General features: G+C 39.3%; 1 protein-coding gene across 1 annotated transcript; it reads right to left on the bottom strand.

Annotated features, from left to right (window-relative positions):
- Positions 1-34,733: 34,733 nt before the first annotated feature.
- Positions 34,734-40,788, bottom strand: LOC143886461 (uncharacterized). Its single transcript, XM_077390434.1, has 2 exons — positions 40,148-40,788; positions 34,734-36,723 (listed from the first exon to the last, which is right to left on the bottom strand). The coding sequence occupies exons 1-2, from the start codon at positions 40,308-40,310 to the stop codon at positions 34,979-34,981; spliced, it is 1,908 nt and encodes a 635-aa protein (XP_077246549.1). The 5' UTR covers positions 40,311-40,788; the 3' UTR covers positions 34,734-34,978.
- Positions 40,789-72,089: the final 31,301 nt, after the last annotated feature.

Below are 72,089 nucleotides of genomic sequence, written 5' to 3'. Positions count from 1 at the left end.
GTATGCTCCCCAGAGATGAGAGTTCGAATCCCCCTGGGCTTGCCTGGTTTACGGGTGATTGCGCACATCCGGAGGGAATTAGTCCCACTCTACGAAGTGGCGTGGGGACACCCTACGTCATAAAAAAAAGTTTCTAGGGAAAACAAGCGAACACCACTATTTTAGCTTTCTCGGGAAAAATAGAGGTGTTTTTCCGGGATTCGATTTCTCGAGAACGCAAGTGAACACAGCCAAAGAGAAACTGTTGAAGAGCTTGTCACGCCCCGAACCGAGCCCATGGCCAATCACACGACAGCACCACACACGTGCAATAAAAAATCATTGATATGCAAGGCTATAGTATCTAGCCAATACCAAAATCGACTACTTTTATTCGCAATTAAAATACTCAAATAATTATGGAGTCGACATTTAATTCTCCAAATTAATAACCAATTGATAATAAAACCATCTCACCACCCCCCAAATAAAATAGTGAAATTATTATAGTGTTCCAATCAATAGTCACTAAAATAAAAGGGAAAGTAACTATATCTAATGAATCATGATACGCCTGTTCACCGAGCCCATAAGTCAGCTCTCTGGATTTGTAAAATATAATCAATGGGATGAGCTAACACTTGGCACGTCATATGGGGATCCTTAGTGGATCCAGGCACGCCAAGAAAACATGAGGCCAATGCATAAATGAACATGCATAATGAAACGGGTATAACCAGAAATCATCGTGATACAACAATGATATACATGCCCAATACTCAAGAGACACTTGCTTCCTCAGAACCAAGAGAAACAATCAAAATGCTACAATGAATAATCATGTATCGACACCACCTGGGTACCCAAGCAACTCCAAGATCGGTGACACTGCTATTATCATCGGTAGCTTGGTAATTTTGACTGCTATTCACATTGGCAGTCCAGCGATACCCTATCGGTATCACTACAATTCCCACCAGCAGATCGAGGTCACCGTCCATTGAAGGGAATGGTTCGTGTCTAGTCCTTATGAAATATAAGTCATAATGAACTTTCACATACCGAGAATTTAGAACCCATGCCAGTCTTGGCAAGATCACATGCATCACACAACAAGAATAGACAACCCCATGCACCACATAGGATATCATAAAAACTCATGTGCAATATAGCATCAATTATGCAATGAAAACTATGTAAAGCATGGCATGGAAACCATACGAGCAATGGAATCAATATGAACAACATGCAGCAAGTCTCAACTCAAGTCAATGAATCACAAAGATGTACCGACACAATGCTGGATCCTAGTTCATGAAATCCTGGGATCCTAAACTATTAGCATAGTTCAATAGTTCATTGTTTCCAATTATTATATGAAATATACCGACGTGGTTATTTTTATGGAATCAAAAGTCCAAAGATCGGTCATATGACATACCTCAAGTAGAGCTATTTGATTTCCAATTTAGACGGTCGGTTCACCTATCAATTGCAACCAATACATCATATAGTTTCTCATGGTTTAAATATAAACGAAAGAGTGAGAAGAATGCACCCAAATGGGTGTTCGACAAAAAATAAATCCCTGCAAAAACTCGCTGTAGACACCCCATTTTGACCGTACCCGAAGCTATCATTTTGAATAAAAATTCCATCAGATGAGTGTTTCACGGTCCCCAAATTGCACCCTGGGCTAGCTTAGGGTCCCACCAAGGTCCCTGTGAAATTTCGTCAAGATCCGAGCACGTTTGCCTGGCGAACGAGCCAGGGCAGTGTCGTGGTACAAGTTCAGAAGGGCGGAGGCGAAATATGTCATTTCCCGTATACAAGAGGGCATTCTTGGAAATTTCTATTGCTTCCTTCACAAGCAATCTTTGGTGGCCATTAGATCAGATCAGAGGGTTAGGACTCATGTAAAGGTGAGTGAATTTTTGCCCTGTTCTCTACTTAGACCACCCATGTCAATATAAGAAAATATTGAGAAGTGCCTTGGGGTGGGCTGTCTGGGGAATAAAAGGGGGCAAAAATATCATTTTCCTTCTTAAAAGCCCAAATCAATTAGGGTTTTGGGGGAGGCCTCTTCATTCTCTTCTCCAAGAGGGAGCCCCATCGGCAGCCGCATAGCAGAGAGAAGCAGAGGGAGAGAAATTTACAGAAAAGAAATCGAGCAGAGAGGGGAAGAGCCATTGCCACCATTCTTTTTCTTCTTCTTCTTCTCCCAACCATCACCTCCATTTTTCATTTATCCCTAATCCAAACCCATCCTCTGCAAATCCGACCGAGCACCACCATCTCCCACCATTCGAACCCACCGGAATCCATTACCCACCGGAGCTTCACCACCTACACCCCCATCGACCGCCTCCAATCAAACCCCCATTTAACCCCAAACCCCTTTTCCATTTCGGAAAATCACAGAGAGAGACGAGAGCAGAGGGAGATCTCATATTTTTACAGGGAGAGAGGAAGAGATTGCAAGGAGAGGGAGAGTGCTTCTTCTCCGGCCAGCACCTCCTCCGACCAAATCCGCGCCGCCATCTCCTCCTCCTTCTTCTTCCTCTTCTTCATCTTCTACCTCCATCAATCCCCACCAATATTCCCACCACCTTCTTCCATCACCCAAACGACCAAAACCCCCTTCTCATTTACCCATTCAATTCCAACCTCCATGGATTCCGGTGGCTTTGCCGGAATCCGGTCATTCCCCTCTACAAACCCTCTTCAACCCCACTTCATTTTCTCCACTTCCAAACCCCCAACCGCATTTCCACCACCCAGCTCTCCTACTGCCGACACTTCCATCTCCCCCTTTTCTAGAAAACCCTCTTCCATTTCCCATCACCATTGGTTCCGGCAATTTCGCCGGAATCCGACCAAACCACCTCTCAGCCGCCCCTCATTCCCACTTCTTAATCTCCAAAACCCTTTTCATTTTCCTCTCAAACCCTCTTCTCCACCATTATCACCACCACCATCAACCTCCACTCAAACCCACTCCGAACCAGAAACCCATATCCATTGTCCCCCATCGCTCCTCCATTAAACCCTCTTTGAAATCCATACCGACGGATTTTCGTTTCTCATACCCAAACACCCAAAACCCACTTCGATTTCTCTACTGCCCAAACCCATAAATCCAATCTGACCCTTTTCCCATCTCCTAACCATAGACCAAACCCATCTCCGACCACCTCCTCCCTCTCTGCAACCCATTTCCATCTATAAAAAAAAATCATTTGCAAGAGAAAAGCAGAGAGAGAGAGAGAGAGAGAGAGAGAGAGAGAGGGAGAGGGAGAGGGAAAGGAGAATCCGATCCCCTCTACCCATCTTCTCCGGTGGATTCTTCACCGGAGCCCGGCCAATCTTCAACCGCATCCTCCAGCGAGCCACTATCTCTGCGCCGTTGTCGTCGTGACCAACGTCTCAACCCGTTGGCAATTCTGCCATGGCTAATTGATTCCCCAAAGGATTAAGGAGCTGCTGTCCATTGCATTATCCTGCTGTAAGTGTAGTTGGTTCCATCAAGTTCCTTATGCCTTATTCTTGGTCTACGCTACTCTGTGTGCATTGCTCCTTCGATTTTCTTGTGTTTTATGCTGAATTCGAGTAAGAAATCGCTAGACAAATATAGGGTTTTCTTTGGAATTTTCATAAAATGCAAAGCCCATATTTTCTTTGATCTGTTCTCAGCAAGGAAATGATAATCCCATTACTGATTTTGTGGAAATTGGAGTACTTGCAAACCAATTGAGATTTTCTCTTTGTTATGTTCGAGTATATGGTTTGAAGATTTTTTCTTTCACGGTGTATGTGAGTCCAAGTCATTTGGGTATCCGTAAAGGCAATTGAGATTTTCTTATTTTTGTGTGGGTCTTGGCTGATGGCATATGGGCAAAATAACTTTGGTTTCTTTCCCTCTGTGTTTGGAGATGTGGCTTAAAGTTTTCTTTTGTGGTATATGTTAGTTCTAGTTGGTAGAGCTTTTGCAGGGAAATGGTGATTCTCACTCTTATGGGTTTATTTGCTTTGGTTTGAGCATTGATTGAGAGGCTTGTATTTAGAAGGAATCAAGAATAGGAGCCATTCTTGCAGCTTCATTTCTTTTGGAGCTTTAGTTCTCGAAGTTCTCGCCCGTAAGGAGAAAAAAATAGGACCTTGTTAGAAACTCCAATGTTTGATTTCATGTCTTTGTATCATGGGGCGATGAAAGCGATAGCCCAAGCCCATCCTTTAGAGGACCTACCTTGTCTTGATGATACCCTATGTCCTCTTTCTCTTTCTTTAGGTAGAGATCTCTTACCTTTTAGGTGCCTTCTAATTGAAGATAACCCTTTCGTTGTGAGGGCGATGAAGGCGATAGCCCAAGCCCATCTTTAGGGAACTCGCTCAATCCAAGTAGCGCTCCCCTCTTTTGTTTAGTAGGCCTACCCAACCTTTTGGATTTCTTTTAACCTTTTTTTTTTTTTTTTAAAGAACCCTTCTCTGGGCAATGATAAGGTTACTTGGAGCCCGTCTTTATGTTTTGTGGCTCACTGCTTCATACTTGGATCTGCACAAGTTGATGTCCCCTGTATGCACTGAAATTTTTACTAATTGGGATTATCATAATCTTTTGATATTTCTAATACTCTTCTTATCTTAAGCATTGAGTTAGGTTGTGAAGACAATAATGAATGGACTGTTCAGGTGAGATTATCTTGAAGCTTATCATATTTGTTTAATTTTATTTAAATAAATTATTTTAGGAAAAAAGGAGATCAGATGACTACTCTATTCGATATTATCGACATGAGTACTGTCTGATCTCAAGGCGGGATTAGAAATATTATCATGTGTATTATGATATCAGATGATTACTTTAGCATCATCTGATTTCATCCCCATATTGGGGTGGTGTTTATGGTTGGGCATAGAAGTGTTTGATATTGTTTTTGCTTTATTAGGCTATCCAGCGGCTGGTCTGGACTAATTTATGTTGTTTATCATTTTATGATTGCTATAGGTTGTGTATTTTTTAATTGAAAATTCTTCTTTGCTTAACACTTGATTTATTTTTATAATAATTGAATGAAAATCTGAGTTTGCTTGATAACCTTTTTCTTCACTTTGATTAGAGACTAACTAAGTCTTATTAGAGCTTTGCTTGCTTGGGATCTTGGATCGTTTTCTCTCTTCTTGGGACGCTATCTTTCTTGTTGTGGTTTGTCTCTTTGAGGCGTTAGTTGCTTGTTTGGGGTTTCCCCTTTTTGCTTTAGGGCTTTGCCCTAGTTTGTGGTACTACTTGAGTGTTCCTTTTAAGATTGAAAACATTTAAAGGTTTAGAGCATTGGAAAAGCTTTAAAATCCAAAAACATAAGAAATTTGAAACTCAAAAACATTTAAAAACTTTAAAAATATCAAAAACATTTGAAAAACATAAAAAACCTTAAAAAATCTAAAGTGTTGAGTGTTTCTTTTCGAAGCGTAGTTTGAGAGTTCGTTTCGAACTACGTTGGCTTGATCCTCTTCTAAGAGGTACGTAGTGCAGCTTGGGATCTTCATCCCAAGTCCAGCCAAACTTTGTAAATAAATGCTTTAACCCTTTTTCTTCAAAACCTTGTTTTCAACAAGATCTTCCTCTAGAGTTAGGATTTTGTCCTAGATAGAGAGTTTTAGAGTTAGGAGTTTGTCTTTTGTTGTGTGCTTGTTGTGTGTTTGTGTTAGAGTTAGGAGTTTGTCTTTTGTTGTCTGTTTGTTGTGTGCTTGTTTTAGAGTTAGGGGTTTGTCCTAGAGTTATAGGAGCGCCTCCGTCCGGTCAGTTGGCGATTCACATCGCCGACTGATGACTAGGTCTAAGATGCGTTAGTGATCCCATTGTTTTCCTTAGGACGCACAGCCTAGTTACACATAGGTTGTAGGAACCACCTGCATTAGCTTAGGGCTAACTTGCATTTAGTTAGGGCATATAGGGTGTCCTAAAATATACAATTCACTGGAATTTAAATAATTGCTCAAGAAGCTTTAATAACTAGTCCGGTCTTTTAGATCGAGTCTAAGATAGAGGTTTAGGTGTCTTAGGCATCCTAGCTTAGAATAGGCGCGAAGAACTACGTTGCCTTGATTCTCATGGAGGCGGGGATACGTAGGCTTCTTTGGATGAATATCAGACCATCCGAGGACTCGGGCTAAATCGTTTAGAGTCTTAGGATTTGTTGTTTTGTTATATTGTATATTTTGCTGTGTTTTCTTACTTTCTTGTGCAGACCTATACCTTTAGTTGTAGCATGCATGTGTTCGTCCATCAGAACTTAGACACCAGTTAGGTATGTCACTCACAACCTAGTTGTCATTAGGTGACACATCTTTCATTTTATTTTATGGGTGTTTATTGTCTTTATCCTCAGGAAATGCATGCTTAGGTAGACGACTCCTGAGGATTGTTCCCATTTCACATGATTTTTACCCAAACTTCTTTGAAGTTAATAAATAAATGGCATAAGAGACCAAGTGTTCGCACTCGGGCGAATTGGGGGCGCTCTTCGGACCTTCTCCATTCGTCATCAGGCACGGACCTTTTGTATCTCTGGTTATCCATTGCAAACAGAGCATTTGTTTTTGGTTCCATGGCGTGTCCATGGATGGCGACTCTGAGTTATTTTCAGATATATCTCGGTTTCGAGCCCTGGCTCCGGATCAGGATGTATCTCTTTCTTTTTATATCGCCACTCATGCTATGCTGTGAGGGTGGCACCTGTTTCGAGAGTTCCTTGGTAGTGCTCTCCTTCACATTGTGGAGATCTTAGAGGATCGCAGGAGGGATCTCGCGTCCCTCGGCAGCGTCCCCTCGGATCGGGGTCCACACTCGCCCTCCGATCTGACCAATTGCCATCGACCGGCCCCGATCCACCGCCAGATAACAGAGCCAAATTAATTTTTTAACAGAGCCACTCTGACGGTCGACCGTCGAAGGTGATCTAGGTTTACCTCGCGGTCACGATTTCTGTCTAATTTTACCCGTTTTACATAACTTTGAGAGTCTATAACTTCTTCACCGAACGTCCAAATTGATTGTGGTAGCATTCATTGGAATCTCCATGACAAGGGGATTCCATCGAACCTAATATGGCCACCGGAATCTTTCCGGACGACAATCGATATAATAATTACAGTTTGGGCCATAAGTTTTCGTGTCTTCTTCATCGGTCACTAAAATTGATCAAACTTGAGTTCGACGAGATTTCTACAACAAGGAGATCTCAAGAGACCCAAGTTTGATGACGAAATCATGCCCGGTCAGGAGAATACGGAAACAGCAAGCCCCTTATAAAGAGGAAACTACCAACAACAAATACAAGAACTTAACGGGAACAACAATTTTACAATGATGTTCCTTACTTTTGATCAAGATTTCCATCCGTCAAACTCATCTCTGTTTCTTCTCCCACATGGTTCGGGCATCCAAGACCTAGTTTTAGAGTTTCTACCATAAGAGAGATGGGATTAGAGTGAGTTTAGTATTTATAATTAGGGTTAGGTTTACCCTAACCTTTATTGACTAAAATACCCTTTAGTAATTCAACTATTACCCACAAATGGGTTGGGGCGAATTTTACCCCTAATTGGGGTTAAACGGTTTGAGGTATTTCAAAGCTAAATCCTCGTGTTGACTTTATAAGCTAATTAAATAGAAATTTTACTCAAAATACGGGTGTGTTCGGCAAGGCTTCTTATTCTTTTTCGAATAAACAGGTGTAAACGGATTGATGAGAATTTGGGAAGTGACTCCAAGTTGCTGCCTAGAATCTCATCTTTTGGGCATGTGAAATGCATAAAATGTAGAAACTTTTGGAAACGGGCTTTGCGGGCGAGTCAGCCGAACTAAATTTTAGGGATTCTGATTTATTTTCATCCTCTACGCCTAAAAAGAGGTGGAAATCATTATCAAGATGGTGCCAAACACAACCTATAAAAAAATACAATATCATATATCATTTGTTCAACAATATCACTTAAGGTAAAGACAATAGTTGTTAACCATGAAAACCAAGTTTAATCATTAACCTGATGTGTATCGCGTATTTAGGAGCATTCTAGATAGGATTGGTTATATCAAGTGTTGGGATTGGTAGTTTGAATTCCCAAAAGCAACCCAAGATGGGGGTGAATTGGGTAATTAAAAATTTGCAAGTGTGATTAGTTTTGAAAAACAATTTTACCCTTGTTAATTTTGAATTTTAAAACAAGCACAGTAAGATATTACCAATTACTAAGAGAAGAGAGGAAGGAGTGGATCATCCACAATAGACGCTTAATTTAAAGTGGTTCGGTCTATTCCAAAGACCTACTCCACTCTTCCAAGTTTATCTCCTTGGGCTCTTCCACTATTTGGACTCCACACAACGGCTGGATCCGAGGCCTCTTTACAATGCCAAGTCTTAAAACTCTCCAAGGGTAAGAAAAAAGCTCTCTTGTGCCCCTTAGTAGGCAAGTAGTACAATGGAAGAACACTCTCTCACAAACTAAAAATGATCACAAATATCCTAGATCAAATCCTCTCATAAATCCAAGGGGTAACGTCAAGGCTCAAGAGGGTTTGTGAGGTATTTAATGCCAAGGTAATGAATCACAAGTTGTTTAAAGGCTTTGTAAATGATAATCAATGGTTGGAAGAATAATAAATGAGGTTAGAGAGACATTTATATAGAGAGAGCACAAAAATAGCCTTTTTCGACTTTCCAACGGCTAGTTCGGAAGTCTCTCGGAAGCCATTCAGAAGTCTGAAGAACTAGCCGTTACAAAATTAAAATTCGAAAAATACTGTCTTCAGGTGCCCAAAGATTTTTCTCGGGCTTTCAACCCAAGTGCCCGAAGAGAGCTTCAGGCGTCTCTGAGTATTTGGGTCTCTCGGATATGTTTTTGGCTTCATATTCTGGCGCCGGACCCTCGGGCTTCGGGCGTCTGAACCAACCTGTTGGGAAAGTTGCCTTATTTTCCCCCACCACTAGGTTGCTTGGCCGGGGGGGAGGCAAGAAGGAAAAAATAGAAAGTAACTTTTTAGGTTTTAGGAAACCTAGGATATAAGAGAGGTATTTTCTCTTATGTGGAGTGTGGAAACGTGGCTAGAGAAAGAGAGCGAAAAAGAGAGAGGAGAAGAAAAAGAAGAGAGAGTGGGCTTTACTTCTTGGTTTTTTCTCTTGGGTTTTCTTCTTAGGTTTTTTCTGTTGGGGTTTTCTCTTGTACGGTCTTGATTTGAGAAGCAAGGAAAGGGTTGTGGGTTTGTGAGTTTGTGATTAATCCATTGTAATCCTTTTATTTTGTTTTTCTCATAGTGGAAGATCGTGTTTCTCGCCCGTGGAGTAGGCTTGGCCGAACCACGAAAAATCTTGGTGTTCATCTTGTTGCTTATTTGTTTATTTTTACTTTTCCGTTTAATTTGTGCACGATCGGATCAATTTGCCCGGCGGATTTTCTCAACAAGTGGTATCAGAGCTCAGGTTGGTTCGATCGTTGGCCGGGTAGAGCGATCATGGGTGTTGTGGTTGGATCGTGGTTAGAGCGATCTTTGAGGGTAGGAAGATTGTCCTGTAAAGATTCCCGTTCGAGGTGGAGCGCTATACCTAGAAGTGCGAAGTAATCTGAGATGACTGTAAAATCAAGTTCAGTTTTATCTTTTCTCCCACCTTCAGAAGAATGAAGCATATGTATCCTCCCCCTATCCTTAGAATTTTATGAAAGGTAATTATCTCGGTTTCATTTTCATATAGAATCTTTGAAAAAGATTTTCTTTCCTCCTAAAGAAAGAAAGGACTTACTATCTTTGGGATCTGATGCTACACCGCTGCTCAATACCTTAGTAGATCAACTCTATTACATAAGTTGATTCCTAACTTTTATCTCATATCATGACATAAGTAAGCAGTTCTTACTTATCGGCCCCAAAACCTCGCTAATTGATCTTTACGGTGTTTCCTCTATCAATTAGATCCTTTCTTTATCCATAGAATCTAATATATAGGCCGTACCTATTTCTTCATATTTGGCTCCTATGAAGTCTCTTTCTTTGCTACAGCTGATAAAACTCGTTGCTTTGAATGATGCATATGTAGAAAGCCTATTTTGTTTATAGTATTTACTAGCAGGTTTGATCTTTCTTTTCTTCTTTCTATAGTGGAGATAGTCGCACGTAATGACAGATCACGACCATATTATTAAAAGCTTGTGGTAAGAATGGGTTTCGTTCGAGTGCCCGGAAATAATATTCCAAAGCCTTCGTATGTTCTCCGTTGCTTTTGTGGATAAGGCCTATGTTATAGAGTATATAACTTCGATCATAGGGATCAATTTCTAGTCGCATAGCTTCATAATAATTTTGAAAAGCTTCCGCATAATTTCCTTCGGATTGAGCTGACATCCGTTACGGATATAGTGCAGCTTGGTAGCGCATTTGTTTTGGGTACAAAATGTCACAGGTTCAAATCCTGTCATCCCTACCTATTACTTCTCCTATGGGTAGTAACGAGGGATCAATTGAGATCGATTCAAATTGGACATAATCTTTCATTTTATGATACTATATGCATGCAGGCTCGCACAAGCGGTGGAGCATGTGGTTTAATTCGATGCAAAGCGAAGAACCTTACCAGGGCTTGACAAGTCGTGAATCCTCTTGAAAGAGGGGTGCCTTCGGGAACGCGGACACAGTTGGTGCATGGCTGTCGTCAGCTCGTGCCGTAAGGTGTTGGGGTAAGTCCCGCAACGAGTGCAACCCTCGTGTTTAGTTGCCACCATTGAGTTTGAAAACATTAGACATTCCATCTTCTGAAACCAACACTTTTGATGTTATTTGACGTACAATAATCTCTATATGCCTATTATGGATTTGCACCCCCTGGGATCGATAAACCCATTGGATCTTATTAACCAAAGAGATACAACTTTGCGCTATGGTTATGTGGATCCCGTCCCGAAGGGTGACCTACGGGGGTCTGTGTTATGATGATAGCGCCTTTGTCCATTGAATTTGAATATGGTTGCTTTTTCCATAAATTTAGGAAGAAAATCCTAACTTCACGAAAGAAGCAATTGACCAGAGTTGTCACCTAGATTAGGGATCTAGGACCCATGATTAACTCTGTATATTTGGTCTACGATTTAAATTCTGGGTAAGTTACCTGGTTACGAGACCGGAAGGTGTACCACACGAAGTGTACAACATCGATCTTGCCTAACGAAAGTCGGACTTTACCTTTTAACTGCTTTAATTGTTTAAGTTTTAACTAAATGGGGTAAATGTGAGTGTTATTTGAGAAATCTAAATATTACTAATGATTTGGTCGTTCACAGTTTAGACTCATGCGGGCCAGGAGTTATGATCCTAAATGCCTAGCTAGAATGCTTAGATGCCTATATGAGTGATTTGACATTTTATGAGATTTGATGAGATTTGGTTTAAGTTGAATTTGATTAATTGATTTGACTTAAAATGACCTATGCTATATGAACCTAGATATAATGCAATGGACCTAAGTTGCATTTTCAGTATATTTGTGAAGTTTGGGCTCTAAGATTCTATTGGGGAACCTAGAGTGCAATCTCTAAGTTTAGAACCTAAAGTACTTTTAGAATTTATGATCTTGAATTGTGATTTTGCAATTAGGTGAAAATTCTTAGGTTCTTTAAGGCTTTCAAATTCCATAGAGTTCCAAATTCAAACAAAATAACTAAACATGCAATTAATGATTTGAGAATGGGAGAAGGGATAGAAAGAGGGATGGAAGAGATGAAGAAGAGTGTGAGGGAACGGGAAGGACGGAGAAATGTGCGGCTGAACTTGGTTTTGCCAAGTTGCCTACGTACCTCGTCGTGGGGATCAAGCCACACATAGTTCCTTTGGGATTGGGAATTTTACAGGTAGGATTGAATATTGGATTTGGATTTGGAATCTAAGGGATGAGCATATGAGATTTTGGCCAAGTGATGAACCCATGAGATTTGATCAAGTAGGTTGGGCTTTTTGGATCTATGGGATGGAGTTAAGGAATTGGGCTTGAGGATCTAAGGGCATTCAGCTATCAAGCTTGGATCCTAAAGTTTGGGTTTATAGAGCTAAGGTTAATCGAAAGGGTAGGAGTTTGACTCAATTAGGCAAAGGTGTGACTTGGTTGAGCAAAAGGTGTGACTTAGTTGAGCAAGGGGTTCGTGACTCAGCTGAGTCAAAGAGGTATGACTCGGTGAAGTAAAAGGGTTACAACTCGGTTGGCCAAAGGCGAGTGTGGCTGAATTAGGTGCATGACTTGAGTGAGTCAAGGGGCGCAACTCGGGTTGGGGATGTAGGGTACATGTACAATAGGTGAAATCGGTGCGTGTTTTTGTATTCGAAGGCATGTAGGTTGGGCAAGAGGGTTAGGTACATGGTTAATGAGTGTTGGGTTACTGGCATGTAGGGACGTGATTATAACTAGGGGGTGAGGGCTAACTTATACATTGGATAAGGTGCAAGTGAGGCTCGGTTAATGTGAGGGGTCTAACGGGTGAGTGTAAATGGGGTGAGGGATCTGATGAGATATAGTGGCAGACATGGTGTATGGGTAATGAAGTTATGAATGTGTTGCTGAATGTATAAAGGATAGTCTGAGGGCGTATGGCATAAGGCATATGGAGTAGGGTGGCATGTATGGAGCATGGATAGGATGTGATGGCCTGAGGATATGTGATTTAATGGATATTGGGTCTACTGGGTATGACTATATGGGATGGAATGTGAGTATGATGGGGATATGGGAATATGGGGTGGTATATGGCTGATTATAATGTGGGTTAAGTTGGCTCGGACCAAGTTGAGTTGAGTTTGGGTAGGGCCGAGTTGAATCGGGTCAAGTTGACTTGGGTTGACTCGAGTTGGCTCGGGCTAGACCGGGTTGGGTCCGGGATAACTTGGGTTGACTTGGGTTGGCTCAGGTTGAGCCGGGTTGGGGTCCGGTTGGGTTGACTTGGGTTGGCTGAGGTTGAGTCAAGGGATGCACACATTGCATAGGAAAAATGGGTCTGGGCTCATGTTTATATGTATACACAATGCACACAGGGCATTAGTATGAGTGGGTTCGGTTGGGATGCGGCTTGGGTGGAGCTTGGGGTTTGGATGGGGTGTCGCTAGGGGCGCGGCTTGGGTTAGACTTGGGGTTTGGATGGGGTGTGGTAGGAGGATATGGCTATGGGCTATGGTGCATGGTGATGTTGGTTAGAATATGGGATTCGGCTATGGTGCTGCAGATATGTAGAAATGGCTATGGGCTATGCTGTTGAGATGTTGGTCTTATATATCAAATGGGATATGGACATATAGGGATATGGAGGGGCCGTATGGGATGAATGGGATATGTGGGTGATGGTTGATGGGCATGGGATTAATTTGGCATATATAACAATAGGTGAGTGGGGCTTGGGTTCGACTAGGTAGTAAGCCTAATAGGATGGGATGGTTATGGTGATGTTAATGGGATGGCGTCTGTTCATCTATAATGGGGGCTGTTTTGGTTGGCAAAATAGGGGATAGAGGGAGCTATTTTGGTTGGGTAAAACAGGGAACAAGAGGGTTGTTTTGGCCCGTAAAACAGGGGATAAGAGGGGCTGTTATGGTTAGTTTGTGGCTGAGTTGGGTTGTGGATGCACACTGTTGGGAGTGACGTGGCAATGGGTTCGTGCATATATTGCAAGGTACAGTCTGAATTACATGGGTTTGGTCTTGATTATGAGGTATGATTTGGCTAAGATGGGGGAGGTGGGAGTGGTTATGTTCCGTGGGTGGGGTGTATGGATGTTGTTATGGTGAGTTATTATGTGTTGATGGAGTGGATGAAATATGGTGGTCGGTGGTTGGGTTAGGGGTGAATGGGTGGTGGTGATTTGGTTTGGACAAGTGGTTGGGCCAGATGGGTGTGGTTCGGGTGAATCGGGTAAGTATGGCTTGGATTGAAACAGATTAGGTTGGGTACGGCCCAAGTTGAATTGGATTGGGTTGAGCGCGATTCGGGTTGGGTCCGGGTTGGACGAGGGGTGGGGCAATTTTGGTTTGGATTTTGGTTGGTCTGAGTTGGACAAGGTTGGGTCCGGGCAGACTCGGGTTGCGTTAGATTGGGTCGAGTCAACTCGGGTTGGGTTGGACCCATGTTAGTTTGGGCTAGATTGGGTTGAGTCCGGGTTGGCTCGGTTTGAACTCAGGTTGAACCCGGGCTGACTTGGGTTGACTCGGGTCGGACTCGGGTTGGCTTGGGTTGAACCCGGATTAGCTTGGGGTGCCTCGTTAGACTCGTTGAGCGGGCCTAGTTTGTAACCAAATGATGGTAGGGTCCAAGTTTGTGACCGAATGGTGATGGGGCCCAAGGGGATGACCGAATGGTGGTGGGATAATTGGGAGGTCAAATGATCTAGATAAGATCTTTTAGATCACTATGGGAGCAGGCTATGGGGCCTGGGTTGTATGATGGTGTGGCATGGCTTATGAAGTATGTGTGATTGACCATACTGTGTGATATGATCATGGCTAAGTAGGACATGGGCCATGGAGTTGGACATATGGGATTTATGCCATGAGATGAATGAGGTGGCTGAAATTAGCTATGAGGTAATAGGTATGGATATGGGGTGATTATGGGGTTGGACAATGTGGGGTTGAGATTTAATATAGGCCGAGTGAGCTGTTGGGGTTGGCTTTGGGTTGGGGTGCGGGTTTGGGTTAGGGTGCGGGTTTTGAGTTGGGGTGCGGGTTTGGGGTACAAGTTTTGGATGCGGATCCATGTTGCGGGTCCGGGTCGAGGGACTGCCTAGGGGTGTGGGTTAGAGGTGCGGCTTAGGGTGCGGACTTTGGGTGCGGGTTAGGTCGCGGCTTGGTGCGGGCATTGGGTGCGGGTTTTGATATGGCTCAGAGTCACTATGGGTAAGTTTAGACGTTTGGGTTGGCCATTGCATGGGTTCTGTTGAGATTGAAAGCATGGGTCATGTGGGTTTATGGGTTGGGTCATGTTTAGGCCCGGTAGGCTTGGGTTGACTCGGGTTGGACCCGGTGAGCCACATGTACACCGCACATTGGGCCTTTGGGGAGATACACACGGGGCAACAAATTAATATGCACAGCAAGGTATGCATATTAAATGGATTTGAGTAACTCTCGACCATGCCAAACACACAGTGCAATTGATCTACACGACACATGGTGTGTGTTTAGATCATCCATGTACATGCCCAGCTGTGGACCCCGATCCGAGAGAGGCGGGGGACGAGCCCCCGGAAAGTCTCGCTGGAATCATCCACGTGAATGGAGAGCTCTACCAAGGAACTCTCGAAAGAAAAGTTTGCCTCTCACAGAATGAGTGGCGATGAAAGGTGGGATACCTCTCGATTCGGGGACCAGCCCGGATTCAAGATGTTCCTTAAACAAAAGAAGAGTCGCCATCCAAGGAAGTGGGCCCTGGATCCCATACTATGCTCTGTTGCAATGGATAACCAGAGATATAAAAGAACGGTCGTGCTTGGTTACGAATTTGGAATGTCCGAAGAGCACCTCATCCGCCAAAGTGCAAACACCTGGTCTCTTATGCCATTTAGTTATTAATTTTGAAGAGTTTTTGGCGAAAGTCATATGAAATGGGAACATATGTCTCGGAGAAGACGTCTATCTAATCATGCATGTCTCGGAGATGAAAATACTAAGCATACACAAGAGAAATAAAATAAGTGTCACCTAAGAATAACTAGGTTATGAGTGTCGTACCTAATTGGTGTCTAAGTTCTGGTGTGCAAACACATGCATGCTACAGTTAAAGGTATATGGTCTGTACATGAAAGTAAGAAAACACAATAAAACACACATCACGACTTGACTCTACACCCGACTCGACACAACAAATCCTAAGACTCTAATGCAATACTTGACTCGGACCAAGATGGCCATCCGTCCTGACTGCTCTACGTATCCCGGCCTCGGGAAGAATCAGAATAAACGTAGTTTGATGGCCTATTCTAAACTACGATGCCTAACCATCTAGAACCGCTATCCTAGACTCGATCAACTAGACTCGACTGGTTTTTAAAGCTTTTTGTACGATTTGCTTAAGTTCAAGTGAATTGTAATTTTTATGACTCTATATATGCCCTAACCAATGCAAGTTGGTTAGCCTTAAACTAATGCAGGTGGGCCCTACCTGTAACTAGGTTGTGCATCATAAGGAAAACCATAGGCTAACTAAATGCTTCCTGGTCTAGCCATCGGTTCGACTAAATGTTTAACCGACCATGACTCGAGGCCTCATAACTCTAGGGACACTCACATGACCAGACACACCATATCAACACAAACATGACAGACTCCTAACTCTAAAACACCCCAAATATCTAGGACAGACTCCTAACTTTAGGGGAAGATCTTTTTGAAAAGATTTTGTAGAATTTTTGTATTTTTGGAAGGTTTGAAATGTTTATTTTTAAAGGTTTGGCTGGACTTGGAATGTGGATCCCAAGCTGCACTACCTACCTCGTGGAAGAGGATCAAGCCAACGTAGTTCGGAACAGAATTTCCTAACTACACTCTTAAAGACTCAAAGCTTTTGAGATTTTGGTTTTTCAAATACTGTTCAAGTGTTTTTGATGTTTTTTAGAATTTCTGAATGTTTTGGAGTTTTTGACACAAGAGGACAGAATCTTATCATCATAAGCGTAGGACAGACTCCTGATATCCCACAAAGGTTGGACAGCATCCTATGCTTTGCTGGGGAATTGGACAGAATCACGACTCTACAAGGGTTAGACAACATCCTATACCTTGCAAGGATTGACTAAAAATCACATGATTTGATGAGAGGTTGGACAGAATCCTAACCCCTATGATGATAGGACTGACTCCCTAGCTAAGGACAGACTCCTATGCTAATGAACTGACTCTCAGACTAGTGACTCTAAGAGGGGGTGCTACCTAGACAAAGCATGTCTTCTAGAGAAAGAAAAGACAAGGAAAGGGGCTAATGAGACTAGGCAAGTCTCCTAAAAGAGAGGTGGGCTCCAAGTATCCTTATCATTGCCCTTGCAATGATGGAAGGATTAGGCAGCTAATAGACCAAGCTGGTCTTCAACTAAGAAAGGAGTTTCTAATGATGAAGCTAAACAAGCCTCCTATGTGTGACTCGCTAATGAGACAAAGCCTGTCTCTTTAAGAGGATGACTCTCTGCTGAGACCTAACTTGTCTCCCTAAAAGGGGTTTGATTTTTCTATTGAGACATAGCTTGTCTCTCTAAATGGCGGGCTCTAGATAACTCTTTCATTACCCTTGCAATGAATAGGCTTCTAATGTCTAAAGATAGCATGTCTAAAAAACTGGGCAAGTCTTATAAAAGTCAAATGGAAAGTCAAATGCATAATGATAAACTTAGCAAATTAACATGAGCATATAAACATGAAACCTAAGAAATACATGTACACAACTTCAAACCTGGACAGATCAAATGTTTGCCCTGCTGTCTTATCATACAAATAATCCAATAACTCTAGACCATACTTATAAGCTGACTAATAAAATAAAAGGCTAAGCAAGTTTCATTATGTAACTAAAAAAAAAACACTACTACCAAGGACACTATCTGAAGTTCAGGGTTACACTTAGATAAACCAACAACTGCGAGAACGTGACATAGAGATGATGATGGTTAGTGGTAACATTTCTCACTTAATCAAATTAAAATTTAAATAAGCTAAAGCACATTCTTGCTTTGGTGCCTTTTACTTTAACTGATACAAACGAAACAGTATCCATGCTCTTAACATTCTATGATTCCATTTGACTCAACCAGTATGAAAGCAAATATAATCTTGGCAACCCAACACATGCTCATATATTCTCTGTTATTATATCATGTGGGCTACAATTCCAAATCTAGCTATTAAAATAAAATTTATTCTAGTTAATAAAATGTACCTCATAACCAAAATACAGTGTATCCAGCAAACACAACATAGTAAAACTTGACCAATCATGCATGCTTCAGACAAACTAGAGTACTACACACAATTAAACAATCTAAACCGAAAATCATAGTGTGATGGTATAATAGCTTTCATTTAGCAATATAACTCTATTCAATCAAGTACGAAAATTAAAAGAAGTAAAATACTGAGCATATTCATACCAAATGTCCAATGTCGGTACCCATTTTAAACTCTCACAAATGAGGCAAATTAACAACCATCAACCATTTCAATAACAGTGTGTCGCTATTGTTTAAAAAAAACAAGATTTTATATATACCTGTATGAGAGAATAATATTTAAAGCCTTTCCAAAGATATACAAAATTTAGAAGCTTATATCGTGGGTTTTAGTTCAACACAGGTCCTTAAATCCAATGTCATGAAATCAATGACAAGGTGATATTAGTACTAGGAGACCATTTTCATGGTGATGATCTCACCATAATCTTATTTCAGAAATTGCAATAACCTGACCCAACATTTAATACTTAAAAAAAAAATTAACTAATGATCTTTATTATTCCCCCCCCCCCCAAAAAAAAAAAGACTTTCCAAAACTAAAAGTGACTTTTTGATAACGACCATGAGCCACTCTTCCAAAAAATGAAAGGATACAAACAATTAATCATCTAAGTTTAATTAATTGAACAAAACATCACAATCACTTATTCCAAGAACCAAAAGGTTAGATGACTCTTTATACCATATTCAAAAGGACAACCTGTTCTCAACATTTTACACAATACACACAAACTCAATATGATTTGTCACCATCTATTTTAGTTATCTTCTTTAAAATTCTAACCCTCATCTCAATAAAGGACATTTTAACATGATCCCTAACAATGTTCAACTTCGCAATGTGAAGTAAAAACACACTACAGAAACTAAGATAGTATACCCAGCAAGACCTGAAATTATTTTGCACACCAAAACAAAGTATCTGGTATACATTAAACAACAGTATGCTGGTATGAATCTTATACAAAGAAATGGTAGAGCAATTTTGCATAATTGCTGAAGGAAAACATGTTGGTATCAATTTTCACTGAGAAATAACCATACAACTTTGTGTAATTATTGAACAAAATGTGTCAGTATCTAACCTTATAAAGATGACCAAATGATTTCACACAGCGAATGAAATAACCACCATAAGCATACAGACCTTTTTGAAGCATGAAATGCATCAAAGTAGTAAAGAAACTCATACTGACCATGCAATTAAACTCAATCAAGCACAAAGGAGCCATCAAGTAAGCAATAACAACTCAATTCGATGATAACAATAACCATCGGTTCATTAACAAGGCTCAAACTAAGATAAAACAGCCATCAAATGAATGATAAACACAATGAAGTTCAATCAATGAAAATGCAGCCCAAATCAATGACAAATAATTGTCATATAGCAAAATAACTATTTGATCCATGATAAAACACAAATCAATGCTAAAATGACTATAATGAGCTAAAAAAAAAATTTGTGTAAACTATAAAAAAAAAAACAAGGAAATTGAAATTCGAGTAGTTTATTGAAAGATGTTACCTTTTTTTTTTTTTGCTCCACAGCTTGAAGGAAATAGTATCCCGATCTTTGATCTTGCTCTCCTCTTCTAAACCTCTTTACGCTTATTGTCTTCTCTAAATCTTTGCCAAATGTTAGTCTTTTCAATTAAAATTCCAAATCAAATCTGCTCTTTGTTGAAGCAGGGGAAAATTATGTCTCTCTCTTCAAATCTTTCACTTTCTCAACTCAAGCTCCTCATCTTTCTATATTTTCTATATATAACCCTCTAAAAGAAGAAATTCTTCTCTGCAAATCCTACATCAGCTCTCAGATATGAAATATGTTTTCTCTTCAGCTATAGAAAGCTCTTTTCTCTCTTACGTGTGAAAGATCAAAGTCAAAATGACCAGTGATACAAAGATCTTACAGATCAGCTAGATTGTTCAAAGAGAATAGAGAGAACTTGTGCTAATTTACAAAGAAAATGTCCAAAGAGATTGATCCTTGCGGAAACTTGTTATAGAAATCAAATTCATTATCAAACAATCAGATTCCAGCAGATCTCGTAAAGGAAAAAATTGGATCTAGGGTTTCATAAAAAAAAACTGAGTTTAACGATAAAAAATTGGCAATCAAAGAAAAGCAAGCTCATATAGGAAGAGATACACAGCACTTCGAAGAAGAACAACCAGCCGGAGCTTGGCCGGAATTCCGGCAATCTCGTCGGAGATGATGACCGGAGAAAATGAAAACAAGGAGTTAGGGTTTAAATGAAGAAAAGTTGTGATGATGATGATAACTATGATACCAATGGTAGGATAAGATGATCGGAGGTAAAATGTACTGCCGGAGCTCATCGGATCTCCGATTAAGATAATTGGGGAAGAAGAACGAAGTTAAAAACCCTAAATTCCCCCCTCCTCTCTCTCTAATTTCCAAGATCTGAAAATGAGCTATCCCCCTTTAAACGAAATTATCAGTCCTTTTATAACAAACCAAAGATGCGGATATTGGCACCACCACTTGATGGGCGCGCGATTTGCTCGAATTTTGATAAGCGCACAAACGAATCGTGTCCCATTCGCCCCCTTGCCAGGATAAATCAGCCCCCTTCTAGGTATATGCACTACGACCTTGCCTCGGGTCGTTCGTTAGGCAAACGCGTTCGGATTTCGTCAAAATTTTGCAGGGACCTTGGTGAGACCCTAACCTAGCTTAGGGTGCAATTTGGGGTCCTACTTCACTGATTTGATAGGCTTTTACACAAACACATAAGATTTAGGGTACGGTCAAAATGGGCTGTCTACACCAGCCCATGGTTTAGGGATGATAGGCTTTGACTTTTAGGCAACGACCGAAGCCATGGGGTTTGGGAATTGGGTATAGTGCCTAAGGCCGAGGGGTTGGGGTTTCATCGATTGAGGCTAGTAGACTAGGTTACATGGATTGAGGCTAAGGGACTAAAGTAAACAGAAAGAGATGAGAGTAAGAGGAATAGAGAAGCAAGTCAACGATAAACAAACTTATTCATGTAATATAAATCATGGCCTACCTTTCTTGATGAAGGTCCCCTTTTGTTGATGAAGAATAATGTTTCCTTGTTGAATATAACTCCTTTGCGATTGTTGCTTCCCAACCCCAGTTATCCAAAAGAACGGATTCGGCCAAAGAGATGTTTTGGCCGGATCTAACAATTGTAGAAAAGGCTATAGGATGGAGGGAGAGAGAGGGGGAGAGAGATTTTTTTCGTGTTTGTGGGCTCTTGGAGTATTCCCTTCCCATGGGATGGAGCAATGAAGGGGTATTTATAGGGGAATGGGTGAGCTAGGTTGCCTTTTTAGGAGCCTAAAGGTGTAGGGTGGAGATTGAGTGATGGAGAAAGGAAGGAAAAAGGATGGCAAGATCGAATTTTTGTAGAATATTCTCCCTTTTCTTTGACATCTTCCATTTTAGCCATGGCCATGTTCAAAATGGCAGGCACTTATGTGGCTAGGATCAAGCACTAAAGACTTAGGAACAATTCAAGGTCCAGGATGAAGCCACTTGTCCTTGGAATCTTTGTGGATTTGGAAGAAAATTTCAAGACAAGGAAAACATCCAAATTGGTTGCCTTTGTTGAGAATGTCAACAGCTTGGATGGCTTAGATCGGCTGTAATATTCAGGAGATCGAAAGAATGGACGAGATGAGATCTCCAAATATCTTGGAATCTTCGTAAAAGATATGAAATGAGATTGGGTGGTTGAGATCAATTGCGATCTTTAGGGGATCGAAAGAATGGACGAGATGATGCCTCCAAATCTTCTAGAATCTTTGTAAAAGATTTTTCAAATATTTTGAATACGAAAATCGAAAAATGCAGTTTTCAGGAGATTTTGAAGTCTGATTTCGATAATTATTTCGCCGTTGGAATCGTTGATTTTTTCTCTTTCATTTAAACCCAATATTGCCATTGAAATACTGTTTTTAGAAATTTCGACCAATGAGAGCCCCCGATCTCTGTCGGTAGATCGTTTTTCCAAAGATTGAGCAAATCGGTGGTCCAAACGAACCAACTGATTCGATCAACTTTGGGCCAACGGTTAAAACTATTAAACCATGATATTGACAATAGTTGAGACATTAGAAAGTTTTGATATCGATGATTTAATGGGACGATTTCAACGGATCTCGCTTATCCCGCCTGGATCCGTAACTTTTCACCAGGTTTTTGCTTAATTAAAGTGGCCCACTGTTTAATCCAAATTTGAGATTGACCTTGATTGATATTATTTTGAATAAATGATCACAAATTCTTGGTAAAGAAAGATACCTAGGTAAAAAATCAGCCCTCGATTTGATGATTAACGGAAATCGGGTCTCGGAATGGAATTAGGACCCAGGGCGTGAAGTGACCCTAGCTTATTTTATCCCGATTGATGATCCGTAAAGCTAGATCAAGATATTAATAACCTAAAACATATAAATCCATGATAGAGGGACTCTCACATGGATTTAACACACTAAAGTCACCAATTATGGCATTTTTCTAATTTTTTGGATCTAATCATCTTACCAGGTACATCTCTTTATCACTTTGGTTTCCATGGAATGTGAGGATGCATATTTTACCAGTAAAATTCCAATAGTCAAAATGAGGGTGTCTACAGATGCCCCTCTTTGGCAAAGGTTACTTAGTAACCGCATGCCAAAGCCTAAGGAGATAGTCTCATTTTGCGGAACTTTAACCAACAAAGGTACCTTTCGAATTTTGAAACAATTAAATTTGGATTTATATGGAATACTCCATGCAAAGTAACTTGATGCCTCCTAACACCTAGAATGCGAGCTAATGCAAATGCATGCAACCTAATGCAACCTAAATGCAAGTGCAGACAATGCTACCTAATGCAAACTCCTAGAATGGAAGCCAAAAATGAAAGATTGGATAGCTGTATAAATTAAATGAACTAGACAAACAAGAGTTTGATCTCGACACCAGAAATTGGTAATATAGAACAATGGCAAACCAGAGAGCTGGAAGACTGGAGAACTGGAGGTTTTGATAACTGGGGAATTGTACCCTAATCTAGACACCATAGCCTGGTAATCTAGAACAATAATTTTTGAAAATGCGGTAGAACTAATCTAGACACCATAGCCAGGTAATCTAGAATGGAAATTTTCTGAAAACTTGGGAAACCTAATCTAGAGACCATAGCCTGACATTCTAGGATATGATTTTTCTGAAAATCTGGTAGATCTAATCTAGACACCATAGCCTGGTAATCTAGAATAGAATTTTCTAAAAATCTGGTAGACCTAAACTAGACACCATAGCCTGGTAACTAGAATAGGATTTTTTCTGAAAATCTGGTAGACCTAAACTAGACACCATAGCCTGATAACTAGAATATGATTTTTCTGGAAACTGAAAAACCTAATCTAAACACCATAGCCTGGTAATTTAGAATATGATTTTTCTGGAAGCTGGTAGACCTAATCTAGACATCATAGCTAGGTAATTTAGAATATGATTTTTTTGGAAATGAACAAGAAGGCCTCACATAATGTGAGACAATCTTGACCACGATTTTCTGGGCTGGATGTATGAAGAGTATTTGAACGAAATAAATATTGATTGTAAACTTGAAAGCTCTGGATAGCTGGAATGGTTTATAGATTCTGAACAATGGAATAATCGATGTGACTGGGATCGAGATAGATTGAGATTAAGATGTATCGATACTGATGAAAGTAAGACTAGGATGTAATGATATTGATGAGGCTTGATGGAATTGAGATGGGTGTTTGGAAAATCTGGGAGTTGGTAAACTTTTTCTGTAAAGGAGCTTTGTCCTGGGGATATGCATATTTCATTTTCTTTGACAAGAAAGGACATTCAGCAAACTGGACCTGGTGAACTTATGAGTAAAGGAAGGTTCGAATTGAATGTAATGCTCACAACTCCTGAGGGTAGTTCTCTTTAACCATTACATCTGAGATTCTTTCAAGCCTGAGATGAGTTTTGGTTGCATGGTATTCTTATAAGAATTGGGTTTTCAAAAGTCTTCACTTCTGAATTCTCTTTTAAACTGGCTTTGCTTAAACTGGCTTCTCTCACTTGTCTTTGAAGTCTCCAGGATCGATCTGGCTCTGATGCATTTGCAAGTAAAAGTGATACCTTACCTCTTCACCGAAACAGTTGTAACCTTATGACATGAGGATGACAATCGATTTGCATTAAAGTGAAGAATTGGCAAAAGAAACTATTTGAAAAACTGAGAGATTCTGAAAAAGAATAGACTTGAATGGACTGATTGGAATAAAAGACTGTGATGCTTCTGACTTTTTTAATATTTTTGGTTGGTAAGTCTGGCCTTTCATACATTTGAACCTTTCATTTAAAACAGTATTACTTCATGGATGCTATTACCACTATTAGGATTGCTTGGTTCTATGCCCCTAGTTTCAAGAATAACGAGTAATCTTGCCTTACTTATTTGAAATTCTGAGTTATTTCCCATTGATAGATCATTCTATGAAAATGCCAAATGTAGCCCTCGTGGATAATCCTTACCATGACCAAGTTGACTTTTCAGGTTTTCAACTCAGTGGACCGTCGGCCCTAAATTTTGCTTGAAGCGCCATTTTCAGGTTTTCATTTCAGCGGGCTCGCACCTTGATTTTTGCCTAAGCCGTCCTTTCGGATTTTCGACTTAGTAGGAATGACCCTAATTTTTGCCTAGACCGCCCTTGTGGGTTTTCAGCCTAGCAGGTATTCAATCTCCATTTTTCTTTTCTTTTTTTAATTTGCCTAGAACCTGAGCATTATACACCGGAAGGACTTTATAGGTGGGATAGGGTTCATTGAAGAAAAGGCTTGAGGTTTATGCAAATTTTGACCGAACCTGTGAGTACAGGTTGCCTACGTATCCTAGCATAAGAATTAGGTAGCGCGTAGTTCAGGACAGATGCCTCTGGTTTAGAATCTTTCACTGATGGTTTTTCTTTTTTTCTCCTTTTTCATTTTCTTCACTATTTGTTTTTGTTTTTTTTGCTCTTGTTTCGACCGAACCTAGCTTTGTAAGGCTGCCTACGTACCCCTATGTAGGGATCAGGTCAGGCGTAGTTCAGGGCAGACGCTTTTAGTGTGATAGGTATTGAAAGAAAATTTTATTCAGGCTCAAAGGGGTTTGTAAAGGGATTTGATTTTTTTCTTTTTGGGTTTTAACTTTCTGGGATTTATTCGGCCAAAGAAGGCCTTCCGGTGTTTAAGCCGATAAAGGTTCATTAGTGTTATAATGATTTCTCTTCTCTTTTTTTTTTCTTTCTCTCTCTTTTTTTTTTTTTTGAGTTTGACGGCATTTCCAGGTAAGGATTTTGTTGAAGGCTTTATCTTGTTCTTGACTCCTTCTGTTTGAATTTGAACATCGATTCTTCATCTCCAAAGGGATCGCGATATTTGATCTTGAACTCTTTTGCAATGAATTTTGTGTCCGCACATTAATTCTGATAGATTTTGATGATCAGAAACATAAGAGATGGCCTTAGCCGATGCCCCTTGTGTACGTGTTTTCATTCTTAGACCGAAACATGTCTTTGTGAGACCAAGCGAAGGCTTCCCCGTATTCTTGTAGTAGGTTTATTGATTCCTTGCATTCCTTAGAGGGTAATGTGTTTCCAATTCATATTTTCTGGATTAAAGTTTAAGTCCAAATGTTTATAATTCCAATTTCTTCTCTGAAAAGCTGGATTTGACGCTCCTCCTCTTATTTAAGCATTTGCTGTAATTCAAGTAGAGTTTTGTCGACCTTTTTATCCTTGTCCGATGAGGGATTTTTTTTCATTATTTAAATCAGAAGCTTACACTTGAATCTACTGAGAAAGAAATTTTATTGAATGAGAAGAAACTACATTTGCTGACTCTTCCTGAACAGGCTTAGGATTCACAATTCTGGACTCGAAATAAATACAGGAGATAATGACTTGCCCGGACTAGGCATTTATTCTAACCGAATATAACAACTGGACTCAACATAATGATTGGACTAAACATGAAGATAGAACTTTATTTGGAGATACTTCTTTGGTTGCAACTGTTTGGATTTGAGATTCGGCGAAAGTTGCTTTGTCCTTGATAGCTGCAAGAACTTGAGTTTTAACTTTTGGTGCCTCATCTGAACAAACTTCTGATTTTTCAACAAAATAAACTTCCGACTGCAATTCTGGTAGGGCTTCCTTTCTGTGCTTCTTCTCCTCCTCTTCCACTCCTACCCAGTTAAGGATATGAGGGTGATGTTGGGAATCAAATGTATGAATTAAGGTAGAATGATTAGACTCGGGATTGTCCAAAAATATGGCATTGACATTGGCTGGAGGTGGAACAACATGGTTTGGCAGGGAATTGTTGACTACATTTGGCTTTGGTGGAAAGACAAGTAGGTCATTATCAATAAGCTTTTGGATTACAAACTTCAGGCTTAAGCATCGATCAGTAATATGGCCTGGACCTTGATGATAGTCGCAGTGATCCTGCGCTCTCCATGTCTTTGGAAGCGGGTTGGGAGGTGACTTAATAGGTGGTAAGGTAATGTGGCCAGAGGCCAAACATTGTTTGAGCACAGCTGATGGTGGAACTGGGATAGGAGTAAATTCTGTTCTTGGCCTTTCTTGAGGCATGGCGCCCTGTTGACTGTAATCAAACACTACAGCCTTCTGAGGCTGAGTGGTTCTAGAAACATTACTGATTTGGGCTAGTGTTTGTCTCTTAACTTCCTTTGAACCAGAGCTATTCTTGTTATAAATTCCCAATGCCATAGCATCTTCAATTTGCATGCCAGCTATAATAAAATATTCAAAATCTGGATAGAACTGCAGTGATATATGCTGCAACATGTGAGAGGAGAGGTTCTTCAAAACTATCTGTACTTGTTCTCTCTCAGACGGACGATCCATCATCTGTGCTGCCTTCTTCCTCTACCTCTCTACAAAGGTCATGAATGACTCATTGGAATCCTGCTTTGTAGTTTCTAAGTCACGACGGGTAATCTCTGTTCCATCCTCATACCAAACTGCTTAATGAACTGCTCCCCAATATCTTTCCATCTTTTGTATAGGGTCTTGTCTAGACTTAGAAACCATTTTCTTGTAATTTCTATCAAGGAGATTGGAAATAGTTGAGCCATCTGCTCAGGAGTTAAGCCTTGAGGTTGACACATGTACACCGCACATTGGGCCTTTGGGGAGATACACACGGGGCAACAAATTAATATGCACAGCAAGGTATGCATATTAAAATGGATTTGAGTAACTCTCGACCATGCCAAACACACAGTGCAATTGATCTACATGACACATGGGGTGTGTTTAGATCATCCATGTACATGACCAGCCCATGGTTTAGGGATGATAGGCTTTGACTTTTAGGCAACGACCGAAGCCATGGGGTTTGGGAATTGGGTATAGTGCCTAATGCCGAGGGGTTGGGGTTTCATCGATTGAGGCTAGTAGACTAGGTTACATGGATTGAGGCTAAGGGACTAAAGTAAATAGAAAGAGATGAGAGGAAGAGGAATAGAGAAGCAAGTCAACGATAAACAAACTTATTCATGTAATATAAATCATGGCCTACCTCTCTTGATGAAGGTCCCCTTTTGTTGATGAAGAATAATGTTTCCTTGTTGAATATAACTCCTTTGCGATTGTTGCTTCCCAACCCCAGTGATCCAAAAGAACGGATTCAGCCAAAGAGATGTTTTGGCCGGATCTAACAATTGTAGAAAAGGCTATAGGATGGAGGGAGAGAGATTTTTTCGTGTCTGTGGGCTCTTGGAGTATTCCCTTCCCATGGGATGGAGCAATGAAGGGGTATTTATATGGGAATGGGTGAGCTAGGTTGCTTTCTTAGGAGCCTAAAGGTGTAGGGTAGAGATTGAGTGATGGAGAAAGGAAGGAAAAAGGATGGCAAGATCGAATTTTTGTAGAATATTCTCCCTCTTCTTTGACATCTTCCATTTTAGCCATGGCCATGTTCAAAATGGCAGGCACTTATGTGGCCAGGATCAAGCATTAAAGACTTAGGAACAATTCAAGGTCCAGGATGATGCCACTTGTCCTTGGAATCTTTGTCGATTTGGAAGCAAATTTCAAGACAAAGAAAACATCCAAATTGGTTGCCTTTGTTGAGAATGTCAACAGCTTGGATGGCTTAGATCGCCTGTAATATTCAGGAGATCGAAAGAATGGACGAGATGAGATCTTCAAATATCTTGGAATCTTCGTAAAAGATATGGAATGAGATTGGGTGGTTGAGATCAATTGTGATCTTTAGGGGATCGAAAGAATGGACGAGATGATGCCTCCAAATCGTCTAGAATCTTTGTAAAAGATTTTTCAAATATTTTGAATACGAAAATCGAAAAATGCAGTTTTCAGGAGATTTTGAAGTCTGATTTCGATAATTATTTCGCCGTTGGAATCGTTGATTTTTCCTCTTTCATTTAAACCCAATATTGCCATTGAAATACTGTTTTTAGAATTTTCGACCAATGAGAGCCCCCGATCTCCGTCGGTAGATCGTTTTTCCAAAGATTGAGCAAATCGGTGGTCCAAACGAACCAACTGATTCGATCAACTTTGGGCCAACGGTTAAAACTATTAAACCATGATATTCACAATAGGTGAAACATTAGAAAGTTTTGATATCGATGATTTAATGGGACGATTTCAACGGATCTCGCTTATCCCTCCTGGATCCGTAACTTTTCACCGTGTTTTTGCTTAATTAAAGTGGCCCAATGTTTAATCCAAATTTGAGATTGACCTTGATTGATATTATTTTGAATAAATGATCACAAATTCTTGTAAAGAAAGATACCCAAGTAAAAAATCAGCCCTCGATCTGATGATTAACGTAAATTGGGTCTCGGAATGGAATCAGGGCCCGGGCCGTGAAGTGACCCTAGCTTATTCTATCCCGATTGATGATCCGTAAAGCTAGATCAAGATATTAATGACCTAAAACATATAAATCAATGATAGAGGGACTCTCACATGGATTTAACACACTAAAGTCACCAATCAGGGCATTTTTTTAATTTTTTGGATCTAATCATCTTACCAGGTACATCTCTTTATCACTTTGGTTTCCAGGGAATGTGAGGATGCATATTTTATCAGTGAAATTCCAATAATCAATATATTAGGCTATTGTTGGTTAAAGTGTAGCAAAATGAGGGTGTCTACAGGTTAGCTCAACACCAATCAAGAATTCCCACGGAATTCTAAGAATTCTTTTTATATGTTCGTCCCAACCCTCAACCCGTCAGTAAAATGGGTCCGATGGAAAGTCCATCGATCCCTAGTCTCTAGTGAAAATCCAAAATATTTATCCATTTATAATCCTCCTCCAATTGGATTAATGGATCGTCCAATTGGAAATGATAACAGAATGCATAGGTCGTTAGAAGGAGTTCTAACAAGCAGATGCATATAGTATACCACCTCACCACCTTATTTCCTCTATGAGGGAGAACTCAGTTCCACATCGATAGATTTGGCGGAAAATGCAATTTCATCCTATGGCAGATGAGGGTGTAGGACATCCTAGTTGAACAGGGCTTGGCTAATGTGTTGAAGGAAAAGGATAGGAAGACAGAGAAGATGGCGGGTGCTGAGTGGGAAGACATAGAGTCGAAAGCGGTCAGCACGATTCGACTATGTCTGGCAGATAGCATTATGTTTAACGTTATGGAAGAAGAAGATGCGCCTAAATTATGGGAGATGTTGGAAAAGCTTTACATGCCAAAAAGCTTGGCCAACCGGTTATATCTGAAGTGGCAGTTGTATGGGCTGAAGATGCAAGAAGGTGAAAATCTTCTGGAACACATTACATTGTTCAATGGGCTTGTGGATCAACTCCACAAGGTTAATGAAAATTTGAAGGAAGAAGACAAGGCCCTATTACTTCTTATTTCACTTTCCGATTCGTATGACAACCTGATGACGACTTTGTTGCATGGTAAGGATAAAATAAAGTTAGAGGAAGTCACGGCTTCACTCTTATCGAATGAGATACGAAAGAAACCTGTTCTTGGTGGAAATGAAGAGCATGGGTTGGTTGTTCATGGTGCGAATCAAAGAGGAAGGTCGTCTGACAGGGGATCAGGAAAAGGCAGGTTAAGATCCAGGGTCAGCGGAAAGGGCCTGCAATGTTACCGTTGCAAGGAATATGGCCACATCAAGCGAGATTGTCCAAATTGAGCTGATTGAGCGGACAATGGTGCTACGAATGTTGTGGTTGCGGTAATGGATGAACAAAATGAAGAGTTTGGAGAGGTTCTCATAGTCTCCACAAGTAATCACACTTCTCCTCATGATGAGTGGATTTTAGATTCAGGGTGCTCTGTTCATGTATGCTCCAGGAGGGAATATTTTTATACATTCCAGGAGACAAGGGCGGGTGTAGTGTCCTTGGGTGATGGGTTTACTTGTGACGTCACGGGAGTTGGGACGGTGAAGATCAAGATGTTTGATGGAGTGATTCGTACTTTGGTTGGTGTGGCGTATGTCCCAAAGATGCGAAGGAATTTGGTATCACTTGGGGTTGGACTCCAGAGGTTGTAGGCATTCAACTATAGGTGGAGCCATGAAAATCACATGCGGCTGTATGGTTCTGATGAAATGAGAGGAGTGTGGCGGATTATATCATCTGGTTTGGGACACAATGACTAGTGTTCCTAAGATCTTGATGGCTAGTTGGAACAGGGTAATAGTGTGTGCACACGTAAGGTCTCTTTCACAGTTGGTGCAGAGACAGGTTTCCAGGTTGCAGACGATGATGAGAGGATGACAGTACCTGCGTTGGGGAGGATGGATCGAGATCCCTCTCCAATGTTGATTGGGTGAGTCAACGGGTTGGCAGATACACATGTGCATTGGCTGTGTTGATCGAATCGGAAGGAGTCAGAACCAAGGTGATTCGAGGGTGTGTAGCTGGCACTTTAGAAGGCCAATGGTGGTTTGCGGCGATAGTGGACCGGTGGCGACATCAACGGAAAATCTTCAGGTGGTTGAGAAAATAAGCGAAGGTGGAGATTGTTGGGAGAGTTGCCTTATTTCCCCCCACCACTAGGTTGCTTGGGTGGGTAGGCAAGAAGGCAAAAATAGAAAGTAACTTTTTAGGTTTTAGGAATCCTAGGATATAAGAGAGGTATTTTCTCTTATGTGGAGTGTGGAAACGTGGCTAGAGAAAGAGAATGAAAAAAAGAGAGGAGAGAGAAAAAGAGAAAGAGAGGAGAGAGAAAAAGAAGAGAAAGTGGGCTTTATTTCCTTGAGGTTTTCTCGTGTACGGTCATGGTTTGAGAAGCAAGGAAAGGGTTGCGGGTTTGTGGGTTTGTGATTAATCCATTCTAATCCTTGTACTTTGTTTTTCTCATAGTGGAAGATCGTGTTTCTCACCCGTGGAGTAGGCTTGGCCGAACCACGTAAAATCTTGGTGTTCATCTTGTTGCTTATTTGTTTATTTTTACTTTTCCGTTTAATTTGTGCACGATTGGATCAATTTGCCCCTGCGGATTCTCTCAACACAACCATTTTTGCAAATATATTTAAAATACTTCTTTGGTCTTTTTTGGGGTTCCTCTAGTGATTCCTTAGGGTGTGTTATGACTATTTATGATGTAATTTGAGCCTTAAATACCCCTAACACCTATGGAGGGTTGAGTTACATTCTAAAATGTGAAAACAACACCTAGGTCTAAGGGCCTTCAAAATGTGAGCTTGAATGCTTTGGATTTTGAATCTTCATAAGGCTGCTCTCTCTCTCTCTCTCTCTCTCTCTCTCTCTCTCTCTCTCTCTCTGATTCTTCATCGACATTTCTTTGACACTCCTTGATGTGCTAGTCATTAGGCCTTTCATTTGAGTTGCTTGTAGAGTAATTTCATTTTGACCTGAACTTGATCCACAATACTAACAAGCAAAGCATTAGATTATAAATTCCAATCAATTTGGCTTTGGGATGAATCAAAACACGAGTGATCATTGAACCATTGGGCTTACATAGTTAGTGCTAGTAGTTATCAGGTTGGTGTTAACATAGAGTCCAATAGAGTCTTTCAGTGAATAAATGTCAAAGGAAATTCTGAGGAGAAGGTAATGAATAATAAAATCAAATGAACTGAGGGTTTTCCCAGATGTGGGATTCTATTTGCAAATTTATGTTCTTCTTCTTCCTAGAGCCATCTCGTCTGATCTAAAAACCAATATCTTGGCTTGTGGAACATGTGACCATTGGCGACAGGAACTAGAGTTCAGACGGCAAAAAGCATGGAGGAGGGTATCAGGCACCTTCTTGAAAACTCAGACAAACATGCTGAAGCATTGAGGGAGCTACGACAATTGATAGCAGCAATGAATCTCAAATATGAGCAACTAGTTAGTAATGTTACCAGTGCAAACGATAAGGTAGAGTCATCTCGTTCCTTCAAGGGAGGTGTTTCAACATACAATAGGACAATGCAGACCCGATATACCAAGATCGATTTTCCGTGATTCAACGGTGATGATCCCAAGGGATGGATCTATCATTGCGAACAATATTTTTTATTTAATCAGATTGAAGAAATGCATAAGGTGCAGCTAACCTCCATTCACCTTGAAGACAAGGCTATCGAGTGGTTTCAATTGTATACACAAACCATTTGGAGAGATCGAGTGGGGTGATTTTGTTCAGGCACTCCTCACTTGTTTTGGACACTCTGCATATGAGGATGTAGTTGGCAAATTGACCAAATACCAAGAGAAGTTTGAAGAACCGGTAAACAACACTCGAGGCTTATCCAAGTCATTTTTCATTAGTTGTTTTATAAGCGGCCTCAAAGACGAAATTTGGTCGGGAGTTTGTATGTTCTGACCCATAACTGTAACTGAGGCTATCGATTTGGTAAGAGTGCAAGAGGAGACAATTGACGTGGTTTCACGCGGATCAAGGAGCTTTCCGTGGCCAAGCATGCAAGGTAATTCCAAAAATATCCCCTCTCCTAATCTGACCAACTTACACCTGTTAAGAGACTGAACCAAGCATCAATGAATGAGAGACGCAAGCAAGGTGTTATAACCGTGAATAACGGTTCATCCTAGGACATAGGTGTATGAAGCAACAATTATTTTTTCTAGATGAAGACTGTGAGGACGATCCTACAGACACGCCCGATGACAACAAGTATGAGGCCTCGGCTGAAGAACCTGATAAGGAGATGCAAATTTCTGTACATGCTCTTGCTGGATCCACTCCGTACCGAATGATGCGGATAAAGTGATACATCAGGAGAAGACTGGTGGTGATTCTAATAGATGCAGGAAGTACCCGTAACTTCCTAGACCCTAATATAGCCAATCAAACTGGATGCGAAATTGAACCTACAAGCCCGCTTATGATTTTTCTTGCCAACGGCACAGATATTGTTAGCACAGCGAGATGACGAAAGTTTCAATGGATTGTGCAAGGGACAACTTTCCAAACAGAGATGCATCTTCTGCCACTCGACGGTTGTGATATGGTTCTTGGAGTACAGTGGTTGGCCATATTAGGACCAATAGTATGGGACTTTATGCTGCTAAAGATGGTTCACCACTAACAACAAAAAAACATTTTTTGAGGGGGGTAAGGGTGGCTCAATCAGGTTAATCGATGGAGCCCATATGCATGAGTTACTAAAAAGGCTACTCCATGGGGCAATGGTGCAACCAAAGGAGGGAGATATTGCACCTTATTTCACTAAGTTGTTGATGAGGTTTCCTCATGTCTGTGAGGAGCCCCATGGATTACCTCCTCGACTAGCACAGAACCATTGAATACTACTTGAACTCAGGTGTCAACCAGCTAAAATAAGACCCGATCGTTACCCTCATTGCCAGAAGAATGAGATAGAACAAATTGTTCCTGAGATGCTGACCATGAGTGCCATACGATCGAGTGTGAGCCCTTAATTTATCTTCTCCTATGTCGCTAGTCAAGAAAAAAGATGATTCATGGCAGACGTGCATAGACTACAGAGCTCTAAATCGGGACACCGTCAAAGACAAATTTCTGATCCCAATTATTCACGAGCTACTCGATGAGCTCCATGGTGCAAAGTTCTTCTCTAAGCTAGACTTGCGTTCTGGCTATCACCAAATTCGCGTCCACCCTATAGACGTTCACAAAACGGCTTTAAGAACTCACAAGGGTTATTATGAGTTTCTTGTCATGCCATTTGGGTAGACAAACGTGCCATCAGCGTTCCAAAGCTTGCTGAGCAAGGTATTCTTCCCACACACAAGAAGACTTATTCTCATTTTTTGACAATATTTTGGTATACAGTAGGGGTTAGGATACACATTTTCAGCATCTGAAGCTTATTTTGAGCTCCTAAGCACACATCAACTATAAGTTACGAAGAATAAGTGCAGTTTTGGACGACAAGAGCCAGAGTATCTTGGGCATATCATCTCGGCTTGTGGGGGTGTGGCCGATCCAACCGAGGTGGAGAGTATGATACACTGGCCATGTCCCAAAATCATAAAGGCCTTGAGTGAATTCTTGGGCTTAATTGGGTATTTAGTTCTCATCATCTCTTCTTTTGTATCTTATACACTTACTTTGAAGGGATACAACATTGAAAATTTTCCTTTAACTAAATATGCTTTGATCAGATCTTTATTTTTTTTTTCAATAACTAGCGATTTTTTTTAATCAATTCAATTCTCCAAGATATGGGGAGCACAACTGTTGTTTACACCATACACAATCTCTTTTTTATTGTCAAAGTCCATACACTATAACAAGAAAGAAATGCTTGCATTGTGCTCTGAAAATGAAAAACCATTCAATATTACAAGACTTCACATATCTAATACAGCAGGTAAAACCACATTCTCCCTCACATGCATTATTACATCACTAACTTGACAAGGAGACCCTATATGGAGATAGAGAATGGTGGATGTTACCAAGGCTTCTTAATGTTCTTAAATCTAGGGATTTAGAGTTGCCTCTTTGCTTGGAGGGGAGATTGGATACTTTGGCTTGTAGAAGGGATGGGGAAAAAAGGGTGGAAGAGGAGGCCAACCATGGTAAGGAGGTATTGGAGGAAGGTTAGGCAATGGAGGCAGAGGCTTCTTGGGGAAAGGAGGAATCTTAGGCAATGGGGGGAGATGGTATTTGGGGAAAGGAGGAAGCTTAGGCAATGGAGGAAGAGGTTTTTTGGGCAAAGGAGGAAGTTTAGGTAATGGAGGAAGAGGCTTTTTGGGGAAAGGAGGAAGCTTAGGCAAAGGAGGAAGTGGGTTTTTATAGATTGGAGGACATGGTTTTTTGTAGATTGGAACTGGTGGGGGCTTGTAAATTGGAACTTGTGGTGGCTTGGGTTTGTAGATCGGAACCGGTGGGGGCTTGTAAATGGGAACTGGTGGGGGCTTGGGTTTGTAGATTGGAACTGGCGGGGGCTTGTAAATGGGAACTGGTGGAGGCTTGGGCTTGTAAATGGGAACTGGTGGCTTGGGTTTGTAGATTGGGATTGGTGGCTTGGGCTTGTAGATTGGAACTGGTGGCTTGGGTTTGTAGATTGGAATTGGTGGCTTGGGCTTGTAGATTGGAACTGGTGGCTTGGGTTTGTAGATTGGAACCGGTGGGGGCTTGTAAATGGGAACTGGTGGGGGCTTGGGTTTGTAGATTGGAACTGGCGGGGGCTTGTAAATGGGAACTGGTGGAGGCTTGGGCTTGTAAATGGGAACTGGTGGAGGCTTGGGTTTGTAGATTGGAACTGGTGGGTTGGGCTTATAGATTGGAACTGGTGGCTTAGGTTTGTAGATTGGAACTGGCGGGGGCTTGTAAATGGGAACTGGTGGAGGCTTGGGTTTGTAGATTGGAACTGGAGGCTTGGGCTTGTAGATTGGAACTGGTGGCTTAGGTTTGTAGATTGGAACTGGCGGGGGCTTGTAAATGGGAACTTGGGGTGGTTTGGGCTTGTAGATGGGAACTGGTGGAGGCTTGGGCTTGTAGATTGGAACTGGTGGGGGCTTATAAACTGGAACTGGAGGTGGCTTGGGCTTATAGATTGGAACTGGAGGCTTGTAGATTGGAACTGGGGGCTTGTAAATTGGAATGGGCGGCTTGTAGACTGGAACTGGAGGCTTGTAGATTGGAACAGGAGGCTTGTAAATTGGAACTGGAGGCTTGTAAATTGGAACATATGGAGGCTTGTAGATTGGAACTGGGGGCTTGTAAATTGGAACTGGGGGCTTGTAAATTGGAACTGGGGGCTTGTAGATTGGAACTGGAGGCTTGTAGATTGGAACATATGGAGGCTTGTAGATTGGAACTGGAGGGAAAGGGAATGATTTGAAGGGTGGGAGAGGGAAACTGGGTAAAGGCTTGTGCCATGGGAAAATGGGTAGAGGAGGGAACTTGAAGTACGGCCATAGGAACTTTGAAGTGCATGTTTCCGGTGCGAATTCTAATTTTCCGGCTGTGCCCAAAATGTGCTTCTGATCAGCCTTGGATTTGAGAACTAATTTTGAAGGCTCTAGTCCATTCTGCACTGGGCATGGATTGTGTGAGGCACTATGGAGTTGTGCATAGCATTGGTTGATGAGCTTTCCTTCATTGTCGATGATCTCGTTCGGAAGTTTCACGTGGAATTTTCCATCCCTGTCAAGTTCGCCGGAGCCTATAGTCCTGAATTGGCTGTCGGCAACCTTGCAATCAATTGTAACATGGAGCCCTGCATGAGGAAATTGAACAATCCATGCATTATGGTCAAGCTAATCCATTGTTACTTCTAAGAAAGAATACATATATGCTCTCTCTCTCTCTCTCTCTCTCTCTCTCTCTCTCCGACACACACATGACTTGAGAAACAACCAATTACTCCAAAAGCTTAAGCTGTTAGAGTTGGTCTTAGTTAATCATTTATAATTTTCTAATCCCCTGTTAAAGACTATCAACAAGCAATGATAGAATTGTTTCAGAAAGTGACTACTTCTATTTTCAAAACAACGTAGTATTGATAGTATTGATAACGTTTCCTTAGGTTTTTTTGCATGCCCTAAGGGCATTATTGACTTTTGCATCTATTTAGTCTTAATCATCAACTACCAACCTTAATCAAGGCAATATTTCCAATAAGCCCCTAAATATTACGTAAGTGAGAAATGCTTTAGTAGGGCGCACCCCACTACAATATAGTGGGTCTCACATTTGATTGATCTGAACTGTTCACTTCCTGGGCCTCATTTTGGATCTTGATATCTCCAGAAGCATTGAATCCTAAAATCTAATAATGTGTTTTTTTGTCCAGTTCCTTTTTTGAATGACTAAGAATTAAATTAATGAGAAAAAGACACGGGAAGAACCCGGCAATCAAGATGATCAAAACAATACAAAGAAACAACAAAAATAACCCCGCAATCAAGATGACCAGAACAATACAAAGGAAACAACAAAAATAAGCTCACAGTACAACCCCGGGGGGTTTCAAAAGTTTCCAAAGCCACCCTAGAGACCCCTAGCACCTGTCGGGTTCACTATTTGCCAATCGATCTTCTTATATACATACTGAAATATAACAGAGGAGCCCTCCACTCTATCCAAGATCTCAGTCCATATAGTGAGCAAACCGCCAGGGATAACGAGTGGTGAGAGTGGGAGAGGGAGAGAATTGATATGGTGCAAAGTGACTGAAAAATAGGAAAAAACAAACTCTATTTTGAGTACAGTTTTTCTTTTCCCTGTTTTTCAGCCCCTCGCCCACTCCTAACTCATGCCTTCTCCCCTCTCACCGTCCTTGTCCCTCTTCCACCACTGGACAAACTAGTACTCCGTGAAAAAAGAATTTCATGGCTGCCAAACATAGCCTAGGGCTGATAATTTCTTGGACAAAAAATCATGACCGTAGTAAGTAATTGCAGGAAAAGTTTGTAACCATTAGGGACTTTTTAGATTTATTTTTCAAAAAGTTGAACATTTTGAAAATTTCAAAATGTTCAATGAGTTGAGAAATACTTTGTATACCAGCTATTTGTCAGAACAAATAGGGAACCATAAATGATATGTATACCATTGACTTCTAAATAAATATATGCCATTGAAGCAGGCCCTATTGAATTCAAGGAAACCAAAAAGGCCAATGGAATTACAACAATAGTGGGCGACTACGATGGGAGACAACGAGTCCAATTTCTACATCCAAAGGATCCCGTGAGCAAGGTTTTATTTGAAGTACGAAAATACTATACATATTATAAATGAAAGAGTATTTGTGAAGGATACTTTTAGGGAGATGATATTTTCACTGCCCCTGCATTAGGCATGGCTCCCTTATAACATGATTTGACATGAAATTTCTAGTAAAAAAAATTTAACGCTTTTTGATGTCGAATCACGTTATGAGGGGGGCGCATGCGTAATGCAGGGGGTGGAAAATATCATCGCCTTACTTTTATCAAAAAAAATTTCTAGTCAAAACTAGTTTCCTCTCTCTCTCTCTCTCTCTCTCTCTCTCTCTCTCGTTTCATTCTTCTCTCTTGGATCTTCGCAAAACAATGTACAAAACATGGTTTTGCATTTCCATATTTGAAACCGACACGCAACACCCGAAATCTTTATGTTTCCATCTCCACAAAAATGCATTATTGAAATTGAAATCTATACCGAAACCAAAACTGTAAGTATTGGTGGTAGTATATGAGTAAGAATTATTACATATATTTGGGCGAGCCTTGGCAAAACGGGAAGGTTGCTTCATTGTGACCCGGTGCTCACTCATTCAAGTCACGGAAACAGCCTCTTTGCAAAGCAAGGGTAAGGCTGTATACATCTAGCCCTCCCCAGACTTTGCAATGGCGGGAGCCTTGTGCACTGGGCCGCCCCTTTTTTTTTATAAGTATATGTGTAAGAATTGCATGTGAAATGTGGTATATGTATTATGTATAAGTATTTATATGAATTACATGTGAAATGTGGTATGTATTGAATTGTCAAACATGTGCGACAGTTCATGTCACCAAGTGTTTGATCTTGTTAAACTATTATCGATGGTTGTTTTGCTTATGTGATAGTTTCCAAGTGTGCATTTGTGCTTATTCTAACTTTTCCTGAAGTTTCATCTTAAACTTCTATAATCTGCATATGTTACCATACATTGTTGTTATTTTATAGGATTTCTACATAAACCAAACTTTTGTTTATTTTATAGGATTTCCACCGAAACAGAAATGGGAAATGTTCCCATTTCTGTGGCGACCGAACCTGAAACCAAAACTGAAATTAAAAACCTTGGTACTAACCAGTCAGGCACTAACTTAACCCTAGAGATGGCTAGCTAGATATACATGTGTATGCAGTTTAGATTAATTCTATTGTTTGAACGAATTATTTTACTTCAATGTTTAGATTAGTCACAGCTAAAAGATTAATTCGACTCAATAAACAGTGCAGAGAAACAATAATAATGGGGGCAGCAAATCAAAAATTCTAATTGTGTACAATATGGGTAGGACTGGGACACTCCGACGGATTATCTGATTCAAAATAGATTGTGATCTAGATATTGAAAGTAGGATTGGAAGAACACTTCAAATAGGGTCCAAATTGATCCCTGACTATACATAAGTGGATCTTATCCGAATTTGAGCTTTTACAGGATCAAAACTAAGAGATCCGAAGCGAATTTCCATGTCCTATACGTTTTTTTCCCTTTAAAATGACTGCATTTCCACCTCCTTTTTGTTAGCTAAAATTTGAAAATCCCTTCATTTTCATGTTGAAGACATACGTGGCCCTTCTTGAAAACACCAAAAATGGCCCCAATCCTCTCGTAATGTAAGCATTATCCCAATGATGAAATCAGAAAATTTAAAAAGAAAAAGAAAAAAAAAAAAACAGAATAGGTCCTCCCACGGAAAAAACGGTAAGCTTTCGGTGAATTTGTAGATAGCAAGCAAAACCCAACAAGCATTCGGAGAATTTGTGGATAACAAGCAAAACCCAGCAAAGCTTTGGGTGAATTTGTAGATAACAAGCAAAATCCAACAAAATTTCCGTGAATTTGTGGATAATAATCAAAACCCAACAAGCTTTCTTTGAGTTTGTGAATAACAAGCAAAACCCATCACAAAACAAACCTACAAAACAGTGTTATTTCATACCTGAGAAAGCTTTGCTCCTCTCAATATTCTTCTCTACACAGTCCTTGCATTCTCCAACACCCACCACAACCACAGACTTCTGGTTCTTGTACTCAGCAGCATCACAACAAAAACCCACCAAAAGCAGTGCCCATAAGGCCAAAATGGCCAGGAGAGCCCGCATTGCTATAGGGGAACCCAAAAGAAAAGAACAGTTAAGGGTCAAAATCTCATTGTCCTCTATATATAAAGAGCACAAAGAACTTGCCGACACTGCTCTTAAAAGCTTCACATGCAGATAGGTCCCATACTGGCATAAGGGTAAGGCTAATGCCACCAATTTTTTCGATCAAAGGCCATTTATCTTCATTCAATGCTGCAAGTTTCAAGTTGCATCTCCCCCATCTTTTCTTATTGCCCCTACTTTCCTATACCTACTACTTCCTCTCATAAATTCCACCTATAAATATCAACTCCAAACTTCTGAAAATTGAAATTGATGAATTTGTACCTTTAGATATGGCTGGAAATGGAAGGAGGACGTGAGTTTTTCTGTAGAAGATTGTGTAATGATTAAGTGTCCATGAAGGAGCTGTGAAACTCTTTCCCCATCCTCACCTGTTTCAATAGAAGTGGCATGACTTTTTCGGTTGAGTTTTTGACATAGCTGAAGTTAGGGCTTGTTTATTTATTTTCAAGCAGGAGAAAGGGAAATGATAAATGTGCCCCTTTCCATCACTTGGGAGTTGGGACACCCAGCTGCACTTTATCTATGACTGCAAAAGGCTGGTGTACATCACATGTGATGGATTTAAGGGACCTGAGTGTCATCGTACACTGCAGCTGGGTGTCCCAAGTAATGAAAAGGGGCGCATTTATCATTTCCCAGGAGAAATTATTTCACTCTTAAAAGGTCCCTGGGTCGATCTTACTGTCCTGTGTAGGGGAACGGAACTAGGGGTGACCCAGCCTGGTATGGGAGAGTTTAAAGGGCCCAGCCTAATGCGTTCCATCAGCTTTGGAGCTTTTGTAGTACTGATGAGGTACCTAATAGTCGACCACCCCGATTCCATTTTATCTTGGCTGAGCTTTTGTCCATGTCCGTATCTGGTATTACCTAGTCCATCAGGAACTCTTTTGGCTCGCCCCAATCGATGAAAAATTGACCAGGTCAAAATCATTGAGTTTACCTTGACTGAGTTCAGTCCCAGTTTTTAAACATTGATTATTATACCATAGAAAGTGATCTGGAGTAAGGTTTAAAATTTTAGTTTCGATTTCAAATTTGGTTTTCATGGAAATAGAACGTTTCGGTTTTGGATGGAAATTTATGTAGAAATCCTGTAAAATCATATAAATATATAGAAATGTGTGCAAATGATAGAATTTTTAGATACATAGAAACCACCAATGAGTAAGGCAAGCATCTGTAATAGTTAAATAATATAGAACTTGTAGTGACATGTGTTGTCACACATGTATGATAATTTAATGCATATCACATTTCACATGAAATTCAAATGATTATTTAAGGGAAATGTTTCACAAAACATAATGGGCCCACATTGTTAGGATGATCCAAAGCATTCATTTGAAAGGCCTCATCATAGATAGGGTGTGTACAAAATATCAGCTCCATTGGATCATCCTAACCCATCCAAAAGTGGAGGGCAAAATGGATAGACACTTTTTGCCCACAAATCTGCCCATTTTGCCTCCACTTTTGGAGGGGTTAGGATGATCCAATGGAGCTGATTTTTGGTACACACCCTATCTATGATGGGGCCTTGCAAATGAATGGTTTGGATCATCCAAACAAAGTGAGCGCCTTATGTTTTGTGAGCGCCACCTCATATAAGCTTATATGAGGTTAACCTCAGGAACTCTATTCCCTCTCTCTCTCTCTCTCTCTCTCTCTCTCTCTCTCTATATATATATATATATATATATATATATATATATATATATATATATATGAGGAAACTGTTGGTGCGCTTAAGCTCACCAACCTTATGGTGCGCTTAAGCGCCCAATCACATGGGTCCCACATTTTCTGTGGTGATCCAAACCATTCATTTGCAAGGTCCTATCGTAGATAGGGGGTTTACCAAAAATCAGCTCCATAGGATCATCCTAACCCCTCCATTTGTGGAGGACAAAACTGGGCAGATTTGTAGATGGGTTAGGATGATTCTCCAAAAATGGATGGGCTAGGATGATTCTAAGGACCTTGCAAATGAATGGTTTGGATCACCACAGAAAATGTGGGACCCATGTGATTGCGCGCTTAAGCGTACCATAAGGTTGGTGAGCTTAAGCGCACCAATAGTTTCCTCTCTCTCTCTCTCTCTCTCTCTATATATATATATATATATATATATATATATATATATATATATATATATATATAAACAGTTCCTGAGGTGGCGCTCACACTTTGTTTGGATGATCCAAAGCATTCTTTTGATAGGTCCTCACATAGATAGGGTGCCCACAAAAAATCAGGTCCATAGGATCATCCTAACCCTTCCATTTGTGGAGGTTTATACCCATCCATTTTAACCTCCAAAAATGGAAGGGTTAGGATGATCCTATGAAGTTGATTGTTTGTGGGCACCTTATCTATGTGAGGGCCTATCAAATGAATGCTTAGGATCATCCAAACAAAGTGGGCCCCCCTATGTTTTGTGAGCGTCACCTCAAATAAAGTAGCGATAGCGCCACCTCAGGAACCCTTTTTTTTTCTCTCTCTCTCTCTCTCTATATATATATATATATATATATATATATATATATATATATATATATATATATATATATATATATATATGTTACGCCCCCATGTCACGCCCCCAAGCCACACTCACTGTAGACACCCCCATTTTGCTACGCTTTAAAAAGAGAAAGATTCGGTAGTATCATCGAGTCTTGAGTCCGTATTCAGCATTAGATTAGGTATCCATGCATTTTAGGGTAGATTTCACCTCATTATGGGAGTTTTGAAGTTGATTCGCGATCCTGAAGGTCTCTAGGGGGTTCCTTTGGCCTCCGAAAGATGTAAAATCAAGTTTTCAAGCAAGTGAAAAAACCTACTATTTTTAGAATTTTCAGGGTTTTCCTCATTTTTGCCTATTTTGCACCACAGGGGTATTTTGTTCATTCCTGATGTGTCCCATTTGAACCTCGAGTTGTGTTCGAGAGATCTTGAGCGATTACATGAATTTTGAAAAAGCTGTTATTTTTAGAAACTCATGGGGTTTCCACATTTTCATCATCTTATGGATGTTTCAATCATTTCTCATATATCCAAAACCATCTCGAGGGTACGGATTAGGAGTAATTTCGTAAGATTTGGAAAACCTACTAAATTTAGATCTCTCAAGATTTTCTCTTAGTCTTGCACTTTGGGGGTATTTTAGACATTTTCAATATAACATATTTGGTCCCTAAGTTGTGTCTAAGAAATCTTGAGTCCGTTCATAAAGTTTCGGAAATCTGCTATTTTTGGAATTTCTGAGGGTTTTCCCTAGTCTCGCCAAATTCTAGCACCTCGAGGTAATTTGGTTTTTTCCTGTGTAATTCTTTTGATCTCCGAAATATGTCTGAGAGATTATGAATGATTTCTTGAATTTTGGAAAACCTGCTGAATTTAGAATTTCTCAAGGGTTTTGCTTAATTTGAAAATTCTAAGTGTTGAGGGCATTTTGGGTATTTTCAGGGGATACCAAATGATCCTGTTTAATATTGCTCACCGAAAGGACCCAATTTTGAAAGTTTCTATTTTTGAAGTTTGACCACAGACTTTCCATTTTTAATTTTTTTCTTTAGGAGTGAACCAATTTGAGGGTATTTTGGTCGCATTTGGATGTCTAACAGTCAAATAGGGGCATTTTTCTCTTTAGGAGATTTACCATAATTGTCAAATGGGTTGGGTCTATATATAGAATGTTGAATTTAGAAAGATTTTATTAAAATTTTACGGAAAAACCCGAAACCCGTGTGAAATGGCCCATTGGGCTAAAGCCCGCCAAGATGGAGCTCATGTGGGTTCACCCATATGTGTCGACCACCATGGTGGGTATCCCACATGGCTGACCCACATGAGTTGAGCACCCAACCTTGATGATGTCACAATGGTGACATCATATTTGTTAAAAGAAAAATAAAAAGAATAAAAAAAAAGAAAAGAAGGAAAAAGGAAAAGAGGAATGATTGCTTAAAAAAGTTTTCTTCTAAAAAAGCAATGTGGAATGAGAATAGCATGTCTTGATTGACACTTTTGAAATTTTTACAGTAGTTTAATACCATGATTCTATCTATACTGTAATAGTTTTACTTGATTTGAGATTTGTATGCTATGAGTTGATTTGTTAATTTGTAATCTGACCCAAATTTTAGAAATTCAAATATTGATAGCAAACTCTGCCAGTAGTCTAACCTCATTCATATCTTGTTACTGAAAAAGTGACAATGAATTTAGAGTTCGATTACTTAGGGTTACTGTGTAATCCTAGCAATCTGGTCTTAATGTTAATAAATCACAACTTAATAGCAAATCAACACAAAAGTCTGTGAAAACTTTCAGAAAACTCTAATTTTTCATCATATATTTAACCTTAAAATTGTTTGAAACAGAAACTCTAGAGGTTATAGATTCCCTTTGTAAATTGACTATGCTGCGATAGTTTAATTGCCGAGATCGCATTCATAATCGTATACTAATTGTGTTCGTTCATGCATAATTTGAGCATGTAAATTATAGTATGTTGTTTACTCCGAGGTCCACTGTCCACGAAAATTCTGAGAATCATGCCAGGCAATAATATACTATAATTTATGTGTTAAATTATACAAGGATTGAGAGCGCGATGCCCTTCCATGGATGCAACTCAAGGCTGAAATTTGCCAACCGTAGAGCCTCTGGTATTCCTTAGATTTTAGGATTCGGAAACCTTTAAGGAACTGAAAATCATTAACTTCAACAAATTGAATCAATTTACCCCATGTCTTTCGGAACCGTTGGATTGGGGTCTCCATCGTAAGAACCTTTAGAGCCCACTTTAGGAACACTTATGTCATGTCGTGTTCTAGGTTTTAGGGTGTCATAGAGTTAGAAGTCCAGCCTCATCACGGCCGTTTGCTATGGATATCAATCGTGCCATAGATCTGGTCACACTAGTCACCTCACTTTTCTCATAGGAGAAGCCTAGTTGCCTAGGATGTAGGTTCACCTGCATTAGTCTAAGGGGTGTCTTGCACTTAGATAGGACCATATAATATCTTAGATGAAGTCCTAGGATAATAAAATCTTCAACTTGAACTAAATAATTTCTCTTAAACTGTTAAAACAGTAAATCCAGTCTAGATCGGTATCCTAGATGAGTTAGGCATAAGTAGTTTAGTTCAGGTGCACCGAACTACGATCGACTCTGATTCCAGTGAGGCTGGGATACGTAGGCAACTTGGATACTTGAGTGGCATACCAAGCCCGAGTCGGCTCCACACATAAGTGGTGGGGTTTTGTATATTAATCCTTAAATTAAAAATAATTAAATCACTTAGGACTTTCCATGAAATTAGAATTTTAGGAGAACTTTCACTTAGATTGAATTCAAACAAATTAAGAAAATCAAGATACATATTTAGGAATTACACTGAAATTAGATCTTAGGATGCATGTCATGTAGTTCGCACATTAATATAGAGTTAAATGAGCCATTTAAAAGAAATTCAAAAGAGTTAACTTTTGGAATTGAAGACCGATTATCGGACAGGAATGATGCATGTGGTGGTAACTCCCCATACCTTCCATTCTCGTAACCAGGTAACAAGTCTAGATTTCTGGTCAATTATGGGTCCTAGATCCCTCATCTAGGTGGCGACTCTGTCACTCTCTTTTGCGTGGAATTCAGATTGCCTTAGTGATCCCAAGTTCACGGAAAAGATGAATTAAATCACACCTTGCTAGGCTCGGCGGCTTACCCCTGCCCTCATGGGTACTGGGTTGCATGTTTGTTTGTACCCTATGGATTGGTTGCTGCCTGCTTGGTTGGGTAATTAAAATCAATAATAAAAAGCACACGCCATTCGTGTGGGTACGAGAGACCAAGAGAGAGTGTGGCGGCTCGCGCCTCATCCCTCTCGCGGGATCGGGTCCCACACTCACACATTCATATTCACAACACAAGGCTTAAGGGTGCGACAATGCCGTACACCTGCAAAGCAAGCTTCACAAGCATACAAGGCTAGCACAACAATAATTAAAACCATTTGTAATAATCTAATAACTGAACTTAAAAGTCTTACATCAATCCATTGTTAAAATCTCAACTTCTCTCATCTAACCCATAATCCCATAATAATCAAGGTATAGAATCAAATGACACAGTCTCAATAATCCTAACAATACTTACTGTCAAAAGAATGTAAAAGTACTAAAGATAACGAAAATCATAAATCAGAGATCACTTCTGCGCCTCCTCACCAACTCCACAAGGATCAAACTCTGAAAATATTAATATAACCACAGTCAGTTAAAAAGGTCAGTACATAATAACGCACTACAAAAGTGGGATCATTGCATGCTACAAAAGGAAAGGTTCACAATTATAGGAAAGATACAAGCCACAAGTAAAACGGTTAACACAGTTTAATAAGTATGGGACAAAGGTTCATAAGGGCAAGAGTCAATATCACATCGGAAGTCTCAATATTCAAAGGATCAAAAGCCAACGATGAATAAAGTAGGTACGAGCTACACAAGGCATGGCCAATCACAAGAGCAATAGCTTAGAAGCAAAGTTCATAAAAGATGTCTTATAATATCACAACGAAGGGAGTCACAGGTTTTGAGGGTCACAGAAGGAAAACTCATATAGGTACGATACCACCTTGAGATTATCGGCTTAGTCCAAAAAGCAAGTTATTTTCACTCCGACTGCCCACGGGTCGACAAAGCAAGTTATTTTAACCCCGACTGCCCACGGGTCCAAAAAGCGTGTTATTGCTTAGTTCCACAACATGTCAGGGTAATTCTGCTGGCAACCCTTCGGAAGTCCGAAGGTCTCGAATCTTATCTACTGGTACCCCTTCGGAAGTCCGGAGGTCCCAAACTGCATTTTTTACAAAAATTTCAGATTCGTCCCAGAAACTTCAAGAGGCCATAGCTTTCTCGTTTTAGCTCCGATTCGCGCGTGGTTGGATCCGTTGGACTCGTATCGACGAGAGAAATCCATTAAACCCAATTTTAAGCTCCGAATCAATACACATAATTATCAAAAAAATTTCTAAACTTGTACTTTAAATCCTTGAAGGCCAAAACTTCTAAAAAGTCAAGACGATCCGATCCTAGATTCGTTAGGGATTCTGGAACAAAGCGAACCCTAAGGAATCGAAGGTCAATCCTTGAACACATCTTAAACAAAATCAAAACCTTCACTTTTATCTTTTCGAGATCACCTAATCCTTATTTTAGGGTTTCTAAAAACATAACCCAAAGAAGAACATAGTTCTTACCTTGTTCTTTACTTTCTTCTTCCAAAACTTGTCCTCCTTCTTTCTAACGGAAATCCTCTCTTGGGGCTATAGAAAATGAGGTAGGATTTTCTTGATGGCTCTAAAGTTCTTCTAAGATGTGTATTTATAGGCTTTCTTAAAGAAACCCTAATTTTAGTCTAATTCACATGAACAAAAATGCCCTTCATTTTTAGAGGGGAACGAATTTTTAAAAGGGGACAATTCAGGTATTTACAACATATATATATATAAAGATGAAATGGTTTGTGAGCAGCTGCTCAGATAAGCTTATCTGAGCAGGAGCTCACAAACACATGTGGCCCCTCATTTTTGGGGGGTCCAAAGCATTCATTTGGAAGGCCCTTCCATGGATAGGGTGTGTACCAAAAATCAGCCCTATAGGATCATCCTAACCCTGCCATTTGTCGAGTGAAAAAATGGGTAGGAACATGGACACACAGTGTCTGTCCATTTCCCCCTCCACCTCTGATTGGGTTAGGATGATTCTATTGATCTGATTTTTGGTACACACCCTACCGTAGAAGGGCCTTCCAAATGAATGCTTTGGATCTCGCAAAAAATGTGGCGCCCTATGGTTTGTGAGCTCTGCTCTGATAAGCTTATCTGAGCAGTTGCTCACAAACCATTTACTCATATATAAAACATCTTATATAGTATACCACTAATGCATCTACGATTTTGGTTTTTGTATGCGTATTGATTTTAGTGTTATTTGCTGTGATGATGAAAACAGAAACATTCCAGTCGTTTCATGTTGGATTTTGGTGGGTATTTAAAACAATGATATGGAGTAGGTTGATTCGGTAATAGGATTTTTGGAATATTTTTAATGGAAAAAAGAGTTTTCTATTATTTAGCTAACTCATTTTCTTTATTTTTTTCCAATTTTTTCTTAAAATTAATGGATTGCCTAAGAGGCAGTTGGGTCAGCGGGGGCCACTTTCATCACCATTTGACATCGATAAGAAGTTTATAAGATCTGTTGTAGCATAAGTTGAGGAGTGATTGTGGTTGTTTATTTTGTTGGGCAGGCTACAACTGTTTGATGGGTTCGCTGGGAACTAATGGTCTGACATTATATCATGGTATTTAAGATCTTATTGAATCGATGATTATGAGGTTTGCTTGTAGCCAAGTTTTGTTTTGCTGCCAATACCTCACCATGTTTACAAATAAAACACAAAACAATTACCTTTAGACCATGTTTAGAAACAGCGAACTTATTTTCCATGGACTATTTGTTTACCCAATGATGAGGGAGGACGAGAGAGACAGAGACCTGAGAGGGACTGGAGAGAGGATAAGAAAAGGCCAAAAAAGCAAGGGAAAAAGAAAACTTCACTCAAAATACAATTATCTTTTAACGATTTTTTTAGCCCCTTTAAAATCCGTCGTCTCACCCTCGCTAAACCTCTCACCACGTGATAAACTAATATTTCTTGGAAAAAAAAATTCACGGTTGGCACATGGCGTTAGTCATTTCAAACCTTTTGGATTATTAGAATACAAGGGGTCGATTGGATACAAGGGAAATTTTTCTTGGAATTTTGTTGACATGAAAAATGAGTTTCCTGTGTTTAGCTAACCCATCTTCATAGAAACCTTTTCCAAAATAATTTTTTTTCATGTTTTCCAGTGGGCTTTAAAAATAATTAGGAAAAATTCAATGATAGATTTTGGAGAAAACTTTCCATGTTAACGAGTTTATCAAAGTTCCAAAGTTGAAAAATTCATTTTCCAAGGGGAAGATTTTCCATGCATCAAAACAACCCCACGCATTGGCTAGGAATTCCATGCGTGGTGTCTTCTTCCATCTCCACTATACATGTGATTGACATATATGGTGTCGGTATGGGGAACCATATTATGGAAGGGTACATCTACAAAATTGAAGCAATTTTGTTAGGGAAATGATATGCCCCCCCGCCCCAAATGGATAAAATCCCCCCCTTTATGGTTTCCGTGAGAATGGTTAACTGATTAAGGATAAATTCACCCTCTTTAAGGTTTTTCTTTTCCTTTAAAACTCAACGGATAACGTTGAAGGGGGGTATTTTATCCGTAAGAGGGGGGAAAATATCACTTCCCTTTCTCTATCCTAACTTCTCTTTTGGTCCCTAATTAGATTGCAGGAAATAAAAAAGGGGTGTGGGACCCGATCCCGCGAGAGGGGCGCGGTGCGTGACCCGCCTCCTTCTCTCTTGGTCTCTCGTACCCACGCGAATGACGTGTGTCGTTTTATTTATTATTATTGATTTAATTCATCTTTTCCGTGAACTTGGGATCACTAAAGCAATCCGAATTTCACGCAAAAGAGAATGACAGAGTCGCCACCTAGATAAGAGATCTAGGACATATAATTGACCAGAAATCTAGATTCGTTATCTGATTACGAGAATGGAAGGTATGGGGAGCTACCCCATATGCACCATTCTTGCCCGATAATCCGGTCTTCAATTCCAAAAGTTAACTCTCTTGAATTTCTTTTAAATGGCTCATTTAACTCTATATTAATGTGCGAACTATATGACATGCATCCTAAGATCTAATTTCAATGTATTTCCTAATGTGTATCTTGATTTTCTTAATTCGTTTGGATTCAATCTTTGTGAAAGTTCTCCTAAAATTCTAATTTGGGAAAAAGTCCTAAGTGATTTAATTAATTTTAATTTAAGGTTTTAAATGATGAAAGAAAATAAAAATTACCCTAAAAAACCCCGCTCATTGTGTGTGAGGCCAACTCGTGATTGATATGCCATCAAGCATCCAAGCTGCCTACGTACCGAAGCCTTACTGGGATCAAAGTCGACGTAGTTCGGTGGCCTAAACTAAGATACATGCCTAAGACATCTAGGACACCGATCTAGACTGGACTGACTGTCTTGACAGTTTAAGAGAGATTATTTAGTTCAAGTTGAGTAGATTTTTTTTTATCTTAGGACTCCATCTAAGATACTATATGGCCCTATCTAAGTACAAGACACTCCCTAAACTAATGCAGGTGGGTTCTACATCCTAGGTTAACTACGCTTGTCTTACAGGGAGCCGTCAATATAAATAAATTCTATTGGAACTTTCAGATTTATAGTGTTTTTTAAATCCAATTGAAACTTAGAAAATATAACTTTACGAAAAATCCTTAGATTTGAAATACTTGCTTTGTAAATCGATTCAAAGACTACTTAAAACCTTAATTGGTTAAACATCCAATTTTTCACATGTAACATGGTTCTTCTTCCACCAAAATCAGTAATGAAGTAAATTGACCCATTATAAGTCATATTAGATTATGCACGACAACCTCTCATGAAATTCTCTACAAAAATTCATGAAGAAAATAAAGAAAAGACACCTCTAACATGTTGCTAGTTACAGATTACATAGAACAAGATACTAACCGTTAATCACTTTCTTTGTCTCTAAGGTGTGTAAATCCAAGATATACGCTTTGTCACACCTTGTATACGCAAAAGAAAACCCCAAAGATCGCCCAATATAATCCGGTTTTGACGTTTGTTGAAGAAGAGACGAAGAAATCCAAGTGTGCTTTGAAGAAAAACAAGTAATTGAAGATGATCAAGAACACCACAATGGGGGAAGAAATTTTCTAGAGGGGGAAGACAAGGTGGGATGTCTTTTCAAGAGAAGAAAAGCCATGAGTGGGTTGATTTTATAGGCACAAGACTAGGTTTGAGTGAATTTGGAAGTTTCCAATGTTAGCTCTATCTTTTTGGTTTGTTTCCAATTTGTGCTTTGACTTTCTCATTCTTTGATTTTCATATTGAACTTATTTCTAAATCTTATTTCTTGTAAGCTAACCAATGCTACATTACGCATTGAGATCCTTCAAAATCAATCTAGAAGCCTTCTCACATAGGAAACCAGCTTTTATGAGTGATTTTCGTCTAAAGAGGGCTACCCAATGTTTGAGCTCGTGTTTGACCTCTTTAGAGGCCGATTAAGGAAAACTTGTAAACGAGAAAGTTGTAGATATTTTTGATACGTTAGAAACAAATATAAATGCAAATTTTTTGGAAGAGAAGGTAAAAAGGTATGGCTATTTTACTAACCTGACCATACTAGCAATTTCTAATTATAGCTCTTCCTTTCTTTATTATTTTTTCAAAACAAATATGATGTCACCAACCACCTCATCCCATGTTGGACATTTTTGCATGTGGTCTCTTCATTGGGGCGCTCACTTATGTGGCCGACCCATATGCGTGGGTCCAAAATGCCCATGTTTGATCATTACACACCTAAATGCGACTAAAATGACCTTAAATTGGATTGCCCCCAAAAGGGAAAGTTAAAAATAGAAAGTATTCATTGTCAAACCTAAAAAATAGAAAGTTTTTAAGTTTGCTTATTTTGGTGAGTGATATCAAATAAGATCACTTGGAATCCCATGAAAATGCTCAAAATGCCCTCGACACACAAAATTTTCAAATCAAGCGAAACCCTTGAGAAATTCCAAATTTAGCAGGTTTTTCAAAATTCACGAAATGACTCGTGACACTTAAACACACTCTAGAAATCAAATGAAACACATTGAAAATGACCAAATTATCCCCGAGGTGCAAAAATAGGCAAATATGAGGGAAACCCTGAGAAACCCAAAAAGAGCAGTTTTTCCAACTTGATTGAAAACTTGATTATTCATTTTCCGGAGGCCAATGGAACCCTCTACAGACTTTCAGGATTGCGAATCAACTTCAAAACTCCTAAAATGAGGTGAAATTCACCCTAAAATGCAAGAATACCTAATCTAATATGGAAGACCGACTCAAGACTCGATGAAACTACCGAATCTTTTGCTTTCTAAAGCGTAGCAAAATGGGGGTGTCTAAGATGCCCCTCTTTGGTAGAGATGACGTAGTCCCCGAATACCAAAGCAAAAGTGACAGAGCGATTTTGCGTAGCTTTAATCAACAAAAGATTCATTAATGCAATGCAAACATATGCTTAATGCTTCCTAATGCAAGACCCTAGACGAAGTCCTAGAATATTGAGAAATCGGATTATCTTGATGAAATTCTCTGTCATAGAGGCACCAAGCTTTTTCTCTAGGGCAGAAAAAAGAATCTTTTTGGTTTAGAGGCTCTTGCGCTTTTTCTCTAAACAAAAAGAGAGAAGAATATTTCGATTAAGAGGCACCTTCGCTTTTTCTCTGAAAAGAAAAGGAAGATGAATTTCTATCTAGAGGCACTTTTGTTTTTTCTCTAAAAGGAAATGGAAGATGAAATTCGATCCAGAGACACTTTCGCTTTTTCTCTGAAAAGAAAGAAATTTTCAATCGAGAGACACTTTTGCTTTTTCTCTGAAAAGAAAGGAAAAAGAATTTTCAATCCAGAGGCACTTTCGCTTTTTCACTGAAAAGAAATGAAAATGAATTTTCGATCCAGAGGCACTTTCACTTTTTCTCTGAAAAGAAAGAAATTTTCAATCGAGAGGCACTTTCGCTTTTTCTCTGAAAAGAAAGAAAAATGAATTTTCGATCCAGAGGCACTTTCGTTTTTTCTCTGAAAAGAAAATGAAAGATGAATTTCAATCCAGAGGCACTTTCGCTTTTTCTCTGAAAAGAAAAGGAAGATGGATTTAATCTGAACTTGATTTGATGACTTGAAATGAACGTGAATTTAGAAATTTGAAATGTACTTGAGTTTATGATTTGAAATGAACTTGAATTTGGAAATTTGAAATGGACTTGAGTTGATGATTTGAAATGAACTTGAACTTTAAGATTTGAGCATGAACTTGAATTTGATAAATTTGAAAATTGATGAACTTTAGATGTGTGAAATTGGATTCGAGGACAAATAGATATTGTGGAGGACCAAAATTTAAACGAATGATGAGACAACACATATCAGGAACTAAATGCAATGGCTATTGACATTTATCTCTAGAGAAGAAATGATGAAATATGACTTACGAGAATTGCTAAGAATGCTTTCAGGAACTTTTAAGAAGAGGTTGCTGCCTACAGACCATTGGTCTTCATTACTGGAGATTCTTGGTATTCATAATTGAAACCATGATCTAAATACCTGAACTGGTAATCTAGAACAATGGCTCTCTTGGTATTGAAATTTGAAGGTGGGAATTTTTTCTGGCAGGTATTTTGACAAACGTTTCTCGACGGTAATGGTATGCAATACGCTGGAAAGAAATTCTAAATTTTAATGTTTCATCTTGCTGAGGAATCGGTCCAACCATCGTCACGTATGGGACTCTCTCAAGCCTATTGTGCCTTTCTGGGATATGATCTTCTTATAAAAACTGTGTCTTCTGACGTTCTGCTTCTAAATTCTTTCTGAAGTGGCTTGGTTAAACCGAATCTTTCATATGACAACTCATGAAGTTCTTCTATCAAGATTTGTATGGCTCAAGTGCAATTGCAGACAAGCTGACGCCTTACCTCTTTCACCAAGATAGTTGCGACCTTTGGACTCAAAGACAATGACCGACTCTATTCAAAGGGGAAATCTGGTAAAAGACACTATTCGAATAATCGAGGATTTCTAAAAGAATGAAATGGATGGACTGACTAGACCAACTCAAAGTGATGCTTCTGACTTAGTTAACATTTTGTTTAGTAGGTCTGGCCTTTCAAAGAGTAATTTTACAATTGATAAACACTGGAATTCTCCTTTTAAAACAGTAATACTCCAAGGATTTGATTACCACTCCTTGGATTGCTTGGTCTTATGCCCCTAGTTTTGAGGATGCAAAGTGTGCCTGCTTGAACTTCTTGAATCCTCGATCTTGATGCTGGATATAGCTTTTTTGGATATTTTCTCCTACCATGACCAAGTCGCCATTTTCAGGTTTTCAACTTGGCGGACCCTTTGACCTTAACTTTTGCCTGAATCGCCCGTTTGGGTTTTTAACTCAGCAGGCTATCCCCTTAGTTTTTGCCTAAGCCGCCCTTTCGGGTTTTCAACTTAGCAAGGGAATGATCTTAAATTTTGCCTAGACTGGTATTTTAGGTTTTCAGTCTAGCAGATCTTCAAACTCTTTTTTTTTCTTTTTTTCTTTGTTTCATTTTTTGCATTGGGACCTAAATCCTTGATTCTGAACACCGGAAGGACTTTATAGGTAGGATGGGCTTTTAAAAATAAAGGCTTATGGCTTTGTAAAAATTTCGACCGAACCTGTAAATAGGTTGCCTACGTATCCCAGTGTAGGAATCAGGTCGCGTGTAGTTCAGGGCAGATGCCCTCAGTTTGAAGGTAAACTGATATTTTTTTTTCTTGATTGACTCTATTTTTTTTTTCGATTGACTTCTTTCTTTTGATTGATTGACTATCTCTTTTCTTCTTTTTCAAATTATTGAATTTTTTCTTTTGAAATGACCAAACTCGGTTTGACCGAGCTGCTTACGTACCCTAGTGTAGGGATCGGGTCTCGTGTAGTTCGGGGCTGATGCCCCTAGTATAATGGGTTTTGAAAGAAAATATTATTCAGGCCCAGGGGTTTGCAAAAAGGGTATTCCTTTTCACACTGGGTCATGAACTTGGGATTTGTTCGGCCAAAAGAGGCCTTCCAATGTTCAGGTTTGGAATGATCTAGGTTGATAAATTTTCTTTATTATTTTTTTTTCACAGAGTTTGACGGCATTTCCAGGTAAGAGATAGCTGGTCTTCTTCTTTTAAGATTCTGATATGCACTTTTGACTTTGATGGAGCGAAACTTGTTCTTTAACATCCTCTATTTATGAATCGGTAACTTTTGATATTTGACGATCGCTTTTCAATACTTGCTCGTGAACTCTTATCATGAATTTGTTGGTTTCATATTATGAATTTGGGAACTAGGGTCATTGACTGGAGATATAAAAGTTGTTTCCAATCCATACCCCTTGTATAGTATATGTCTCTCACTTCCTTCATTCTCTTTAGCTTTCTAGCTATGTCTTTCCCCTGGTATAGGTTATAGCGCTTCTAGATAATCTTCTTATCCTCGAAATGAGTTTATTTTGCGCTCTTTTGGAGGGTAATGCATTTCCAATTGGCATTTACCGGATTAAAATTTCCGTGCTAATGTTTATCATTTCAATTTCCTCTTTAAGAGGCTGGGCCCGACGCTCCTCCTCTTGTTTGAACATATGCTGCTAATCAAGGGGTGTTTCGTCGGTATCTTTTTCCTCATTTGAGGAGGGAGTCTCATTTTTACTTATTAAGATCATAAGCAATCACTGAAACATTATTGGGAAGCAAATTTTATTTAATTGAAAGACACTATAAATGATAACCTATCCTGAACATGCTCAAGATTCACAATTTTTGGACTTGAAAATAAATGCAGAAAAAGACTCACCCCGATTAGGTGTTGACTCTATAACCTTGTAAGACTAGACTTAATTTCTGAACTAATATATTGACCGACTCAACACAAAATAGTAAATGACTGAAACTTTAACCTTAAACGCTACAAAGGTCTGGCTTTGGAGGCTCGGCAAAGGCGCCTGGTACTTTCAACCCCCTTCTTCACTGCAACTGGACCTGTGCTTCTTTGAACCCTGGGTTGTCTCAAGCATTGGCCGGTGGCGGTACTGCATGAGTCGGCATAGGATTATTGACGACGTTCGGCCTCTGCTGAAATGCTAATTTTTTCCCATCAATCAGCTTCTAGATCACATAGTTCAAGGCTATGCATTGATCAGTGATGTGGCCTGGGCTATGGTGGTAATAGCAGTGCTCATGTGCTATCCAACTTCGGGGTAAAGGATTGGGAGGTGGTCTAATGAGAGGTAAGATTATGCGACCTGAGGCTAAACATTCATGTAGGATTTTAGAAGGTAGAACACGTAGAGGATCAAAATCCTTCCTTAGTTCCTGTTGGGGTGTGACCATGGGTTGATCATAATCCATGACTATAGGGTTCTAAGGTCTTGGCGGTTGAGGATTTGCACGAGAGACATTGGCAACCTCTTTCACCTGTGAAGGTACATGCTTCTTAAAATCTCGGGTATTATGATTGCTTCGGTTATACACCCCTCGTGACATTGCTTCTTCAATTTGTGTGCCAGCATTAATGAGGTGTTCGAAGTCAGGATAATACTGGAGAGACATGTGATAATAGAGCTGAGGGGACAGGTTTTTTAGTATCATCTAAACTTGCTCTTTCTCAGTAGGACGGTCAATCATCTGTGCTGCCAACCCCCTCACTCTTTTCACAAATGTCAAGAAAGACTCCCTTGAATTTTGTTTGGTCTTTTCCAAGTCTTTCTTAGTGATCTCTGCCCCGTCATCATACTTGAATTGCTTCACAAACTGTTCAGCAATGTCTTTCCATGTCCTATAGTGGGTCTTGTCTAATCCCAAAAATCACCTCCTGGCTACCTTAGTTAAAGAAACAGAAAAAAGCTGGGTCATTTGTTTAGGAGATAAGTTTTGAGGTTGGCACATGATAGTGAACATCTGGAGATGGGAAGTAGGGCACCCCATGCCATCATACTTATCAAAGTCTGGCATCTAAAAATTCTTCGGAAGCCAGATTTTCGCGGAGAGTGAGATCGTTTAAGTTAAAGGTCCCTTGCTCTTGAATCTGCATATTATCAACCTTCTTAGTTAGCTGTTCCAACTTCTTCAAAACCGACTTATCAACTGGCAATGAGACCGGGTTATAGTTCTTGTTCTTCATCAGTAACATCAAATGGGCCTTGAGGAATGGGAATCACCATAGGCTTAGTATAAAGCTCTGACATGACAGGGTTCATGGGTTCTTTGCCCTTTGAAGGTGAAGGAAATGATAGACCAAACTTCTCGGTGAATTGGGCTTTAAGAAACTGATTATCTTATTTGATTCATTTCATTTGTTCAAGGAGTGCGGCCATCATAACTTCAAGGTTATTGGTCTGAGGATTCTCAACGTGTTCTACCATGGGTGTAGATGGAGATGATGGAGAAGCTTCCGAAGGAGATGGGGGAGGTGACTTCCTGACCAGAAGAGAGTCTACTCGAACCCAAGTTGCGGCGAGATCAATGGTGAATCCTCCTGACATGGAAACAATAAGCACAAGGTATAAGATTGATATTCAGCATGTATTTCTTCTAAATGATTAGAGATGACTGTGTCCTTTGCAAGCAATGGGATGACAGAATGAATCCTGAAATGAGCAAGGTATGATAATGGCGACATAATGAGTAAAGGAGAATGCCCCTAGTCTAAGGACTTCGAAAATGAATACTTGGGTATTAGGAGAGAAGATTTGAATAATGCCCTTAGTGCAAAGGAACATGGTCCTAGACTAGGAATGCAATGAGCTCAAACTCAGGTATCACAGAATGGACTTGACTAGAATGGGTCTAATGAGTTTTTTGAATGCAGCTAAGTATGAGAGACGAATGGACAGACAATTGAGAGGTAATGATAACCGTGACAATGATCTGATCAAAGGCTGACGAGGATGAGGCTAGATAATGATGATCTGGAGGCTAATGGACCTATGAAATAGACTTTCTAAATCTCAGGATGGTGAAGATTAAGTAAGGAAAATTTAGAAGATGAAACCAATGAAAGCTACGGGATCAGAGGAATATGGAGATAGAATCACCGTTCTTGATAGATGGATCATAGATGAAGAAAGATACAATCAAGATGAGATTGTACATGAGGGATAATCTAAGAAGATAACCTATGCGATCTTGAGAAAAGATGAGATTTATATCCTAATCTCAAAGGGGAAGTTTTGTAATCATTTTACATTTTATGCAATGTTACTTGAAGGCATCAATCCTAAGCCTAATCTAGCGAAGTGGAGAGAGGATCTCCACTCATAACTTTGTTTGTGTTTCTAAAAACCGATCGTAGCCATTGGAAGATGGACTACGGCCTAATTTTGACACAAATGGATAGGATATCATAATCTAGGCTCACACACGTGATGCACGCGTGTCCGTAGTATATGCATGTGTGGGATAATCTAGGGGTAAGGCTAAGAGTTCCCTTAGTGCAAATCCGTGTTCGATATACTGTACCAATGTCCGGTGTATTAGTACGTGAATAAGAGATCCGTTTACGCACCATGAAGGTACTAAGCTAAGAGTGGAATGCGTCTGTAGCACAGAGGCACCAGGTGATGAAATCCAAGTCAACCATGCTAGATAACACTCCGGGTTCCTAAAATAGGATGTGTGTGCATGTGAGATGCAAGTGATGTAAAAGTGTGAAATAAGTTTGCGCAATCTATGATGCCTTCAGATTTTGTTAGATTAAATTTGAGTATGATGTGATGAGAAAATAAAGCAACCAAAATAATATAACAAGTATATAAGATATACGATAGAGTTTTTTATGAGCCAGTTAAAATAAATTCGAACGAATATCCTTTAAAATTTTAATGAAGTTAGGTGGTCCCCAGTAGAGTCGCCAGACTGTCGGACCCGATCCCGCGAGAGGGGCACGACGCGTGACCCGCCTCCCTCTCTCTTGGTCTCTCGTATCCACGCGAATGGCGTGTACCTTTTATTATTATTATTATTGATTTAAGTCATCTTTTCCGTGAACATGAGATTACTAAAGCAATCTGAATTTCACGCAAAAGAGAATGACATAGTCGCCACCTAGATAAGAGATCTAGGACTCATAATTGACCAGAAATTTAGATTCGTTATATGATTACGAGAATGGAAGGTATGGAGAGTTACCATCACATGCACCATTCTTGCCCAATAATCTGGTATCAATTCCAAAAGTTAACTCTCTTGAATTTCTTTTAAATGACTCATTTAACTCTATATTAATGAGCGAACTATATGACATGCATCATAAGATCTAATTTCAATGTATTTTCTAATGTGTATCTTGATTTTCTTAATTTGTTTGGATTCAATCTATGTGAAAGTTCTCATAAAATTCTAATTTGAGAAAAAGTCTTAAGTGATTTAATCAATTTTAATTTAAGGTTTTAATTAGTGAAACTAATTTAAAGGTCAATTGCTAATAATAGCAATCGGCCATGATGAGGCTGGACTCTTAACTTTAGGACACCCTAAAACATAGAACACAACGAGACGTAAATGTTCCTAAAGCGGCTCTAAAGGTTCCTACGAGGTGGGACCGTGATCCAACGGTTCCAAGATTGACTTGAACATGGGTTTACCCAACCCAAATTATTAGGTTAATGATTTTCAATTCTTTTAAGGGTTCCTAGCACCTAAAATTTAGAAAAATCTAAGGCTCTAAGGGTTAGTTATTTCCCTATATGGGTTGAATTCATGGAAGGGAATCGTGCTTTCTACCTTACACAGTTCGGCAAATTAATCATGATATACTGTTGCCTGGCATTTTCTCAGAATTTCTGTGGACAAAGACCTCGGAGCCAACAATATATTTAGATTTAGATGCTAAAAAGTCAAGGGTTAATCGCAATGAAGAAACGATTATGAATACAACCCTCTCATCGAAAATGACCTAGATTAGCCAGTTATGAAGGAACTTAATGATTTTTAAGGTTTCTATTCAAATTACTTAATGATTACATGCATTTTGGAAAGTTAAGATATTCTGGAATTATTCATGATTTTTAGAATTAAAGTGATTTTTTAATGATCTTAACAAAATCAGACCAGATTGATACTGGTACAAAGTAACATATAGTAAACATGGTCCAAATCATTCCAAATTATCACCATAATATGGTCACAGTAATATCAAACCACAATAGAAATTTCACACATTATCGCTGAAATTTACTATTTTAAATATATTTATTTATGTTCTGTTCGATTCAAAGATAAATTATAAAAAATATCAAAACGCACAAAATATCGCAACAAATCATAATACGATTTTTCTGTGCCAATTCAGCTTACTACAAAAGTTCAGCTTCCGAGGAGGTCATTTGACGGTATCTCCTTCATACAAGTGAAAATAAGTAATTTTTATTAAACAATTCCAGTAAATATGATAAATAAACTCAAAATATTTTGGAAACTTTTGTATGATATTTAAATAGTAAAAGACTACTAAGAATAAAATGTTGTCCAATTTTGAATTGTTTTGATACATGAACGAATTTTTATTCGTCAAATTTCCTTTTTCTAGGTATTTTTTGGACGAATTTTAGAGTCATCAAAATAAATGAATTCTAGTGGAAATTTTAGATTTCTAGTGTTCTTTTATCCCAACTGAAACTCAAAAAATATAACTTTGCGAAAAATTCTTGGTTTTGAAACACTTGCTTTGTAAATCGACTTAAAAACTACTTGTCCTAATCGGTTGATCAAATTTTAAAGCTATCAATATAAATGAATTCTATTGGAGTTTTCAGATTTATAGGATTTTTTAAATCCAATTGAAACTCAAAAAATATAATTTTGCGAAAAATCCTTAGATTTGAAACACTTGCTTTGTAAATCGATTCAAAGACTACTTAAAACCCTAATTGGTTAAACATCTAATTTTCGACATGTAACATTGTTCTTCTTCCACCAAAATCAGTAATAAAGTAAATTGACCCATTATAAGTCATATTAGATCATGCAAGACAACCTCTCATGAAATTCTCTACAAAAACCCATGAAGAAAATAAAGAAATGACACCTCTAACATGTTACTAGTTCTAGATTACATAGAACAAGATACTAACCGTTGATCGCTTTCCTTGTCACTAAGGTGTGTAAATCCAATATATACGCTTTGTCACACATTCTATACGCAAAAGAAAACCCCAAAGATAGCACAATATAATCTGGTTTTGACGTTTGTTGAAGAAGAGACAAAGAAATCCAAGTGTGCTTTGAAGAAAAATAAGTAATTGAAGATGATAAAAAACACCACAATGGGGGAAGGGATTTTCTAAAGGGGGAAGACAAGGTGGGATGTTTTTTCAAGAGAAGAAAAGCCTTGGGTGGGTTTGATTTTATAAGCACAAGGCTAGGTTTGAGTGAATTTGGAAGTTTCCAATGTTAACTCTCTCTTTTTGGCTTGTTTCCAATTTGTGCTTTGACTTTCTCATTCTTTGATTTTCATATTGAACTTATTTCTAAACCTTGTTTCCTGCAATCTAAGCAATGCTAAATTACACAATGGAGATCCTTCAAGATCAATCTAGAAGCCTTCTCACATAGGAAACTAACTTTTATGAATGATTTTCGTCTAAAGAGGGCTGCCTAACTTTTGAGCTCATTTTTGACCTATTTAGAGGCCGATTCAGGAAACGTTTAAAACTAGAAAGTTGTAGATATTTTCGAGTCGTTCAAAACAAGTTTAACTTTTTTTTTTGGATTAGAAGGTAAAAAGTTATGGCCATTTTACTAACGTGACCATACTAGCACTTTCTAATTATAGCTCTTCATTTCTTTATTAATTTTTTCAAAACAAATATGATGTCACCAACCACCTCATCCCATGTTGGACATTTTTGCATGTGGCTTCCCCATGTGGGGCGCCCACTTATGTGGCCGACCCACATGGACCCCGACCTTGTGGGTTTAGCCCAATGGGCCTTATGATATGTATTTTGGGTTTTTTTTTTCAATGGAAATTCAATGAAAATTCTTTAAATTCAAAATTTTTATTGATGAACTCAACTGATATGACATTTATGGTGCACCCTCGGCATATGGTTGAACCATCCCCTTTGGAAGAAATAATGTTTCGGACCAAAATGCCCCTGTTTGATCATTACGCACCCAAAGGCGACTAAAATGACCTTAAATTGGATTGACCCCAAAGGGGAAAGTTAAAAATAGAAAGTCTTCATGGTCAAACCTAAAATATAGAAAGTTTTTAAGTTTGCTTCTTTTGGTGGGTGATATCAAACATGATCACTTGGAATCCCCTGAAAATGCCCAAAGTGCTCTCGACACACAATATTTTCAAATCGATCGAAGCCTTTGAGAAATTCCAAATTTAGCAGGTTTTCCAAAATTCACGAAATGACTCGTGACTCCTTAAACACACTTTAGAGATCAAATGAAACACATTGAAAATGACCAAATTACCCCCGAGGTGCAAAAATAGGCAAAAATGAGGGAAACCCTGAGAAACCCAAAAATAGTAGTTTTTCCTACTTGATTGGAAACTTGATTATTCATCTTCCGGAGGCCAATGGAACCCCCTAGAGACTTTCAGGATTGCAAATCAGCTTCAAAACTCCTAAAATGAGGTGAAATTCACCACAAAATGCAAGAATACATAATCTAATATGGAAGACCGACTCAAGACTCGATGAAACTACCGAATCTTTTACTTTTTAAAGAGTAGCAAAATGGGGGTGTCTACAAGGGGCAATGATAAATTCGCACCCCCTATCGGATAATTCGCGGCACTTTAAAGGAGGATATGTGGCAGACTTCTACGCTTTTTAACTTGAAAGGGTGTGAATTATTCTACTGATGGAGCAAATTTATCATCGCCCTAAAAAAGTTTCCACAAGAAATGTTAATCCTGCAATCCAAATAGCCTTATTGCCCGCGTTTGCAATTTAATATTGATTATTGCTCATTGCCTTCTAAAATTATATTTGGTGTCCTCTTCACTATAAGCATGTGGCACGTGGGTGGAGATGAAAAGGAGCCGTGTCATGTGTTGGATTAGTGATATAAAATCACTTGGAATTAATCTCTTTAAGAAGGGTATTCTTGGAGTGAGTTTTATAAGACCACTAAAGAGGGCTTTTATCTTTAAACGGGGGACTTTGATTCGTAAGTGAGGTTATAAGAGCTTTTCTCTACAAGAAAAGGGGTTTTCTCTCTCCAAGGATTTCTTCTTCTTCCCTTGTAAGGGCTTTGATCCAAGGTTATTGGGCTTCTTTTGTGCTGTTTTCGGGGTTGTGAAGACACTGGGAGCAAGGTATTGCGTCTTTTGCTTGAGTTTTAAGAAGACGGTGTTAGTGAGATTTTCACCATTGTTGGAGAGGTAAGGGTTTTAACCCTTGTTTGTAATTTGTCATTGTTGATAATTAATTTTTACTTGACGGATTGCCCGTTGGAGTAGGCCAAGTCCTGAACCACGTAAATATCTTGTGTCTTTTGCTCTCTTGTTTTCTTTCTTTATTTCACTACATACTTGAATTGTTGAATATACTCGGCTAATTCCTTGGGTTGCTGGAGGTATTTGTCATTGTTTGCTTTGAGTAGTCTCCGATAACCGGATTTTTAGCAGCGGGTTCTTGTCGCAAAAAGTGATATTTAGCATCCGGATTTTGCACTCAGGTGTTTGTGAAATTGCTCGAGGCAAAGTCTGGGAAAATGGTGACTCCTCAGTTTGAGATGGAGAAGTTCAATGGGAAAAAGAATTTCAAATTGTGGGAATTAAAAATCCATGACTTGTTAATTCAACATGGGCAACATAAGGCATTACTTGGTAAAGATAAGAAACCAGAATCCATGTTAAGTGACGATTGTGAGGAATTGAATTTGAAGCCAATGTCTACTATTCGCTCGTGTCTAGCGAATGATATTTTATTCAACATAGCGGGTGAAAAGACGGCCGCCGATTTATGGGCTAAGTTGAAAAGTTTGTTTCAAAGAAAATCTCTCACCAATCAGATTTTCTTGAAGAGAAAGCAATATTCTTTGAGAATGAAGGAAGGCACAAATATATCTGAGCATTTGAATATGTTCAACAACATCATTTGCAACTTGAAAGCGTTTGTGTAAAGATGGACGATGAAGATAAGGCGGTTACATTATTGTGTACATTGCCGGATAGTTATGAGAACTTGGTCACAACTTTGAGTTGTTCAAAGGATGATTCTCTTATCTTGGATGATGTGTAGTGCACTGCTTACTGATGAATTTCGGGAAAAAGTTATCATTGGAGAGTTTGGGACAAGTAGAAAATGAAGCTCTTGTGATAAGAGGACGATCAAGTGAGTGCAGTACTTCATCAAAAGGGACTTCAAGAAGCAAGTACAAGTACTGATCAAAATCAAGAGGTCACTATGACAAAGATACTTGTTGGAATTGTGGAAAGAACGGCCATCAAAAGAAAGATTGCCGGTAAAAGAAGGGTTCTAGAAAAAATTAAAATTCCTGTGGACCCCGATCTGAGAATGTTGGGATGAATCCCCTCATCATCGATCATCCACACGATGGACAGCTCCTGCCGAGGCTCTCTCGAAATAAAGCACCCTCACAGCATGAGTCATGGCGATATGTGAGATACCTCTTGATTCAAAGACAAAGACCTGAGTCAAGACGTACCTAAAACAAAGAAGAGTCTCGATCCAGGGAAGTCGGCCCTGCAACCCATAAGATACTCTGTCGCAACGGATAACCAGAGATACATAGGTCCGTGCCTGATTACGAGTTGGGAAGGTGTTAGGCATCCAACTTGCCCGAGCACACTCGGTCTCTTATGCCATCTTTATTAAATTTGAAGAATTTTGGGCGAAAATCATGTGAAATGGGAACGAGCATTGCCGAGAAAATGTCTACCTAATCATGCATGACCCAATGATGGAAATAATAAGCACACACAAAATAAATGATAGATGTGTCACCTAAGCGTGGCTAGGTCATGAGTGTCATGCCTAATTGATGTCTAAGTTTTGGTGGGCAAACACATACATGCTACAACTAAAGGTATAAGGTCTGTACAGGAAAGTAAGAAAATACAACAAAACACACAACACGACTCGACACCACACACGATATGACACGATAAATCCTAGACTCTAATGTGAAGTTTGACTCGGACTAGGATGGCCATCCCGGCTGCTCTACGTATCCCGGCTTCGGGAAGAATAAGAGTCAACGTAGTTCAGTGGCCTATCTTAGGCTACGATGCCTAACTGTGCCTAGACCACACTAGACTCAACACGACATGACTTGACTCATGTTTAAGTTGTTTAATTATTTTAGACACGCCTATATGGTCCTCACTAATGCAAGTCAACCTAGTCTAATGCAGGTGGGCCCTACATCCTATGTGCAACTAGGCTGAGACTCTAAAAAGTGGGCTAACTAAGTGCATCCTAATCTAACCATCGGCTCGACCAAGTGTCTAACCGACCATGACTCGAGCCCTCCTAAATCTAGGGACACTCACTTGACAAGACACAGCAAACAAGACCAAACAAGACTCTGGACAATCTAAACCCCCTCAGACACCATCCTAGAATCTAAGGGGAAGAGCTTTTCGAAAATATTTGATTTTTTAAGAGTTTTTCACTTTTTTTAGGGTTTTGAATTTTATTAATGATTTTAAAGGATTTTTGATTTATTTATTTACAAAATGGTGAGAAATATTTACAAAATGGTGACTGGACATGAGGTGACGACCTCAAGCTGCCTATGTACCCCATGGAAGGGGATCAAGTCAACGTAGTTTGGTTTGAACTATCCACGTCCGCTCAAACCGAAATCTAGGGCTATTCTAGGAGAACCCTCTGAATAGGAAAAAACACATCAAGTTTATTAGGCATATTTTATTTTCAGTTTTGATTTCCACTTGCATGCATTTAATATTTTTGCATCACAAAGCATTGCACAAAGCATGAAATTCAAGGCACCCAAACATAATAAAACTCAAAATAATTAACTTAAGCATGAGTAAAGCATATAACATGTATAATATCAGAAACTAAACTCAAAACATTCAAAGCATTTCATTTCATCCATCACAAACTAGGCTAAGCATGAATTAAGCATCAAAAGCATGCATTTGCATTCTACGTAGAAGCTGAAATGTTGTATTGAAACTTACGCTATCCAAATGGCTACACTAGCGAATGTGATGCATATCAAAGTTGTAGGAGACATATCAGGAAACATTTGATTAGTTATGCATTTTGTCTGGTTCTCACCGGAAGTGTCCGAAAAATGACCATCTTTGGGCTGATTTCAGATTTCATTTAAGCAGTTTTATTTTGAAAAGTTTCGATTTTGTTTTGCAAAACAGAGAAATCAAAACACATTTTTAGGAAAAGTATTCAACACCGAAGTTTCAGAAAATTCATTTAGAAAAACTTTCCGAGTTGACAACTCTGGCTGAATTTGGCCAGAAGTGGCCGCAAAACGGCCATCTCTGGTCAAGCCGCAAGCTGGAAATAGGGTGTTTTTGGCTGAAATCTTAAAAATGTCATAACTTTTTCATTCCTTGGCCAAATTAGGGTTATAATATGTCAAATTGAAGGTCTTGGAATGCTCTACAACCCCTTGTGAGCCACTCCTTTCAAATTTAACAGTAAATTATGAAAAATGGTGAAAAACAAATCTGGACAACTTGAAATTTTTAGGTTTTTCCAAATATTTCAAAGCCAAAATTCACATCTAAGAAGCCTAACTCTAACATTTGCATTACATATGTTTCCAGACTTGAATTAATGAATATTAGGCTCAAATGCCAAGCTTAAGATGATAGAAATAAGAAAAATCAAGGAGATTTCCCATTTGAGCATTTGAAAATGGCTGAAATAGTGAAATCACCATAACTTTTTCATTTCTGACCCTATTTTAGCCTAAAATATGTCAAATCGAAGGTCTTGAAAAGCTCTACAATTTTTACATGCATCACTTTTGTAAATTCTAATAAGAATTTTGCGAAAAAGCATAAATACAAATTTGGACAGCATGCATTTCAACATTTTCAACATCTTGCAAGAGCATTTCACATCAAAACTCTAGCTCTATCATGGATTTTATTAGATATTCACATCACACTCATATTAGCACACAAATTTTTGAATTTCAAAGCATAACACATCAGATCTAAAGATTTTCACAAAATCATCCAAGAATTCATCATTTTAACCTAAATTTTCAGCTGTAATATTAAAATTGACATAACTTCTTCATTTCTTGGCCAATTTTGGGCCAGATTTTACTCAGATTTGACCGAAAATTGATGAAAATGGGCAAAAACTATGCTGGACAGCATGTAATTTCACCATTTTGCTTCAAAATTCAACCAAAACTCAAAATTTGTGGAGAATTCTCTTAGATCTTATTATTAGACATGATTTTAAACATGGTTTGTTGAATTTTAGCCCTAGGTTGTTAGATCTAACCATTTTCATGCATATTTAGCCTAGATTTGTCATTGTTAGGCCAATTTTCAAGAGAAAACTTAAAATAAATTCAAAATCTACCAACCTTGTATGAGAAATTTAAAATTCCAGCAGCTTTTGAGTAGCTTTAAACCTCTTTTTGAAGAATTCCAGCAGCTCTTAGACTCTTCTCTTAGATCTCTCTTTGAAAGAGTTAAATTCCACTTAGCAACCCAAGAGGGGGTGAATTGTGTGTCTTTTCAAATTTTAAGGATTTTGAAAAACTTAGATTGCACTAGTTTTAGATTGAATAGGAAATAAAAAATAGTATTTAAAGCAATAGTAAAAAGCTTACCACAAGAGAAGAGGTGAAGAGACAAAGAAGCTTTGATAGAAGGATTTTTATAGTGGTTCGGTCTTAGCTCAAGACCTACTCCACTCTTCTCAAGTTACTCTCCTTGAGGATTCCACTATCTTCTCCAAGGAACTTAAATACGGCGTTCCTTTCGCCTTGTACAAATTGAGCTTCAAGGTCCAAGGGTCTTCTACGGCGCCCTTCATGCCAAATACAAAGAAGATGAAAGGTTTTAGCTTGCTTGCCTCTAGATAGGCTAATTTACAAGTAAAGCTCACTCACTCTCACAAGAACAAGATGAACAAATAAAAGTCCTAAAGTCTCTCAAGAATAATCTAAGGTAAATGGCACAAGATAGAGATTGAGAGTGAAGAACTTGAGGAGAAGGAGAATGAATGCCTTTTAGTGCTCTTAAAATATTTGTAAACTCCTTAGGTAATGTTCCAAGAGTCCCAAGGTTCATATATATAGAGGGGAGAAAAATACACAATTTTTAAGCTCCCCAAAGGTCTTCTCGGACTCCGGGCTCGGAGCTCCGAGTCCTTATTTTTTGAACCTGGAACCATTCTCGGAGCTCCGAGAAGCCTACGAACAGCAGAATTTCTTATATTTCTGCTGTCTTTGTTTGGGCTTTTGGAACTTTAATTTATCAAGTTAAATGGAATGTCATGAGGGTCCAACAATGTTGGGACACCACTATGAAGATTCACAAACCCATTAAGTTCTACTTAGTTTGATTTTAACTCTCCTTTGTGCCATAGACCTAGATTAAACATGAAGGACAATTTACATTCTAAATTTACTTGGTCTTCAATCTTGTTGGCACCTTGTAGAGGCTTTAACATGTCTTCACTCAGCTCCATTGATGCTTGAGCCAAGCTTGAACTTTTGAGTTGATTACCATTCTTGTTAGGCTAGAGTTTAACCTTGTCTTTGAATACCTTGGAGATGATGATGCCTTCTTCATGCCTTTGATATCACTTTGAGCTTGAATAATTTGCCATTTGTCATGCACTCTTGAGGATGCTACGCTATCAACACCATAACTTTGCCAATGAAAATCATTAGTGTATAAAACCTTTATTTTATTACAAATTGAGTTTGTTAATCATCAAAACATTTCAATAGGAGTACTTGTTGAACCCTTGGGCTAACAGAAAGCTTCTTCTCCTCATTCTTTCTATCTCTAAAACTCTTTCTCACTTTAGAATTCTCTCTCTCTAGAAAGCTCTCTATCTAGAATCTTCTCTCTCTCTCTCTATAAATCTTCTCTCTCGCTCTCTCTATAAATCTCTATCTCTCTCCCCCTCTCTTTCTCTAAAATGAGTTAGAAAACCCTAATTCCCCCTAAAAATGAGAGATTAGCTCTCTATTTATTGGAAAGATCTCTAATTTTTAGACCCCATTAGTTGTCATGTGACATCCCCTTTTAGTTATATTTTAGTGTTAATTAGGGTGGTCAAAGGGGAAAAACTAACTAATATTTTTCGAAGATAAATCTACCTCCCTTCTAGAGGTAGCTTAAGATCTAAGCTAATGTGCCTTTCATTCCTGGCCGAACTCACCCCCTTTTCCCCTAGTGTAAAAGTTAACTGGGTTATTGGCAAATACACCCCCTATTTGCACTATCATTCTTACTACACTTGTCTTATTAGGCAAATATTGACGGATTTTTTTGAAATTTTAGAGGGACCTACTCAGGATCCTAATCTACTATAGGAAGAAACTCAAAGCTCTGGATCACCAACCGGATGGGGTTTTTGGTGAAACTAAGTCAGTTAAGGTTCGGTCAAAATGGGGTGTCTTCAAATTCAGGACAAGAAAAGGGTGTTGAAGTCAAGAATGAAGTTAATCAAGTTGAAGAGTCTACATCCGGGCTCATTGAAGATGAAGTGTTCATGGCTAATAGCAATCCTACTTTTTACCAAAATTGGATCCTTGATAGTGGTGCCACTCACCACATTTGTCCTTATCGGGCATGGTTTGCTACATATGAGCCATGTGAAGGTGGTTCGGTTTTGATGGGGAATAACTCTACAAGCAAGACGGTGGGAGTTCATAGGTACAACTAAGTATGTTTGATGGGATGGTGAAAACACTTGAAAATGTGAGACATATGCCGGAATGAAAGAAAAGTTTAATTTCACTTTCTGAGTTAGATTCAAGTGGTTACAAATGTACTGTGCAAGATGGAGTCCTTAAGATTTCTATAGGTGCTTTAGTTGTTATGAAAGGCATCCAGGTTGGTAATTTTAATAAGTTGCTTGGAAGCATGGTGGTTGACGATGCACACATGGTGGCGGGAAATGATAAGTTTTCAGTTCGGTTACGACATAGACGGTTAGGTCACATGAGTGAAAGGGGCATGGAAATTTTGATGAAAAGGGATCTTATCCCTAAGATAGCCTTTGGTGAAAAGGTATTTTATGAGCATTGTGTGTTTAGGAAGCATCATAGACGAAGTTTCAAGGTCGGGAGTCATACTAGCAAAGATATTCTTGACTATATTCACTCAGATGTGTGTGGACGGTCACATACTACTTTATATGGAGGTGCATCATATTTAGTATCTTTCATCGATGACTTTTCAAGAAAGGTATGGGTAACATTCATGAAGTTTAAGGATGAGGTTTTTATGGTATGCAAGCACTTCAAGGCCGAGGTTGAAAAACAAACTGGGTGGTATATTAAAGTGATACGGACGGATAACACCATGGAATTCAAGAAGAATGAATTCATCAAGTTTTGCAAAGATGAAGGGATTGTTATGCATAACCCTGTTGCCTATACACCTCAACAAAATGGTGTAGCGGAACACATGAACCAAACCTTGGTAGAGCGTCCTCAGTGTATGCGAAGCAATTCCGGTTACGGCAAAGAGTTATGGGTAGAAGGTTTTCAAAAAAAAAACCCTAATAGAAAAGGCTTTCTTGTTTTGCCTTTTGCCTTCCCAGCCAAGTAACCCCGTGTGGGTGGGAAATAAGGCAACTTTCCCAACACTAGCAATAGGCAATCAAAAGTGTTTAATTAAAAAGAAGGTCTTATTCTCAATACAAGGGATTGCCGATATCATTTCTCTCCCAATGAAGTACTGGTCATTCATCATTCATACATCCATTTCCTAATATATAACAAGGAATTGCTTTTAATACACATGCAACATTGAAAAGGGCACACAACGAGTTGAATGACAATCCTGACTCTTGATTCTAAAAAGCAAAACATGGCGATGTGACATAATGTGGCAAGCCTCTTTTCAGTCCAACACCACAAATTGAACCAACAAAAGGCCACCTTCAATATATAACTGAAACAAGACAACAATAAAGACAAAGGAAAACAAAGCAACAGTCTTATAACGATTTCAAGGGCAGATGCTCTTCTGTGATGCTCATACAGTCTTCTAATTTCTTCTTCAACCAACCATACTCAAGCCTAAAAAATAAACCACAGAACCAGAAAAAAAAACCACAAAGGAACAATCTTTGTTAGGAAGCCTTTGTATATGGACACCCAGACATAAGGTGCGTCTAGGCTAAACTATGCTCGAGTTTCTGTCGAAATAAATGTCGGGAATCCTTCCCTGACACTATTCGCGTCAATACTCCAAACGGCACCATCATTCAACCAATTGATTACGGTTGGAAACCTAAAGCATGTAAGGCATATAGTGATTTCAGCTATTCGACATAAGTCTGTGAAAAACAGTCCAATGGCTATCTTAAAGAAATCAAGCAAGAGTGGAGGCCGAAATCACAGGTGAGGAATGGAGAGGCAAAAATGGATCCACAAGAAAATTCACCATCAAAGGAGGGCTATCTGAAGCTAATGAACTCCCGTGTAGAAGTTTCATAGAGACAACCCCTCAAGAGTCGAGGAAATAGATTGATGCCTTTAGATACCCTGGAGGAAGGGACTCTCCACATTGAAAAAGGAAACATGAATATGGAAGGATCATCCTTCCAATTGGACTCCAATCCAACTGAAGAAGACTCATAGCAAAAAGTCCAATGGAGAAAAGGAAAATAGAAAGCTGGCGAAGAAGAACACCGACGACAAAAGAAAACAGAACTCCTCCATCAAAGAAAAATAGAAACCCAAAGGTTCAGGAGTTGAGAAAAAGCCAG

Source organism: Tasmannia lanceolata, unplaced genomic scaffold (genome assembly GCF_043159265.1).
Source record: "Tasmannia lanceolata isolate RefF3 unplaced genomic scaffold, GAP_Taslan_0.1 ptg000011l, whole genome shotgun sequence".
Taxonomy (NCBI): domain Eukaryota; kingdom Viridiplantae; phylum Streptophyta; class Magnoliopsida; order Canellales; family Winteraceae; genus Tasmannia; species Tasmannia lanceolata.
This window is presented reverse-complemented; position numbering and strand designations above follow the sequence as displayed.

Bases quoted from the DNA above. Each gene is read 5' to 3' on its own strand.
- LOC143886461 (XM_077390434.1), bottom strand. From the start codon at position 40,310: ATGCGGGCTCTCCTGGCCATTTTGGCCTTATGGGCACTGCTTTTGGTG. The intron at 36,724-40,147 runs GTATGAAATAAC...TTCCTCATGCAG, and splicing joins GAGGAGCAAAGCTTTCTCAG to GGCTCCATGTTACAATTGAT.